The sequence below is a fragment of the Octopus sinensis genome, linkage group LG29, assembly GCF_006345805.1.
Source record: "Octopus sinensis linkage group LG29, ASM634580v1, whole genome shotgun sequence".
Classification (NCBI taxonomy): Eukaryota; Metazoa; Mollusca; class Cephalopoda; order Octopoda; family Octopodidae; genus Octopus; species Octopus sinensis.
In genome coordinates this window covers 13,006,491-13,078,579 of record NC_043025.1, presented here as the reverse complement: position 1 = coordinate 13,078,579, position 72,089 = coordinate 13,006,491, and the positions used below count along the sequence as shown (strand labels likewise).

At 41.0% G+C, this 72,089-nt stretch overlaps 1 protein-coding gene and 2 long non-coding RNA genes across 3 annotated transcripts in view; 1 reads left to right on the top strand and 2 right to left on the bottom strand.

Moving 5' to 3' along the window:
• LOC115226228 (sodium/calcium exchanger regulatory protein 1) overlaps window positions 1–5,826 on the top strand; it is a 9,280-nt gene extending 3,454 nt beyond the window's left edge. The window contains exons 2-4 of the mRNA XM_029797252.2: window positions 2,691–2,878; window positions 3,868–3,969; window positions 5,253–5,826. Of these exons, the coding sequence (XP_029653112.1) occupies window positions 2,691–2,878; window positions 3,868–3,969; window positions 5,253–5,303 (341 nt within the window). The 3' untranslated portion in view covers window positions 5,304–5,826. The remainder of the gene's footprint in view (window positions 1–2,690; window positions 2,879–3,867; window positions 3,970–5,252) is intronic.
• A 16,476-nt stretch (window positions 5,827–22,302) lies between these two features.
• LOC118768449 lies at window positions 22,303–27,185 on the bottom strand. Its single transcript, XR_005004295.1, has 2 exons — window positions 24,002–27,185; window positions 22,303–23,872 (listed from the first exon to the last, which is right to left on the bottom strand). It is a non-coding gene; the product is annotated as an uncharacterized LOC118768449 (long non-coding RNA).
• A 2,281-nt stretch (window positions 27,186–29,466) lies between these two features.
• On the bottom strand, window positions 29,467–30,077 carry LOC118768451. Its single transcript, XR_005004297.1, has 3 exons — window positions 30,025–30,077; window positions 29,979–29,986; window positions 29,467–29,784 (listed from the first exon to the last, which is right to left on the bottom strand). It is a non-coding gene; the product is annotated as an uncharacterized LOC118768451 (long non-coding RNA).
• Window positions 30,078–72,089: the final 42,012 nt, after the last annotated feature.

Here is a 72,089-nt window from a genome sequence, read left to right as displayed (position 1 = left end):
AGCATTGCTTGACAACCGATGCTGGTGTGTCTACGTCCCCGTTACTTAGCGGGCTTACAAAGAATAAGTCCCGGGGTCGATTTGCTTGACTAAAGGCGGTGCTCTAGCATAGCCACAGTCAAATGACTGAAACAAGTAAAGGAGAGTATATATATATATATAGGCATACCTCGTCCTGTGTCTATATTGGTTCCAGGAGACACAACTTAAGTTGAAGTAGCTTGTCTTTTGGCTTGGCCAAATTTTCTTGTCTCTAAGCTAAACCGATAATAACCATTCCCACTTACTCTTCTACTTGTTTCAGTCATTTGACTGCGGCCATGCTGGAGCACCGCCTTTTTAGTCGAGCAAATCGACCCCGGGACTTATTCTTTGTAAACTCAGTACTTATTCTATTGGTCTCTTTTGCCGAACCGCTAAGTGACGGGGACGTAAACACACCAGCATCGGTTGTCAAGCAGTGCTAGAGGGACAGACACAAAAACATATATACACACACATACATACATATATATATATATATACGACGGGCTTCTTTCAGTTTCCGTCTACCAAATCCACTCACAAGGCATTGGTCGGCCCGGGGCTATAGCAGAAGGCACCACGCAGTGGGACAGAACCATCTGGTTGGTAAACAAGCTACTCACCACACAGCCACTCCTGCGCCTATATATATATATATGTGTGCGTGTATATATATATATACACACACTTCTGTACATTATCCAACTCATCCCAAAAGATCGTGTATTTGCTTACCAACCACTTTTTCATGGTGTGCTATAGCTAGATGTGAAGGGGGGGGGGGGGTTAATATTGTGTAGCAGCTCATTTAGGGGTACCTTGGGTTTTGAGATCCATATTTGTTAATTTTTAAAGAATTATTTCAGTCATCAGACAGTGGCCATGCTGGGGCACCACCTTGAAAACTCCAGTACTTATTTCGTCAGTCTCTTTTTTTTTTGAACCTCTAAGTTATGGGGAATGTAAACACACCAGCAGTGGTGGGGGACAAAGACGGACACACGCATGATGGGCTTCTTTCAGTTTCCACCTTTCGAATCCACTCACAGGTCTTTGGGGGTGTGTTTGTTCCCCGCTTCTACCTGACAACAGCTGTTGGTTTGCTTACATCCCCATTACTTTGCAGTTCGCCAGAAAAGACACCAATAGGATAACTACTTGACTCCCCCCCAAAAATAAGGGTTCTAGGGGCCAACCTGTTTGACTAAACTTCTTCAAGGCAGTGCCCCCATCATTACCACTGCCTCATGACTGAAACAAATAAAAGAAGTTGTATGATTCAGCTGTTGAAGGGGACTGTATGTTCCATCCATGACCATTCCTCCTGTCTGCTTTGTACAGCATCTGTGACATTATCCACTGTGTATCTTGGTTCTCTTGCGAGAAGCTCGGATGTGATTTAGCTGCTGTTTCTAGCAGATGACTTCATTGAGTTGCTCCCAAGTAAGAACACAGAGAATAGTATGATGCGGGGGAGGTGTGTTGGGGATAGGAGTGAGAACAGGAATCTGTGCAGGTTATTGAATAAATAAATAATTGAGCGAATGACCTCTGGAGGTCAGGAATTTTGGGCGTTAAATATCGGTCGGGAGTAGTGGGGGATGGTGTGCAGTGCTGTGGCGGTTTTGGTATGGAATCAGAAAGTATTTGCCAGAAACATTCTTTAATATGGGAAAATCATTAAATCCCCCCTCGAGGAATCTTTAAGGAATTTCAACTCAATCAAAACCTATTTTACGTCAAATTCGTTTGATTCCCTCTTAAGGGGTCAGATTTCACCTAGGGATTCCCTACTAATCTACATCCCATGTCTCAGAGAGCTCCTCCCTACATATCAATTAATATTACTTTCTCATGTTTGACTTGCCGCAACAAATTTCACCAAGGTTTAGTGTGCTATTAACTATTTAGGGGCTGATAAATTAAGTACCAAGTCTAGCAGTAGGGTTGATGTAATCAACCAGCAACTTTTCTTATTATTTCAGCCAATTCTTAAGTATGTAAATTATTTTACATACATCTGCTTCTTCCTCTCAAAAATTAGTCCTTACCAATACCATATATATGGCTAGTTCCCTCCTGTCTTTCCAAATTGTCCCCATACTATATACACTACTATTCCTGCCAAAATTGGCCTTTCAACATATTTAACAGCAATCCATCTGAGACCACCTCCACTGGTTCTGTGATACAAACTTCTTGTTTTATAGTAATTTAATTTAGAATTTTTTCCATCAAGGTTTTGTGCTAATTTGTTTCAAACATGAGATCATTCTTTTAAAAATGAATTGAAACAACTTCAGCATAAATATAAGAAAAGGGGTTGAATATATTGTATGTACTCTTTTACTTGTTTCTGTAATTTGACTCCGGCCATGCTGGAGCACCGTCTTTGGTCGAGCAATTATTCTATTGGTTATCAAGCAAGGTTGGGGACACACATATATATGGCGGGCTTCTTTTAGTTTCCGTCTGCCAAATCTACTCACACACTGGGACTGAACCATATTGTTGGTAAACAAGCCACTTCCATGAATATTTCATATTAATTATTGTTCCAGATAAAGAATAAAAACCAACAAAGATTATTTTACTAAATTCTTTATTTCTAAATTTATTGAAACAAAACAAAGTGTATTTCAACAGATTCTTTCATCTATTTGCAGGGGTCACAGCTGAAAACCGAGCGTTGGCCAACGACAAATTCTCTGGAAGCTCAAAACTGTGTCAATTAATCACGAATGATGGTGATTCGTGGACAATCAAAACCATCACAAGTGTCGGAGAACGAGAAGTTGCATTTAAAATTGGGGAAGATTTTGATTCACAAACCATCGATGGTCGTGCTGTGAAGGTAAAGTTCTATTTTTGCAAACTAGGGGTTTGGTTGCACAGCATTAAAACTTGGGTGTGTATCTTTTTACCATGGCTGTGAGATAAACAGTTTTTGGAAGGATAGCAAAAAAAAATATATGCACCCTTTTTAAAGCCTAGCCAGGCTCATGGACCTGGTTCCCATGGCGTATGTATTCCCCTAGTCCATTGCAGCATTACTCATAGAACAAGGTTCGCCACTACCTCTCTGCTGGAAACCCCCCCCCAAAAAAAAGTGAGGGGGGGGAACAATTCAAGAATATTTAAAATTTGACACTTTAGAGACATCAGTTCTTATGAGTAAAACTGATGAAAGTGACATGACCTGATGTCTCTAAAGTGTCAAATTTTAAATATTCTTGAATAGCCCCCCCCCTTAATTGAGTACAAAAATTATAAGTTCGACTAGTGTGTGTGGCTCCCAATCATGAGTTCAATTCTCAGCCTTGCCACATTCTATGGAATACTCAGCCACTTGCACTTTAATTACATGTGTGTTATATTTTGCTAGTGAAACAGAAGCTTTATTATCATTCTTATTACAGAGTCTTTTGTCCCACATTCTGGGATCTCTTCAGTGTCCCATGTGTATATATTGAAAAGTCATTATACACACATTTCTGTAAAAAGTGTTGAAATAAATTTTAAACAAAGATGAGATGTCGAAAAAATATATTTTATTTGCAAATATTTACAAGAACAATTGTTTACAACATTTGGATTAGAATCTTTAATGAGTTATATAGTGGGGTGGTGTCACTTGAAGGCGACGGGTAACAACATCTGATAGCCTGGTCGTTCACTGTGATATATATATATATATACACACAATGGGCTTCTTTCAGTTTCCATCTACCAAATCGACTCCGAAGGCTTTGGTAGAAAGCACTTGCCCAGGGTGCCGGCAAGCTTCTTACCACACAGCCATTCCTATACAAACATATATTTCTGTGTATCTTTTTCTTTCAGGTTTCCATGAAGATGGATGGGGATACTCTAGTGGAGACCCAGGTTGGAAATGGTGTGGAATCCATCAACAATCGGAGTGTCGAGGGTGCCAACATGATTATGGTAAGTTTTCATACCTCTTCATGAGCTGAAACAAGATAAAATAAATACATGATTATCGTAGTAGGAAGGGATAACTCTCTACCGCCCCCAACGCTGCTGAGGATATCAGATTTATGGCTTGTTTTAGTTGACAATGTCGATTGCTATATACTATACATTGCCCACCTATTTGTATATACAATTGCCAACCGTCTTCGCAGACAGACTGCTGCCAGCTCTGCAGACCCAAACGCTACTCACTTTCACCATGATATATTAATTTACATATTGGTGTGAAGTGGACCACCATGTATGTAGATATATGTGTGTCAATATATGCACGAGCAGGCAACTACATATATGTATGTTTTTTTTCCTTCTATGGCCATGCTGTAGCATCGGCTTTAGTCGGGCAAATTGACCCCAGGACTGCTAGGTTACGGGGACAAACATATATAGCCACTCCTGCCCCTGTGTATGGAGTCGAAAATAAGAGAAATTTCATAATAAGTAACTGTCAAAAAGGTGTTAAGGGGAAAAATAAAGATATTTAAAAACATAATTATATAGATATTTATAAACTTTCTGGTGAATATGGAAGGTGGGGTAACGCACGGCAATTGCTGAAAATGGATTTTCTTATTTTCCATTACTGTATTTAGTTTGAGATGATCTGTGTTTCTTTCAGTTAATTTTAAATATAACAAAGAATTTAGTAAAATAACTTAGTTATCATTCAGTTAGTGTTAGGAACATAAATTGTGACTAAGGTTTGGTGGAAGATTTTAATTCAAAACTTATGAAAACAAGACATTTGTACTACAGAGCCAGAGGTGGTTTCAACCAGGTTGGTATCAAAAGGGTTAAGAATTGTTTCTCTATTATATATCTTAACCCTTCTGTTACCATATTTCTGTTGAGGTGTTCTGTGTTTCTTTCAATTACTTTAAATATAACAAAGAATTTAGTAAAATAACTTAGTTATCATTCAGCTAGTATTGGGAACATAAATTGTGACTAAGGTTTAGTGGAAGATTTTAATTCAAAACAAGACATTTGTACTACAAAGCCAGGTTGATAACGAAAGGGTCTCAGAACTGACACAGGTTATGGGAACATAAACCATCTTCCACTAAAAGATAGCCCATACAGAGGTGTAGTCAAACCCTATTTTAGGGACTCAACGAAGTTGAAAGGTAAGCTGCTATAAATTAGCAAGAACTCTCTAGACAACCCAGTATTTTGCCTTGTGTACTAATGATGATGATGATCATAATTAATATGGCTGTTGTCTTGTTTTGCAGACTATGTCAGCGTGTGGTGTGACCTGCACAAGGAAATATGAAAAAGTGTAACATGATGACAACCATGTGGTCGCTTTTAAACAGTATCGCCCATCTCCCCCCAGCACACACTCCACTCGAAATACCTTAATGACTCTCACCCCTCATCCTGAATCTGCTGAGAAGCATTGATATATATTGAACAAGTATGTGTATGTAGATATATAGATCTGCACAGACACACATCTATGTGAATTATCATATCTCTGTACATCAGCCAACATATTTTGCTCCCCACCCCTGCTTCATCAGTCATATACAAGGAAACACTTCTGCATCTACACACACGGTGGCATCTCAGAGGTATAATAGAATCCATCATTTGGCTCCTTCAAATAATTAAATCTAGGAATTTAGTAGACATGATGTCTTGTGCTTTTTCTTAACGATTCACACAAGTAAAATGCTACAATGTGGAGGGGTCGGGTCTATTTACTTCTAAGATGTCTTACACTCACACCCCCTGCCTGATCTGCTCAAATGTCACCAATTATATTCTGCCAGTGTATTTAAAGTTTAATAAATTTTCAACAAACCAAATGTCTTCTCTGAATTGCCAGTTAATTTGGTGTTTTGGCATTCGGCTTTCTTTGTCAAATGCCATGTTTGTTTTACAATGTAAGAACATAAAAAGATTCAAATATTCGTGAGGGATATGTGGTCATGCTGGAGCATCGCCTTTAATCGAGCTAATAGGCCCAAGGACTTATTCTATCGGTCTCTTTTGAAGTTACGGAGACGAAAAATATACCAGCATCGGTTGTCAAGCTATGTTAGTGGGACAGACACACATGCATATACGACAGGCTTCTTTCAGTTTCCATCTAGCAAATCCACTCACAGGGCTTTGGTTGGCCTGAGGCTATAGCAGAAGACGCGTGCCACAAAATGGACTGAACTCGGAACTATGCTGTTGGTGTGAAAGCTACTTGTGCCGTGTATAGAAAATATATCACTGATTGTTAATTAGCTCATTAAGAAAATCTCTAGCAGAGAGGAAAGCAGAATCTATACTGCATGCAAGGAAAGACAACTCCCTACTGGAACCCACACAACGAAACTACATCACTTCTGGGTTTGAAAATCAACAGAGTTGTAAAGGAATGTTATACTCACCTGTTGACAAGAGACTTCAAATCTGAAAGACATGGCAAGACTTTCATATTTACCTGAGGCAAGGAAAAGACATTCATATCTGAAAAAAGGTGAGTTTATACTCTATCAGGATGGAAGACAGACAAACTTCACTGTTGGCATCCAATTTGTCTCAGGGACAATGGAGTTGCACATAAGATATTCTAGTCCAGCTTTTACATGTCATGTCCTATTACATCTCCGGCTGTGTAGTCCTATCCTGGACATACTCTACAGAGAGACTGTTCTTACGATACAAGGATGTTTTTGCAAAAGGGACATGAAGGCCTGCAGCGTCAATATTAGCAACTGGGTAGTGGTTGCCAGTGGTGGTGTACCGTAAAAGAAGAAAGACAAACCTGATGATGAGGGAGATGGCTTCCGTTTATATAGACTTTCAGCAGATGTGGATGGGACTAGTTTAACTAAGTTGATTGATAGTTCAAACACCTGTAAATCAGAAAACATTAGTTCAGAGCTGTAATTTGCCACTTAATGATTGCACATGCAAAATTTCAGCTAGATCAAACAGCTACAAGATTGACCATTCGTGGAAAATCCAGTAAAAGAGGTCTTTTGAGGAATTAGAGAATAGACTGTAAACGGGAGTGGCTGTGTGGTAAGTAGCTTGCTTACCAACCACATGGTTCTGAGTTCAATCCCACTGCATGGCACCTTGGGCAAGTGTCTTCTACTATAGCCTCGGGTTGACCAAAGCTTTGTGAGTGGATTTGGTTATATAAATATGTGTGTTCGTCACCCCAACATTGCTTGACAACCGATGCTGGTGTGTTTACATCCCGGTAACTTAGCGGTTCGGCAAAAGGAATAAGTACTAGGCTTATTTGCTTGACTAAATGCGGTGCTCCAGCATGGTCAGAGTCAAATGACAAACAAGTGAAAGAGTAGGGTTTTTCAGAGCAATTTGAGATGTAAATATCACAGAATCTACATCGTCAAACCAACTAAACAGGATCCATGCTGAGCCAATGTAAGATTTGTTCTTCCAAATTTGAAGAAGAAATTCAAAGATATGTGGATTCCATGAACAACTTCTCAAGAGTTCAATAAGCTCACCACCTGAGCTGTAGCACACGTGAAGTCAGTAGTCAGGCTCCTTCCCAACACACTGCAGTATTTCTTGGGTAACGGTCCCAAGTGCGGTAGTGATTCTCTGCTTGAGTTCCTCGAAGTTTGCAGGAAGAGTGGGGACATAGACCAGGCCCTTCACATAATCCCAAATTGTCAGGTCAGGTGGACGTGGTGGTCATTTCAACAGCACATTGTCTTCATCACCAGCATGCCTAATCCATCTCCCTCGCAGATTTTCATTGAGATAAGCTCGTACAGAGAGCTTCCATTGAGTTGGAGCCCCTTCCTGAAAAATGAAGTCTTCATATTCATCTGCAGATAAACATCGCTGGTTACATTTCCCTCTAAGAAAAAGGGGCCATGGAGATGGCACACAATCACTCTTGGTGAGTCCCTCACATGCTCAACCTTGGAATAGGGATTTTCTTTACCCCAAATGCAAACATTATGCTTATCGACTTTGGCATTCATATGAAGTGTTTACAGTAAACAAGATGTCCCTTGAACTCCGCTTTTTCAAGTTTCTTTTGCACATCAACACAGAATTGTTTGCGCTTTCGCTTGTCCTCTGCTGTTGTGGCCTGAATATGCTGCAACTTTGTAGGGTTCCAGACTTGTTCTTCTTGGGGCCTTGCAAGAATTTTTGGCAAACCGTCTCTTCTGGTGTTAGTGGTCATCCAGATCCTTTTGCCCTGCACAGACAGCGCTTCCTCTTTGAATTTTTTTTGTGCCATGTCCAAAAATCTACGTTGGTGACTTTTAAGGTAACGCTCACAAATGCATTCTGCACATTCTTGTTCAACCCCAACACACAAAATGCCTGGAAAGATAAACATATCAGGTGTGGTAAGTAGCTTGCTTACCAGCCACATGGTTCCGGGTTCAGTCCCACTGCGTGACACCTTGGGCAAGTGTCTTCTGCTATGGCCTCGGGCCGACCAAAGCCTTGTGAGTGGATTTGGCTGACGGAAACTGAAAGAAGCCCGTCGTATATATATTTATGTTTGTCCCCTAGCATTGCTTGACAAACGATGGTGTGTTTATGTCACCGTTACTTAGCAGTTCGGCAAAAGAGACCGATAGAATAAGTACTGGGCTTACAAAAGAATAAGTCCTGGGGTCGCGGTGCTCCAGCATAGCCGCAGTCAAAATGACTGAAACAAGTAAAAGAGTATATCGAACAGAAAATTCTGACCCGTTTCTACACATTCTGTTAAAATTTGAAGTCATTTGAACAAGAACTGGCAAAGTTTGCTAAAGGATCCCAAATTTTTTGAAACACTATATTTTATAACAATTAAATAACATGTCCGCATTAATATCTGTACAGATTTAAAGGATTCAATGGCACTAGACGTGCTAAGATTAAGCTGAAAATTTACACACCTATAGAAAGCGTGGTGTAGTTGCTTTTTTTCTATGAAAATCCCTATTTTTTGACCGGTGTGTTGCCATTCTTTGGTGTATTTCAACCAGAACAAGCTTTTCAAAAATTCCAATTCTAAAGGGTCAAAACAAACCCGAGCAATACTGCTAGTTTACTTACAAAAATAATTAATTTTATGTTAAAGTTGGGAAACAATTGTGAAATAATTTGCAATAGTTATATAAATTTTATTATACTTACGATCGTGAGGTTGTGAGTTCGAATCCTGGACTGGGCTGCCTGTTGTGTTCTTGAGCAAGACACTTTATTTCACATTGCTCTGGTTCACTCACATGCAGAAATGAGTTGCGACATCACAGGTGCCAAGCTGTATCGGCCCTTTTACCTTTCCCTTGGATAACACTGGTGGCGTGGAGAGGGGAGGCCGGTATGCATGGGCGACTGCTGGTCTTCCATAAACAACCTTGCCTGGACTTGTGCCTGGGAGGGTAACTTTCTAGGTGCAATCCCACAGTCAGTCATGACCAAAAGGGGGTCCCATATTTAATGAAATATGTACACATAAAACTATATACATTGAAAAAATCATTATACACATATTTCTGTAAAAAGTGTTGAAATAAATTTTAAACAAAGAGGAGATGTGGAAAAAATAAACTTTATTTGCAAATATTTACAATAATTGTTTACAACATTTCGATCACAATCTTTAATGAGTTTTAATTAAAAATACCCCCCACCTGCTCATCTCATTAGGACTGATAATTATTGGGTGGTGGTGCAGAGCCCAGCCAGCCATGACCACTCCATCTATCCAGATCCAGGAGATGTTTTTTGATTAGACATTCCATCCATGACCAACTCCATCTGTCTATAAGTAATGTGGGACCACATTAATGAATGTGTCCATTTACTGAGTGCTGTGTATGTATGAATGCAAAGCGATTTGGCTGCTGTTTCTAGCAAGGGATTTAATTCAAATCCACCTCAGTACAGGACAGGGGCATTATTTCCATGCCCACCACCCAACACAGGAAAGATAAAAGATTCAAGGTGACTTTAGCTAGGTTTGAACTCACCATGTAAAGGAACTGAAATAAACACGAGGTATCTAGTCAGATGCTCCACCGACTCATTGTGCCATCAAAAAAAAAAAAAGCAATTTCTGAAGTTGAACAGGAAGGAGTAAGAAGGGATCAGGAAAGGACTAGGGGTCGAGAAGGGATCAGGCTAGGGTAATGATTTATCATACGCTTTTTTTGTTTCAGATGAAAATATTCTTATAAAATAAAGAATGGTATTCCTCTCAGAAGTATTATATTTACTTGTCATTAGAAAATTTTTGTAAAACAATTGAGATTTGAAGGTTTGTTTTACTTCATCCTTATTTCAAAATTCTAATCCTACATGCCCAGTGAGTGCCCTACGCAAATACACACATGTATATGTGCCTATGGTTACCAATGACCTCATTCTAACACCGTCCTTCACCAACGAAAAAAATTAAATAAATAGCGACATCTTTTTCAAACACGTTCGACAGTCAAACATTTATTCTCCACAAACTTTTGAGTTTTTTGAAAATCTTTTGTAAAAGTAACTTTCGCCCTTTCTTTGGGACGTGAAATACAGCCGAAAACGAGACGTCGCTTCAGTCAGCACTGGCACTAAAACCGATTAGAGCAAACGAGTCCTCCGACCAAACTGCTTTTAGACTTTCACAAAGCGCCTTACGTTCAGCGAAATGCTGAGCTGCTGAAAGTTTCCAACAGCGCACCATATGGCTTCATACACTGCTGCTTCCAGGGCTCCAGAGGGCCCGGAACAAAAGGGTGACTCGCCTGGCTAGAAACGCTGTTGCTAATGGTGCTTCCAGGGCTTCAGAAGGCCAAGAACAAAGGGCCACTCGACTGGCTGATTCCATGTCTTCCGAATGGACGGCTCGCCTTGCTAGGAACGCTGCGGCTATGGAAGCTTCCATGGCTTTCGAAGATGCAGATGGGCGGTCCATTACCATTGCAAATGTGGCTTCTGCTGTGAGACCTTCCCACGGGCAATGTTCTACGTTGCAGCGGGACAGCTGATGGCAAGAAGCTGCCCGGTGTGTGACGAGTCCCAACAGCCCTTCCTGGCACCTACGGGCTTTCAAGTATGACTCCATCTGCGCTGACATAAATATAGGGGAAATGTGCTTCAATTGCCCATTCTGCAATGCTAAAAAATTGGGCTGGGGCGCCACCTGGAATGTGCTGCTTAAAAGGTAAGTTCAGATTGCCCCTTCTTCCGGAACTGCCACAGCTTTTGAAGGAACTACTCACTGGTTCTACCTCAAGGTCTTCCAAATTCCATCAAATCCAACTTTTCTCTCAAGGTACTTACACTCTGTCAAGTATGAACACTGACATTACACATCCATCAGAGCATACTGGCTGCATTTCTTGTGAGCTTACGCATATCCTCAGCAGTCACGGCCCGTGTTTCACTAACATGTAGCATGGCTGTTCGTACACATGCATCATACAGTGTGAATTTTGAAGTTTCTGCTGAATATGTCACAGAGCTTCAAAAACAGAGGAAAATAAAAACAAGGTCCCAAATCCAAAACTGTAGACCAAGTTGGAGGATAACCCCTTTGAAATGGTGAAAAATAGGGGAATATAAGAGGCACTGAAGCATATTCCAACAGAGACAACACCTAAAGATTAGGAACAATTTCATTTGCGATAAAATCTATTGTGTTGAGGAAATCCTTGTTGGGTCCAGAGGTCACATCTGAGGGGTTCACATTTTATTTTCGAGAGGTGCTGTTGATAGAGGTGGGCAATAATTGTTTACACTTTGCGACAAAAAGGGAGAGGTTTCGTTATGAGACCGAGCCCATGGGTTATGTTAGAGGAAGTGAATTTAGAAATATTCGGAGGGTTTTGGGCCTTTGATTAAAGAATCATTAATGAAAAAGCTACCAACCCCACGTCCCTAAATTCTGACTGACCCTTGTTCGCTGTGCTGGCCATTTTTATTTTTACCATACGATGACGGAGACGTCAAAGCTAAGAACATTTTTCTCTTCCTTCTTTCTGTTAGTTTTTAGCTCCATCTCTTAGAATTTCGTTAAGTAAATTACTCGTTTCTCCCCCTTCTGCTTAAATTCTGACCGTCCCTAAATTCCGACTGACCCTTTAAACGGGTGAAAAATAGGGAATATAAAAAGAATTGAGGCATATTCCAACAGGAACATTTTCAATTGTGATAAAATCTATTTGTCAAACCTAACAATTGTGGGGTCAAGTGACTGCACAGACCTTGTATTTATTAGGTCATCAAGTATGAAATTTGTAGTAAGGTATATGGTTGCTTGTCCAAGTATGTTTCCGTGACAAAGTCGGTCCCGATTCCGCACGTTGTCGTCTTTGCAGTGCTTTATAAAATATTTGTAAATCGTTTTTTTTGCTATTTTTGTTTAGAGACGGATAAGTTGGAAATTCGTACAGTTTTGAAATATGAGTTCCTTCTTGCAAATACAGCATCACAGACAGCTAGGACTGTTAATGGAGTATTTCATTCTAATGTTATTACACAGCAGACAAAACCTGAAGATTAGGAACATTTTCAAGTGTGATAACATCTGTTGTGAGACCTGACTGACAATCACGATATCACTGTGGGGTCTAGTGACTCTGCAGCAGTCACAGACCTTGTAGCATTGTATTTACTGTGTACACCCAGAACCATACTAATAGCTAGGAGTGAAATTTAGGATTTCTCGGTTTTCTGTGAAAGGATTTTGATAAAACATTTCCCAGCTGGTTTGCACTCTATGGCAACACCATTTTTTTATGTTTTCGTTATTCTGTGTAACATCCTTCCTTTTCTATTTCATATTCTTCAGTTTTAGGAGGAACCGTGCTTATTATGTCTCTCCTCTCTAAGAACAATCGGACGTAGAAAAGGCCCGAAAATTGTGTCATCATCAAGGAAAGAGCTAAAGGCACCTCTCTTCATGTCATGTGGACACCAATCAACAAAAAGGCTGGCCAGGCAGCAAAAACCCTGCGAGAGTCAAGTCTGTTGGTTCGAGGAGCACAACTATTCAACTCCATTCCGGTACATGTCAGAAACCTATCAGGATGCAGTGTGGAATCATTCAAATTGCAGCTGGATAGATACTTAAGCACCATTAGAGATGAACCCCATCTCCCAGGATACACACAACAAGCACAAACTGGCTCAAACTCGCTCCTACACATGTCAAAATTAAACAGAGAATACAACCTGGCAACCACACCAGACTCTGAGGGTGGAGTCTTCGACTTGGCCTGAGCATGGACTCAAATGAAATGAAAGGAAGAAACGATCTGATCGTGAGACCTCCAAGACTGTGATAGCTAGGGATTTAAGGAATATTGGTCACAAGTTATGTGGGAAACCTGGACAAACAAGCAAAGCCACTGCCTCTTGACTTCCTGTACCGAAACCCACCGGCAATTGCATCCATGGAATCACGGCTTCTGTGTGAGAATCCCTGACACTGCATCCTTACAGGAACTTGAGGCTTCAAAGGGGCCCAAAAGCACAGAAAGCATTTAATCGGTACGGCCTATGCAAATATCTCGCATCTGACAAAGAGAAACAATCGCAGCGTCTAACATAAACACCAAACAGCAAGTACACATGTTAAAGGCCCTAACCGACAAAGAAATCATATTCAAAGACGACAACGAACAAAGGGCAAACTTACATTGAAAAGCAAACAGTCAGAGGGCAAAAACACGCTTTCGTCAAATGCTTAATGATGTCAGCCAACAGCACAGAGCTGGGCGATCTAATAAGATTCACCAAAAATACTACAGGCCTAAGAACAATGGCCAGATATTTATATGATCACTCCTGACCTACTAAACATTATCCGATCGGCAGCAACCGAACATCGAAATGGTAACCATTCCATTGAAATGGCAACAAAAGCATGAACTCTTCACAGACATGAACTATGAATACCATTCGGTACAGACGTCTCTGAGAATTTACACGAAATGGCTGAAACAGCACCATTTCAACGCAGACAACTTCGCAGGAGAAATGTTCGAAATATGCCATAAAATTCATCCAAAAAAGAACGGATTCCACATCACTGGTGCCTCCAACAGCGGCAAATCATATGTTCCATTAGAAACGGACTGTTAAACAGTGGACGTATGAAATGCCAGGATACAGACAGTTTCGCATTCGGAAGCTGTCTACATAAACCTCTTCCCTACATTGACGAGATGTGGTTTACAAACAACAAACCTTGGTCCTTTATAGTCTACACCAGAGAAAACTACTTCATCTTTATACATTCTTTTACTTAAAAATATTCTCTTGTATTCCCCATTCTGGGTCAAACACGAAATGTTTTCATGTCCAGGTGAACCTAAATATTTCTCCCAATGACCATCAAATGTAGAAAAAATTGTCATCACCACCAATTTCAAAAAATCCATGTAGTGTCTGACTGAATGTAAATACTGACCATCACTGGTGATCACGTGGGTTTATTGGGACCTATTAACATTTGAGCATTTATTTAGAACCCTGCACATTTTTCGTGCTAAATTTTCATTTGTTACAACTTTTTAAATTGATGCTTTTATTAGAATGAATTCTAATTCTTCTGGTCAACAGTTTGTTTCCTCGGAGGATAGGGAATTCCTATTACGTATGAGCGAGACTCCAGCTGCGAGGGAGGGAGGCACGTCTCGCTGCCCAACGTGAAAGGACCCGTATGGCAAGACTTGTTGAGGCACGTCTCACGGCCAAGTGCATTCAAGCACAACAAAGACACCCCAACCAGACACCAGCAACACAATGCTGCTAAGAGGGATGAGTCCTGGTCCAGGGCCGCCTTCACCTACGATCCTGCTAAAAACTACGACAAAGTGACCATTGGAAAGATGGACAAAATTTGTCCCTCCTGTGGGGCCAAACTGGGATTTCGATAGAAAGCGCGACATTATTTGACTGATCCTTGTTTTCATGTTACACCAATGTTATGACTGGTTGCAGGACCCTCTCCTTTTCCCTCAAGGACAGGATGGATACCACTTACAAATTAAAAAGGGTTGATCCTACAATTTTCTTGTTTCGTACCTCCACACTCGAGGGGGAGCCATGTAGTGGTGCTGCTGTGTAGGGTTCAGCGCAGAATGGGATCACTTCCGGTTGGCCACCGGAAGTCTTCCCCTCGCGCATGTGCGGGGAACTGACCCCTAAAACGCGGATCACTCATTCATCCTTTCTGGCCCTCGCAGCACTCGTGAACGGACGTGTACTGGCAGTCTCTGAGGACTTCACACCAACCAAGCAGCAAACCACAACGAATCAATTCGACTAACAAACCCGGCCCTAGCAGCTCCACAAGACTCATCCTTACCTTCAGGAGTTCAAAAATGCTATGGAAACGTTGGATTCTCATCCTGATTTAAAATTGGTGATACTCCTCGCAAACAAAACCTCTGCCGGTCAGCATCCTGGTCGTTTCAATGTTTCCATGTTACAGCAACGTTATGATAGGTTGCAGGACCTTCTCCTTTTTCAATACCTGAAGTAATGCTGTCAGAGTCGGACGTTATTTTTGGAGCGGAAGAGTGAAGAAGGGTGAAAATTTGTAGAAGGAGACGCAACAGGATCGAATCGTGCGAGGCGCTTGTCGATGCGTGTCGTTACTTTTTATAGACGTCCCTGGAAAGAGCGACGTTATTTGACTGATCCTTGTTTCCATGTTACAGCAATGTTATGATAGGTTGCAGTACCCTCTCCTTTTTCCTCAAGGAGAGGATGGATACCACTTAGAAATTCAAAAGGTTGATCCCACAATTCTCACACTTCTTGACCAGAAGGTTTCCCCCAAGGCATTTTACGCCTATCGACTCATGGTGCTAGAAAACGATTTCAATTTATTACTAAGGGGCCATTCTTTGACCAATCAGTTTTTTTATCGACATGTATTTGTAAAGTTGAGTCCGAATCTTTCTAATGTATTCTTACTCATCATAGTAAGATCTCATTTTATTCTCTACCTTGAACAGGTACACAATGTAATCCTTATTATAAAAGGAAATTATAGTCGGGATGTGTTTGTATTTTGTTCCACAGATGTACATATTGTCGAGTTAGAGCTTCTTCAGAATTCAAACCCTGCGGACATACAGTCCTGTGTCGTGAATGTTACATGAAAATTAAGGGTGAATCATGTTTCACTTGTCAAAAACCAATAAGAGGTTTAGATGGCTTTGGTAAGAAAACTATTTGATAATCTGTCTGTTTGTCTCATTGACTTTATGATATGAAAATTAAGTGTGAATCATGTCTCACTTGTGAACAACCAATAAGAGGTTTAGGTGGCTTTGGTAAGAAAACTATTTGATAAAGTACATTTTATAAAGTACATTCGGTCTGACCAGGACCAATTGAGAGCGACAGAATACGTTATGCGGCAAGACGGTGATGCAGCCAACGTTGGGAAGCGTATTATTCTTCCTTCATTTTATTCTCTACCTTGAACAGGTACACAATGTAATCCTTATTATAAATGGAAATTATTGTTGGGATGTGTTTGTATTTTGTTCCACAGATGTACATATTGTCGAGTTAGAGCTTCTTCAGAATCCAAACTCTGCGGACATACAGTCCTGTGTCGTGATTGTTACATGAAAATTAAGGGTGAATCATGTCTCACTTGTCATAAGCAGTTTAGGTGGCTTTGGTAAGAAAACTATTTGACAATCTGTCTGTTTGTCTCATTCATCATCATCATCATTTAGCGTCCGTTCTCCATGCTAGCATGGGTTGGACGGTTCAACTGGGGTCTGTGAAGCTGGAAGGCTTCATCAGGCCCAGTCAGATCTGGCAGTGTTTCTACGGCTGGATGCCCTTCCTAACGCCAACCACTCCGTGAGTGTAGTGGGTGCTTTTTACGTGCCACCTGCACAGGTGCCAGGCGGAGCTGGCAAACGGCCACGAACGGATGGTGCCTTTACGTGTCACCGGCACGGGGGCCGGGCGAGGCTGGCAACGGATACGAACGGATGGTGCTTTTACGTGTCACCGGCACGGGGGCCGGGCGAGGCTGGCAACGGACACGAACAGATGGTGCTTTTACGTGTCACCGGCGCGGGGGCCGGGCGAGGCTGGCAACGGACACGAACGGATGGTGCTTTTACGTGTCACCGGCACGGGGGCCGGGCGAGGCTGGCAACGGACACGAACAGATGGTGCTTTTACGTGTCACCGGCACGGGGGCCGGGCGAGGCTGGCAACGGACACGAACGGATGGGGCTTTTACATATATAAATATATACCACAGGATTTTCAGCGTATTATTCTATTTTAGAAGTATAACCTGTTTTGATACATAGTATACCCATATGGAAACCCATGGAAATTGTGTTCTGCCTGTCCACCCCTAAAGTTTGAAACCAGATGACAGAGTATGGGACACTTGTTAAATAGAGGAGATAAAACAAAATATTTGTTGTATACACATTTAATAAATGTGTTCATACATATATTTATCCAGAAGAAATGGAGTCTATGTTGAAATTAAAGTGTATTTCTGCAATATATGGCGGTGCCCCAGCAAGGCCGCAGCTCGTGAGCTGAAACTAGAATCAATCAATCATATGTAGTCCATTGTGTTTTTGCAAACCACAAAAGGATTTTAGTGATTTATCAGAGCCAAGAAATATCTTTATGAATATGCGTATATAATTATATGAGTGGTTGGCGTTAGGAAGGGCATCCAGCTGTAGAAACATTGCCAGATAAGACCGGAGCCTGGGGCAGCCTTCTGGCTTCCCAGATCCCCGGTCGAACCGTCCAACCCATGCTAGCATGGAGAACGGACGTTAAACGATGTGTGTGAATGTATGTATACACAGTTCGTATACACACAAATCTGAAAGTAATAGTTAAAAGAAATCTTTCTAATGTATTCTTACTCAGCATTGTAAGATCTCATTTTATTCTCTACCTTGAACAGGTACACAATGTAATCCTTATTATAAATGGAAATTATAGTCGGGATGTGTTTGTATTTTGTTCCACAGATGTACATATTGTCGAGTTAGAGCTTCTTCAGAATTCAAACCCTGTGGACATACAGCCCTATGTCGTGATTGTTACATCAGAATTAAGTGTGAATCATGTCTCACTTGTCAACAACCAATAAGAGGTTTAGATGGCTTTGGTAAGAAAACTATTTGATAATCTGTCTGCTTGTTTGTTTCATTGACTTTATGATATGAAAATTAAGTGTGAATCATGTTTAGGTGGCTTTGGTAAGAAAACTATTTGATAATCTGTCTGCTTGTTTGTTTCATTGACTTTATGATATGAAAATTAAGTGTGAATCATGTTTAGGTGGCTTTGGTAAGAAAACTATTTGATAATCTGTCTGCTTGTTTGTTTCATTGACTTTATGATATGAAAATTAAGTGTGAATCATGTTTAGGTGGCTTTGGTAAGAAAACTATTTGATAATCTGTCTGCTTGTTTGTTTCATTGACTTTATGATATGAAAATTAAGTGTGAATCATGTTTAGGTGGCTTTGGTAAGAAAACTATTTGATAAAGTACATTCGGTCTCACCAGGACCAATTGAGAGCGACAGAATACGTTATGCGGCAAGACGGTGATGCAGCCAACGTTGGGAAGCGTATTATTCTTCCTTCATTTTATTCTCTTCCTTGAACAGGTACACAATGTAATCCTGATTATAAATGGAAATTATTGTCGGGATGTGTTTGTATTTTGTTCCACAGATGTACATATTGTCGAGTTACAGCCTCTTCAGAATCCAAACCCTGCGGACATACAGTCCTGTGTCGTGATTGTTACATGAAAATTAAGGGTGAATCATGTCTCACTTGTCAACAACCAATAAGAGGTTTAGGTGGCTTTGGTAAGAAAACTATTTGATAATCTGTCTGTTTGTCTCATTCATCATTATCATCATCATCATTTAGCGTCCGTTCTCCATGCTAGCATGGGTTGGACGGTTCAACTGGAAGGCTTCATCAGGCCCAGTCAGATCTGGCAGTGTTTCTACGGCTGGATGCCCTTCCTAACGCCAACCACTCCGTGAGTGTAGTGGGTGCTTTTTACGTGCCACCCGCACAGGTGCCAGACGGAGCTGGCAAACAGCCACGAACGGATGGTGCTTTTAAGTGCCACCGGCACGGGGGCCGGGCGAGGCTGGCAACGGATACGAACGGATAGTGCTTTTACGTGTCACCGGCACGGGGGCCGGGCGAGGCTGGCAACGGACACGAACAGATGGTGCTTTTACGTGTCACCGGCACGGGGGCCGGGCGAGGCTGGCAACGGACACGAACAGATGGTGCTTTTACGTGTCACCGACACGGGGGCCGGGCGAGGCTGGCAACATCACGAACGGATGGGGCTTTTACATATATAAATATATACCACAGGATTTTCAGCGTATTATTCTATTTTAGAAGTATAACCTGTTTTGATACATAGTATACCCATATGGAAACCCATGGAAATTGTGTTCTGCCTGTCCACCCCTAAAGTTTGAAACCAGATGACAGAGTATGGGACACTTGTTAAATAGAGGAGATAAAACAAAATATTTGTTGTATACACATTTAATAAATGTGTTCATACATATATTTATCCAGAAGAAATGGAGTCTATGTTGAAATTAAAGTGTATTTCTGCAATATATGTAGTCCATTGTGTTTTTGCAAACCACAGACCCATAAAACGATTTTAGTGATTTATCAGAGCCAAGACATATCTTTATGAATATGCGTATATAATTGTATGAGTGGTTGGCGTTAGGAAGGGCATCCAGCTGTAGAAACATTGCCAGATAAGACCGGAGCCTGGAGCAGCCTTCTGGCTTCCCAGATCCCCGGTCGAACCGTCCAACCCATGCTAGCATGGAGAACGGACGTTAAACGATGTGTGTGAATGTATGTATACACAGTTCGTATACACACAAATCTGAATGCAATTGCTAATAGAAATCTTTCTAATGTATTCTTACCCATCATAGTAAGATCTCATTTTATTCTCTACCTTGAACAGGTACACAATGTAATCCTTATTATAAATGGAAATTATTGTTGGGATGTGTTTGTATTTTGTTCCACAGATGTACATATTGTCGAGTTAGAGCCTCTTCAGAATTCAAACCCTGTGGACATACAGTCCTGTGTCGTAAATGTTACATGAAAATTAAGTGTGAATCATGTCTCGCTTGTCATAAGCGGTTTAGGTGGCTTTGGTAAGAAAACTATTTGATAAAGTACATTCGGTCTGGCCAGGACCAATTGAGAGCGACAGAATGCGTTATGTGGCAAGACGGTGATGCAGCCAACGTTGGGAAGTGTATTGTTCTTCCTTCATTTTATTCTCTACCTTGAACAGGTACACAATGTAATCCTGATTATAAATGGAAATTATTGTCGAGTGATGTATGCTTCTTCCGAATTCAAGCACTGTGTACATACAGTCCTATGTCGTGATTGTTACATGAAAATTAAGTGTGAATCATGTCTCACTTGTCAACTACCAATAAGAGGTTTAGGTGGCTTTGGTAAGAAAACTATTTGATAATCTGTCTGTCTGTCTCATTGACTTTATAATATGAAAATTAAGGGTGAATCATGTTCCACTTGTCAACAACCAATAAGAGGTTTAGGTGGCTTTGGTAAGAAAACTATTTGATAAAGTACATTTTATAAAGTACATTCGGTCTGACCAGGACCAATTGAGAGCGACAGAATGCGTTATGTGGCAAGACGGTGATGCAGCCAACGTTGGGAAGTGTATTGTTCTTCCTTCATTTTATTCTCTACCTTGAACAGGTACACAATGTAATCCTGATTATAAATGGAAATTATTGTCGAGTGATGTATGCTTCTTCCGAATTCAAGCACTGTGAACATACAGTCCTATGTCGTGATTGTTACCTGAAAATTAAGGGTGAATCATGTTCCACTTGTCAACTACCAATAAGAGGTTTAGGTGGCTTTGGTAAGAAAACTATTTGATAATCTGTCTGTCTGTCTCATTGACTTTATGATATGAAAATTAAGTGTGAATCATGTCTCACTTGTGAACAACCAATAAGAGGTTTAGGTGGCTTTGGTAGGAAAACTATTTGATAATCTGTCTGTTTGTCTCATTGACTTTATGATATGAAAATTAAGTGTGAATCATGTCTCACTTGTGAACAACCAATAAGAGGTTTAGGTGGCTTTGGTAGGAAAACTATTTGATAATCTGTCTGTTTGTCTCATTGACTTTATGATATGAAAATTAAGTGTGAATCATGTCTCACTTGTGAACAACCAATAAGAGGTTTAGGTGGCTTTGGTAAGAAAACTATTTGATAAAGTACATTTTATAAAGTACATTCGGTCTGACCAGGACCAATTGAGAGCGACAGAATACGTTATGCGGCAAGACGGTGATGCAGCCAACGTTGGGAAGCGTATTATTCTTCCTTCATTTTATTCTCTACCTTGAACAGGTACACAATGTAATCCTTATTATAAATGGAAATTATTGTTGGGATGTGTTTGTATTTTGTTCCACAGATGTACATTTTGTCGAGTTACGTATGCTTCTTCAGAATTCAAACCCTGCGGACATACAGTCCTGTGTCGTGATTGTTACATGAAAATTAAGGGTGAATCATGTTCCACTTGTCAACAACCAATAAGAGGTTTAGGAGGCTTTGGTAAGAAAACTATTTGATAATCTGTCTGTTTGTTTCATTGACTTTATGATATGAAAATTAAGTGTGAATCATGTTCCACTTGTCAACAACCAATAAGCGGTTTAGGTAGCTTTGGTAAGAAAACTATTTGATAATCTGTCTGTCTGTTTGTTTCATTGACTTTATGATATGAAAATTAAGTGTGAATCATGTTTCACTTGTCAACAACCAATAAGCGGTTTAGGTAGCTTTGGTAAGAAAACTATTTGATAATCTGTCTGTTTGTTTGTTTCATTGACTTTATGATATGAAAATTAAGTGTGAATCATATTTAGGTGGCTTTGGTAAGAAAACTATTTGATAAAGTACATTCGGTCTCACCAGGACCAATTGAGAGTGACAGAATGCGTTATGCGGCAAGACGGTGATGCAGTCACGTTGGGAAGAGTATTATTCTTCCTTCATTTTATTCTCTACCTTGAACAGGTACACAATGTAATCCTGATTATAAATGGAAATTATTGTTGGGATGTGTTTGTATTTTGTTCCACAGATGAACATATTGTCGAGTTAGAGCCTCTTCAGAATTCAAACCCTGCGGACATACAGTCCTGTGTCGTGATTGTTACATCAGAATTAAGTGTGAATCATGTTCCACTTGTCAACTACCAATAAGAGGTTTAGATGGCTTTGGTAAGAAAACTATTTGAATAAGCGTATTATTCTTCCTTCAACATTTCTTGGCTCACCTGGGTATATGAAATAAACGAATGCAGGACGCAATGACATACCTCAGTAAGTTTGGAAAGCCGGATCTCTTCATTACATTTACCTGCAATTCTACCTGGCCAAAGATTAAAGAGAATGTGTTTGCTGGGCAGCTGCCAGAGCACGGACACGACATTGTGGCGCGCGTTTTTCATGTCAAGTTGATGAAAATGCAATTTTTACTGAAGGTTGTGCATATTTTTGGCCCACTGTCTGCTTGGATGTATACTGTGGAATGGCAGAAGAGAGGTCTTCCACACGTTCATATGCTAGCCCGGTGTCAGGATAGAATCCACCCTGTGGATATTGACAGAATTATATCTGCTGAGTTGCCCGATCAAAATGCTGATCCTCAGCTGCACAGCAGTGTGACAAAGCATATGATTCACGGTCCATGTGGTGACTTTAATCCGAGAAGTCCATGCATGAAGAATAAAAGATGTTTGAAGCGGTACTCTAGAGACTATTGCGGTCAAACCTGCACTACGAATGACGGATATCCCATGTACCGAAGGCGTGACCCAGGTTTGGGTGGCCGCACAGCTACAATTAGACAACGGCTAAAAACATTCGATGTTGATAATGCCTGGATCGTTCCATTCAACCCTTTGCTTTCCAAAACACTTAATGTACACATTAATTTTGAGTACTGCAGTTCGGTGAGATGCATACAATAGCTCTGCAAGTACATTAATAAGGGTGATGATATGGCCGTGTTTGTGTTCAGTGATGAAGACCTTAGACATGACGAAATTAAACAATTCGTTGTGGGTAATTATGTATCCTCCAATTATGCAGCGTGGAACATTTTTGGATACGAGATTCATCTAAGCTCACCATCAGATTTCCACTAAAATTTATCCCAAAAGGTTCTGCCGATAAAGGCACCTTTGAGAGGGCCCACAATTTACTGCAAAACGTTCTGCCGATAAAGGCAATAATTGTTTGCACCTTGCGATGAAAATAGATTTGTTTCGTTATGGTGCCAAGAAAATCCATGCTGGGTCCAGGGGTCACCTTGGAGAGGGCCCACAATTTATAGCAAAAGGTTCTGCCGATAAAGGCAATAATTGTTAGCACCTTGCGATGAAAATAGATTTGTTTCGTTATGGTGTCAAGAAAATCCATGCTGGGTCCAGGGGTCACCTTGGAGAGGGCCCACAATTTATAGCAAAAGATTTTGCCGATAAAGGCAATAATTGTATGCACCTTGCGATGAAAATAGATTTGTTTCGTTATGGCTTCAAGAAAATCCATGCTGGGTCCAGGGGTCACCTTTGAGAGGGCCCACAATTTATTTCAAAAGATTTTGCCGATAAAGGCAATAATTGTTTGCACCTTGCGATGAAAATAGATTTGTTTCATTACGGTGTCAAGAAAATCCATGCTGGGTCCAGGGGTCACCTTGGAGAGGGCCCACAATTTATTGCAAACGGTTCTGCCGATAAAGGCAATAATTGTTTGCACCTTGCGATGAAAATAGATTTGTTTCATTACGGTGTCAAGAAAATCCATGCTGGGTCCAGGGGTCACCTTGGAGAGGGCCCACAATTTATTGCAAACGGTTCTGCCGATAAAGGCAATAATTGTTTGCACCTTGCGATGAAAATAGATTTGTTTCGTTATGAGATGGAACCCATACCAATATCAGGTAAATGAAACAATTTTCTGCGAATTTATATTTTCTGGTGTATTGCTGTGTTATTCTGGAAATTAGTGGATGCATGGAGAGACCCCTTTGCGTGAACATCTGGCCAGTCACTCCACAGCGATCATGGCAACTGTAGAGCAGAGAGCACAGTGTGTGTGTAGCGGCACGCTGAGTTGAAGTCAGTGGTTTCAGGGCAAAGTCATTTTTGGCAAACTCATGGACAAAATTCACCTACAGACAAAACCATCATTCACTGGTTTAACAGGAGGAATGTTTGAAGGATCTTGGGAATAGGAAGTTCGCAAGTGGTCCCCAGCCGCAAGTATATCCCCGTTGGGAGAACGTCTTGTTTGCCGTAGATTTTTCCACAGACGCAGGGACAGGACAGGTTGAAGCCGCCAATCTGACGGACCACAAAAATACAGATCTACCGAGCAGTAGGGCAAACGATTCTCCTTTACAGCAGCGAGTCATGGCCGATGAGGGTGGAAGATATTAAGCGACTACAATCCTTCGATCACCTCTGTCTACGCCGCATCCGTCATGGGGCAAATTAGGCAAAAAATGTTCCACCCCTGTTCAACTTTGATTCATTGTCATTTACCTTTCCGTTGACAGAATCATCTAGTTAAAATAAAAAAAAGGAACATGTCTTTGGCATCATTACCTATTTTCACGGCTGATGCCGCACTTTGGTTTGCACAACTTGAGGCTTATTTTGGTGCACATAGTGTTTCTTCTGATCAGCAGTTGCAAATTCTTTATAGTTGTATGCCTCCTCAACTTGCAACTACTGCCAGAGATCTTATTACGGATCCTTCTCCAGACGCCACTTATGCGTCTGTTAGATTAGAAGTGGAGAAGAGAAATACTAGAAGCGAGGAAAGTCGCTTCAATGAATTGATGGCGGATGAGGAGTTGGGAGATAGGACTCCGCCTGAATTTTTGAGACGCCTAAGAGAGTTCAGTGGTAGGGCTGCAGACGCTCCTCTCCTTCCGAAAATTTTTTTTTCAAGGTTGCCCGCATATATACAAACTGTTTTGGCAACTGCTTTAGAGCCCAATTCCGTGGACCAGAGAGCAACTATGGTAGATAAAATGGTTGAATTTGCCGTGCAACCACCGTCACGGTCTGCTTGCGTCTGCTCACAAACTTCTTCAGCCTCAATCGAGGGACTTTCTAAACAAATATTAAGTCTCACCAAAAGGATGGACGCGATGTGTCGCGATGGCAAGCGATTTTCAAGATCGCGGAGTCGCAGCCGTTCATCATCACGTACCACACAGTCAAAGTCCGGACTGTGTTGGTATCACTCCAAATTTGGAGAAAAAGCACATAGGTGCATACACCCATGCACCTATAAAGATTTAAACTAGCTTCGGAGGAGTTGAGCACGTCAACCTCCTCCACATCATTTTCTAGTTATCGTGCATTTTTCGTTAAGGATCTAGTGTCGAAGAAATACTTCATGGTGGACACTGGTTCTTGCTGCAGCATTTGGCCTCTGCGTCTCACAACTGACAAGCCAAAACGATCTAATGTTACCTTGCACGCTATTGACTCGTCACCAATAGCCACATTCGGTCAGATCTCGTTACGCCTTGACATAAATCTTCGTCGAGATTTTCAGTGGGTTTTTGTCATTGCTGACATTCCGCATCCTATTTTAGGTGCGGATTTTCTAAATAACTTTGATTTATTGGTAGATGTCAGACGTCGGAGGTTAGTCGACAGTTCAACTACACTCTCCACGCCAACAATCTATGGCTAGTAAAGGCCTTATGTGTGAAAATGGAAGATTTCACAATTTTAGAAACTACGGTCACGGAGCACAAAAACTGGGTGGGAAAAAAAGTAGAATTTTTACTACATATAAACCAAGAGGACATAAAGAAAATACCCACTCGGATATATATATCAGAGGACCACAAGTTGTACGTGGTCGTCGAGGGCAGAGGACCACGCTGCTACATATGTGGCAGTGAAGCACACCTCAAAAGGGGTTGCAAATCTGCCGCAAAAGAGCCGCAGCGAAAAAGAACAAAGCTTGCATTGTTACCCACACCACAGGATGCATGACTTCGATCACTTAAATCTGCGTGATGACAGCGTGCATTGCGTATGAATTAACGTTATATGGAGGGGTTTCTAGATTTCAATATAAAGATGACTCGGCATTAGAATTTTTTCGCGAACATGGGGTAATCCCAAGAAATGTGAATTGCCCAACATGCAATTCACCGTGTGTTCTGCGAAATGGAAAAAATATATTTCGTTGTAGGAAGATGGTTCGTCGTAGGAGACAAAGGGTAACAGAATGTGGTTTTTCAGTTCCCATCTTTAAGAACACCTTTTTGGAGCGGAGTCGGTTACCCTCATGGAAAGTTCTTTTATATATAAATCATTTCCTAACAGAAGGTTGGTCGCATCAAGTTGTTAGAGAAGGTTGCCCGCATATATACAAACTGTTTTGGCAACCGCTTTAGAGTCCAATTCCGTGGACCAGATAGCAACAATGGCGGATAAAACGGTTGAATTTGCCGTGCAACCACCGTCACGGTCTGCTAGTGTCTGCTCACAAACTTCTTCAGCCTCAATTGAGGGACTTTCTAAACAAATAGAAACCCTCACCAAAAGAATGGACGCGATGGCAAGCGATTTTCAAGATCGCGGAGTCGCAGCCGTTCATCATCACGTACCACACAGTCAAAGTCCGGACTGTGTTGGTATCACTCCAAATTTGGAGAGAAAGCACATATGCACCTATAAAGATTTAAACTAGCTTCGGAGGAGTTGAGCACGTCAACCTCCTCCACATCATTTTCTAGTTATCGTGCATTTTTCGTTAAGGATCTAGTGTCGAAGAAATACTTCATGGTGGACACTGGTTCTTGCTGCAGCATTTGGCCTCTGCGTCTCACAACCGACAAGCTAAAACGATCTAATGTTACCTTGCACGCTATTGACTCGTCACCAATAGCCACATTCGGTCAGATTTCGTTACGCCTTGACATAAATCTTCGTCGAGATTTTCAGTGGGTTTTTGTCATTGCTGACATTCCGCATCCTATTTTAGGTGCAGATTTTCTAAATAATTTTGATTTATTGGTAGATGTCAGACGTCGGAGGTTAGTCGACAGTTCAACTACACTCTCCACGCTAACAATCTATGGCTAGTAAAGGCCTTATGTGTGAAAATGGAAGATTTCACAATTTTAGAAATTACGGTCACGGAGCACAAAAACTGGGTGGGAAAAAAAGTAGAATTTTTACTACATATAAACCAAGAGGACATAAAGAAAATACCCACTCGGATATATATATCAGAGGACCACAAGTTGTATGTGGTCATCGAGGGCAGAGGACCACGCTGCTACATATGCGGCAGTGAAGCACACCTGAAAAGGGGTTGCAAATCTGCCGCAGCGAAAAAGATCAAAGCTTGCATTGTTACCCACACCACAGGATGCACGGCTTCGATCACTTAGACCTGCGTCATGACAGCGTGCATTGCATATGAATTAACGTTATATGAAGGGGTTTCTAGATTTCAATATAAAGATGACTCGGCATTAGAATTTTTTCGCGAACATGGGGTAATCCCAAGAAATGTGAATTGCCCAACATGCAATTCACCGGGTGTTCTGCGAAATGGGGAATGGAAATATGTTTCAAAGGATACAACACAAGAAGATTGACCAACATTTTCAATTGCTACAAAATCTCTGTTGAGAAACTCCATGCTGAGTCCAGGGGTAATCCCAAGAAATGTGAATTGCCCAACACACAATGGGTAGCATCGGCCATATGTTTTGAAATGGAGGATGTAAATATCCTACAAATTGCTGGGAGAAACGTCACACAAACAAAACCCTCTTTCCAAATGCGGTCGGGGGGTTCCAGAAGTATCTCTGGAAAAAATTTTCTAAAACCTCTCCAAAATATTTCAAGAGATTTTTGTTTCATAATGAGACGGAATCCCAACATGCAATTCACCGTGTGTTCTGCGAAATGGAACAAATATATTTCGTTGTAGGAAGATGGTTCGTCGTAGGAGACAGAATGTGGTTTTTCAGTTTCCATCTTTAAGAACACCTTTTTGGAGTGGAGTCGGTTACCCTCATGGAAAGTTCTTTTATACATAAATCATTTCCTAACAGAAGGTTGGTCGCATCAAGCTGTTATAGAAGGTTGCCCGCATATATACAAACTGTTTTGGCAACCGCTTTAGAGTCCAATTCCGTGGACCAGATAGCAACTATGGTAGATAAAATGGTTGAATTTGCCGTGCAACCACCGTCACGGTCTGCTTGTGTCTGCTCACAAACTTCTTCAGCCTCAATTGAGGGACTTTCTAAACAAATAGAAACCCTCACCAAAAGGATGGACGTGATGGCAAGCGATTTTCAAGATCGCGGAGTCGCAGCCGTTCATCATCACGTACCACACAGTCAAAGTCCGGACTGTGTTGGTATCACTCCAAATTTGGAGAGAAAGCACATAGGTGCATACAGCCATGCACCTATAAAGATTTAAATAAGCTTCGGAGGAGTTGAGCACGTCAACCTCCTCCACATCATTTTCTAGTTATCGTGCATTTTTCGTTAAGGATCTAGTGTCGAAGAAATACTTCATGGTGGACACTGGTTCTTGCTGCAGCATTTGGCCTCTGCGTCTCACAACCGACAAGCCAAAACGATCTAACGTTACCTTGCACGCTATTGACTCATCACCAATAGCCACATTCGGTCAGATCTCGTTACGCCTTGACATAAATCTTCGTCGAGATTTTCAATGGGTTTTTGTCATTGCTGACATTCCGCATCCTATTTTAGGTGCGGATTTTCTAAATAATTTTGATTTATTGGTAGATGTCAGATGTCGGAGGTTAGTCGACAGTTCAACTACACTCTCCACGCCAACAATCTATGGCTAGTAAAGGCCCTTATGTGTGAAAATGGAAGATTTCACAATTTTAGAAACTACGGTCACGGAGCACAAAAACTGGGTGGGAAAAAAAGTAGAATTTTTACTACATATAAACCAAGAGGACATAAAGAAAATACCCACTCGGATATATATATCAGAGGACCACAAGTTGTATGTGGTCGTCGAGGGCAGAGGACCACGCTGCTACATATGTGGCAGTGAAGCACACCTTAAAAGGGGTTGCAAATCTGCCGCAAAAGAGCCGCAGCGAAAAAGAACAAAGCTTGCATTGTTACCCACACCACAGGATGCATGACTTCGATCACTTAAATCTGCGTCATGACAGCGTGCATTGCATATGAATTAACGTTATATGAAGGGGTTTCTAGATTTCAATATAAAGATGACTCGGCATTAGAATTTTTTCGCGAACATGGGGTAATCCCAAGAAATGTGAATTGCCCAACATGCAATTCACCGCGTGTTCTGCGAAATGGAAAAAATATATTTCTTTGTAGGAAGATAGTTCGTCGTAGGAGACAAAGGGTAACAGAATGTGGTTTTTCAGTTTCCATCTTTAAGAACACCCTTTTGGAGCGGAGTCGGTTACCCTCATAGAAAGTTCTTTTATATATAAATCATTTCCTAACAGAAGGTTGGTCGCATCAAGCTGTTAGAGAAGGTTGCCCGCATATATACAAACTGTTTTGGCAACCGCTTTAGAGTCCAATTCCGTGGACCAGATAGCAACTATGGTAGATAAAATGGTTGAATTTGCCGTGCAACAACCGTCACGGTCTGCTTGTGTCTGCTCACAAACTTCTTCAGCCTCAATTGAGGGACTTTCTAAACAAATAGAAACCCTCACCAAAAGAATGGACGCGATGGCAAGCGATTTTCAAGATCGCGGAGTCGCAGCCGTTCATCATCACGTACCACACAGTCAAAGTCCGGACTGTGTTGGTATCACTCCAAATTTGGAGAGAAAGCACATATGCACCTATAAAGATTTAAACTAGCTTCGGAGGAGTTGAGCACGTCAACCTCCTCCACATCATTTTCTAGTTATCGTGCATTTTTCGTTAAGGATCTAGTGTCCAAGAAATACTTCATGGTGGACACTGGTTCTTGCTGCAGCATTTGGCTTCTGCATCTCACAACCGACAAGTCAAAATGATCTAATGTTACCTTGCACGCTATTGACTCGTCACCAATAGCCACATTCGGTCAGATCTCGTTACGCCTTGAAATAAATCTTCGTCGAGATTTTCAATGGGTTTTTGTCATTGCTGACATTCCGCATCCTATTTTAGGTGCGGATTTTCTAAATAATTTTGATTTATTGGTAGATGTCAGACGTCGGAGGTTAGTCGACAGTTCAACTACACTCTCCAAGCCAACAATCTATGGCTAGTAAAGGCCTTATGTGTGAAAATGGAAGATTTCACAATTTTAGAAACTACGGTCACGGAGCACAAAAACTGGGTGGGAAAAAAAGTAGAATTTTTACTACATATAAACCAAGAGGACATAAAGAAAATACCCACTCGGATATATATATCAGAGGACCACAAGTTGTATGTGGTTGTCGAGGGCAGAGGACCACGCTGCTACATATGCGGCAGTGAAGCACACCTCAAAAGGGATTGCAAATCTGCCGCAAAAGAGCCGCAGCGAAAAAGATCAAAGCTTGCATTGTTACCCACACCACAGGATGCACGGCTTCGATCACTTAGACCTGCGTCATGACAGCGTGCATTGCATATGAATTAACGTTATATGAAGGGGTTTCTAGATTTCAATATAAAGATGACTCGGCATTAGAATTTCTTTGTGAACATGGGGTAATCCCAAGAAATGTGAATTGCCCAACATGCAATTCACCGGGTGTTCTGCGAAATGGGAATTCAGGGAGAATGGAAATATGTTTCAAAGGATACAACACAAGAAGATTGACCAACATTTTCAATTGCTAGAAAATCTTTGTTGAGAAACTCCATGCTGAGTCCAGGGGTAATCCCAAGAAATGTGAATTGCCCAACACACAATGGGTAGCATCGGCCATATCTTTTGAAATGGAGGATGTAAATATCCTACAAATTGCTGGAAGAAACGTCACACAAACGCAGCACCACACACACTCAAAACCCTCTTTCCAAATGCGGTCGGGGGGTTCTAAAAGTATCTCTGGAAAAAATTTTCTAAAACCTCTCCAAAATATTTCAAGAGATTTTTGTTTCATAATGAGACGGAATCCCAACATGCAATTCACCGTGTGTTCTGCGAAATGGAACAAATAAATATATTTCGTTGTAGGAAAATGGTTCGTCGTAGGAGACAGAATGTGGTTTTTCAGTTTCCATCTTTAAGAACACCTTTCTGGAGCAGAGTCGGTTACCCTCATAGAAAGTTCTTTTGTACATAAATCATTTCCTAACAGAAGGTTGGTCGCTTCAAGCTGTTATAGAATATTTAGACACATCGCTTGCTACGTCAGTTGACGGGAGATCCTTCTGTTCTGAAGTTTGCCTTCCTTGGGTCGAAAATTCCCAAGCACCAACTGGAGGGCTAGGGATCGCAGTTGAAACCATGTTTCTTAAAGCAATATGTTGCTAGATATCAATTCATGCAGGCTTGCGATGAAGGTTGATTTGTGTCATTATGGTGTTAAGAAAATCCATGCTGGGTAAGGGCCATCTTGGAGGGGGCCCACAATTTATTTCAAAAGGGTCTGCCAACAAAGGCAACAGTTGTTTACACCTGGCTGTGAAAATAGAGTTGTTTCATTCCGGTGTTAAGAAAATCTATGCTGGGTCCAGGGGTCACCTTAGAGGGGGCCCACAATTTATTTCAAAAGGGTCTGCCAACAAAGGCAACAGTTGTTTACACCTTGCTGTGAAGATAGAGTTGTTTCATTCCGGTGTTAAGAAAATCCATTCTGGGTCCAGGGGTCACCTTGGAGGGGGCCCACAATTTATTTCAAAAGGGTCTGCCAACAAAGGCAACAGTTGTTTACACCTGGCTGCGAAGATAGAGTTGTTTCATTATGAGATGGAACCCATACCTATGTCAGGTAAATGAATTTTGAAAGTAATTTATTAGTTTTGTATTTTCTGGTGTATTGCTGACAAAATTGAAAAATGCCTTCACCTTATCTGTGGATGTAAAGACTATGTGACTTGATGGAGCAAGTTTGCACATGTACAAGTAGTATTTAAAAATGAAGAGTTAGCAAAATTGTCAACGCTAAAAATCTTCATTCAGACAACCTAATAATGATACCCAGCTACCTTGGTCAGAGGGTAACAAAAGTCATAATCAACAATGTTCCGCAAGTAGCATACACACAATGGGTAGCATCGGCCATATGTTTTGAAATGGAGGATGTAAATATCCTACAAATTGCTGGGAGAAACTCCATGCTGGGCCCAGGGGTTACCTTCAAGGGGGCCCACATTTTGTCTCAATAGAGTCTGCAAAAAAAGGCAATAGTTGTTTGCACCTTGCTATGAAGATAGAGTTGTTTCATTATGAGATGGAACCCATACCTATGTTAGGTAAATAAATTTTGAAAGTAATAGATCTGTTTCATTATAGTGTTAAGAAAATCCATGCTGGTTCCACGGGCCACCCTGCAGGGGGCCCAAAATTTATTGCAAAAGATTCTGCCAACACTTGCAAAATGTAAATATCCTACAAATTGCAGTTTCAGAACAGAAAAACTGGCTGGGAAAGAGACGAGATTCTTATCCACATTAATCAAGACTGCATAAATAAAATACGCACCCATATACATCTTTCTGAAGACCACAAATTGTATGTAGTGGTCAAGGGACAATTACTACACCCGATCCCCCAACAACAAACACCCACACACACCACAACAATATAAACGGACCCACATGCCTTGGCCTTACCCCCCTTCTCATTCGTCAGACTTATCGTCCAACGATGAAAGCGCAACAGAATGGCAAATAGCCACCGGGAGTAAAAGAAAAAAGGCAAATGCAACCAAAGCAGGGAGATATGTAAACCCTGAAAGCCCCTTACACAATCAAACCAGCAACGATACCACAAAAAAACATATTCTGACAGCTATGTACCTAATTACAAAACTAATGAATTACATCGCATCTCACACAAACATCTGTGAAGATGACTTTAAACTGATCAACCATCCAAACACTACACCACCGACACACAAAAAAATAGTACATGTCACACACACTCAAAAGCCTCTTTCTAAATGCGGTCGGGGGTTCCAGAAGTATCTCTGGAAAAATTTTCAAAAACCTCTCCAAAATATTTCAAGAGATTTTTGTTTCATAACGAGACGGAATCCCAACATGCAATTCACCGTGTGTTCTGCGAAATGGAACAAATATATTTCTTTGTAGGAAGATGGTTCGTCGTAGGAGACAGAATGTGGTTTTTCAGTTTCCATCTTTAAGGACACCTTTTTGGAGCAGAGTCGGTTACCCTCATGGAAAGTTCTTTTGTACATAAATCATTTCCTAACAGAAGGTTGGTCGCATCAAGCTGTTATAGAATATTTAGACACATCGCTTGCTACGTCAGTTGATGGGAGATCTTTCTATTCTGAAGTTTGCCTTCATTGGGTCGAAAATTCCCAAGCACCAACTGGAGGGCTAGGGATCGCAGTTGAAAGGGATTCCAAGAAAAATGTTTTGATACCCCTGACATCGGAATGTGGTGAAATTCAAAGACGTGATTCTTCCACACTAATTCCATTAATCAGACGCCACATTCATCAAGGTTCAACTGTATATAGCGATTGCTGGAGGGCCATGGATCGCAGTAGAAATAGATGAGACAGTCTTGGTCGGGAGAAAATATAATCGGGGGAGACTTGTAAAGTCTCTTTGTCTTTTTGGCGGAATAGAAAGGGATTCCAAGAAACATTTTTTGATACCCCTGACATCAGAATGTGGTGAATTTAAAGATGTGATTATTCCACACTAATTCCATTAATCAGACGCCACATTCATCAAGGTTCAACTGTATATAGCGATTGTTGGCCTGTATATAATAGGCTACACGCATTTTCAAATAAATCATAGCCAGAACTTTGTAGACCCAGCAAACCCATCTATTCATACACAAACAATAGAACGATTTTAGGGCAGCTTAAAAAGGAATGTGATAAGGCCTGGAATTAAACCGTGTTTCTTAAAGCAATATGTTGCTAGATATCAATTCATGCAGGCTTTTCGCCCTACTCCCAAGAGAATTCATGGGTTTTTATTGCAAGCTGCGAATATCCTACGAATTGTTGTTTCAGAACAGAAAATCTGACTGGGAAAGAGACTGGAGATTCTTCTCCACATTAATCAAGACTCCATAAATAAAATACCCACCCATATACATCTTTCTGAAGACCACAAATTGTATGTAGTGGTCAAGGGACAATTACTACTCCCAATCCCTCAACAACATACACCCCCACACACCACAACAATATAAACAGACCCACATGCCTTGCCCTTGCCTCCATCTCATTCGTCAGACTCTTCATTTAACGAGAAAAGCGCAACAGAATGGCACATTAATCAAGACTCCATAAATAAAATACGCACCCATATACATCTTTCTGAAGACCATAAATTGTATGTAGTGGTCGAGGGAAGACGATGAAAGCGCAACAGAATGGCAAATAGCCACCGGGAGTAAAAGAAAAAAGGCAAATGCAACCAAAGCAGGGAGATATGTAAACCCTGAAAGCCCCTTACACAATCAAACCAGCAACGGTACCACAAAAAAACATATTCTGACAGCTATGTACCTAATTACAAAACTAATGAATTACATCGCATCTCACACAAACATCTGTGAAGATGACTTTAAACTGATCAACCATCCAAACACTACACCACCGACACACAAAAAAATAGTACATGTCACACACACTCAAAACCCTCTTTCTAAATGCGGTCGGGGGTTCCAGAAGTATCTCTGGAAAAATTATCAAAAACCTCTCCAAAATATTTCAAGAGATTTTTGTTTCATAATGAGACGGAATCCCAACATGCAATTCACCGTGTGTTCTGCGAAATGGAACAAATATATTTCTTTGTAGGAAGATGGCTCGTCGTAGGAGACAGAATGTGGTTTTTCAGTTTCCATCTTTAAGAACACCTTTTTGGAGCAGAGTCGGTTACCCTCATGGAAAGTTCTTTTGTACATAAATCATTTCCTAACAGAAGGTTGGTCGCATCAAGCTGTTATAGAATATTTAGACACATCGCTTGCTACGTCAGTTGATGGGAGATCTTTCTGTTCTGAAGTTTGCCTTCATTGGGGCGAAAATTCCCAAGCACCAACTGGAGGGCTAGGGATCGCAGTTGAAATAGATGAGACAGTCTTCGTTACAAGAAAACAATCGGATGAGACTTTTTGGCGAAATGGAAAGGGATTCCAAGAAAAATGTTTTGATACCCCTGACATCGGAATGTGGTGAAATTCAAAGATGTGATTCTTCCACACTAATTCCATTAATCAGACGCCACATTCATCAAGGTTAAACTGTAAATAGCGATTGTTGGCCTGTATATAAAAGCCTACCTACTTTAGGTTACACGCATTTTCAAATAAATCATAGCCAGACCATAGTCGAAAATTCCCAAGTAGAAACTGGAGGGCCATGGATCGCAGTTGAAATAGATGAGACAGTCTTGGTCGGGAGAAAATATAATCGGGGGAGACTTGTAAAGTCTCTTTGTCTTTTTGGCGGAATAGAAAGGGATTCCAAGAAACATTTTTTGATACCCCTGACATCGGAATGTGGTGAAATTCCAAGACATGATTCTTCCTCACTGATTCCATTAATCAGACGCCACATTCATCAAGGTTCAACTGTATATAGCGATTGTTGGCCTGTATATAATAGGCCACCTAGTTTAGGTTACACGCATTTTCAAATAAATCATAGCCAGAACTTTGTAGACCCAGCAAACCCATCTATTCATACACAAACAATAGAACGATTTTAGGGCAGCTTAAAAAGGAATGTGATAAGGCCTGGAATTAAACCGTCTTTCTTAAAGCAATATGTTGCTAGATATCAATTCATGCAGGCTTTTCGCCCTACTCCCAAGAGAATTCATGGGTTTTTATTGCAAGCTGCGAATATCCTACGAATTGTTGTTTCAGAACAGAAAATCTGACTGGGAAAGAGACTGGAGATTCTTCTCCACATTAATCAAGACTCCATAAATAAAATACCCACCCATATACATCTTTCTGAAGACCACAAATTGTATGTAGTGGTCAAGGGACAATTACTACTCCCAATCCCCCAACAATATAAACAGACCCACATGCCTTAGCCTTACCCCCCTTCTCATTCGTCAGACTTATCGTCCAACGAGGAAAGCGCAACAGAATGGCAAATAGCCACCAGGAGTAAAAGAAAAAAGGCAAATGCAACCAAAGCAGGGAGATATGTAAATCCTGAAAGCCCCTTACACAATCAAACCAGCAACGATACCACACAAAAAAAAACATATTCTGACAGCTATGTACCTAATTACAAAACTAATGAATTACATCGAATCTCACACAAACATTTGTGAAGATGAGTTTAAACTGAACAACCATCGAAACATTACACCACCGGCACACACAAAAATAGTACATGTCACACACACGCAGCACAACACACTCAAAACCCTCTTTCCAAATGCGGTCGGATGGTTCCAGAAGTATCTCTTGAAAAAATTTTCAAAAACCTCCTCCAAAGTACTTCAAGAGATTTTTGTTTCATTATGAGACGGAATCCCAAATCTAAAACTGTAGACCAAGTTAAAGCATGACCCCTTAAAACTGGTGAAAAATAGGGAATTTAGGGAGAATGGAAATATGTTTCAAAGGAGACAGCACAAAAAGATTCACTAACATTTTCTATAGCTAGAAAATCTGCGTTGAGAAACTCCATGCTGAGTCCAGGGGCCACCTTGAAGGGGGCCCACATTTTGCTTCAAAAGGGACTGCCAACAAAGGCAATAGTTGTTTGCACCTTGTTATGAAAATAGATTTCTTTCATTATGGTGTCAAGAAAATCCATGCTGGGTCCAAGATTGACCAACATTTTCAATTGCGATAAAATCTGCGTGATGACAGCATGCATTGCGTATGAATTAACGTTATATGAAGGGGTTTCTAGATTTCAATATAAAGATGACTCGGCATTAGAATTTTTTCGCGAACATGGGGTAATCGCAAGAAATGTGAATTGCCCAACATGCAATTCACCGTGTGTTCTGCGAAATGGAACAAGTATATTTCGTTGTAGGAAGATGGTTCATCGTAGGAGACAGAATGTGGTTTTTCAGTTTCCATCTTTAAGAAGACCTTTTTGGAGCAGAGTCGGTTACCCTCATGGAAAGTTCTTTTGTACATAAATCATTTCCTAACAGAAGGTTGGTCGCATCAAGCTGTTATAGAATATTTAGACACATCGCTTGCTACGTCAGTTGATGGGAGATCTTTCTGTTCTGAAGTTTGCCTTCCTTGGGTCGAAAACTCCCAAGCACCAACTGGAGGGCCAGGGATCGCAGTTGAAATAGATGAGACAGTCTTCGTTACAAGAAAACAATCGGATGAGACTTTCTGGCGGAATGGAAAGGGATTCCAAGAAAAATGCTTTGATACCCCTGACATCGGAATGTGGTGAAATTCAAAGACGTGATTCTTCCACACTAATACCATTAATCAGACGCCACATTCATCAAGGTTCAACTGTATATAGCGATTGTTGGCCTGTATATAATAGGCCACCTAGTTTAGGTTACACGCATTTTCAAATAAATCATAGCCAGAACTTTGTACACCCAGCAAACCCATCTATTCATACACAAACAATAGAACGATTTTGGGGCAGCTTAAAAAGGAATGTGATAAGGCCTGGAATTAAACCTTGTTTCTTAAAGTAATATGTTGCTAGATATCAATTCATGCAGGCTTTTCGCCCTATTCCCAAAAGAATTCATGGGTTTTTATTGCAAGCTGCGAATATCCTACGAATTGCAGTTTCAGAACAGAAAATTTGGCTGGGAAAGAGACTGGAGATTCTTCTCCACATTAATCAAGACTCCATAAACAAAATACGCACCCATATACATCTTTCTGAAGACCACAAATTGTATGTAGTGGTCAAGGGACAATTACTACACCCGATCCCCCAACAACAAACACCCACACACACCACAACAATATAAACGGACCCACATGCCTTGGCCTTACCCCGCTTCTCATTCGTCAGACTTATCGTCCAACGATGAAAGCGCAACAGAATGGCGAATAGCCCGGGTAGTAAAAGAAAAAAGGCAAATGCAACCAAAGCAGGGAGATATGTAACCCTGAAAGCCCCTTACACAATCAAACCAGCAACGATACCACAAAAAAACATATTCTGACAGCTATGTACCTAATTACAAAACTAATGAATTACATCGCATCTCACACAAACATCTGTGAAGATGACTTTAAACTGATCAACCATCCAAACACTACCACCACGACACACAAAAAAATAGTACATGTCACACACACTCAAAACCCCTTTCTAAATGCGGTCGGGGGTTCCAGAAGTATCTCTGGAAAAATTTTCAAAAACCTCTCCAAAATATTTCAAGAGATTTTTGTTTCATAATGAGACGGAATCCCAACATGCAATTCACCGTGTGTTCTGCGAAATGGAACAAATATATTTCTTTGTAGGAAGATGGCTCGTCGTAGGAGACAGAATGTGGTTTTTCAGTTTCCATCTTAAGAAACCCTTTGGAGCAGAGTCGGTTACCCTCATGGAAAGTTCTTTTGTACATAAATCATTTCCTAACAGAAGGTTGGTCGCATCAAGCTGTTATAGAATATTTAGACACATCGCTTGCTACGTCAGTTGATGGGAGATCTTTCTGTTCTGAAGTTTGCCTTCATTGGGTTGAAAATTCCCAAGCACCAACTGGAGGGCCAGGGATCGCAGTTGAAATAGATGAGACAGTCTTCGTTACAAGAAAACAATCGGATGAGACTTTTTGGCGGAATGGAAAGGGATTCCAAGAAAAATGCTTTGATACCCCTGACATCGGAATGTGGTGAAATTCAAAGACGTGATTCTTCCACACTAATACCATTAATCAGACGCCACATTCATCAAGGTTAAACTGTATATAGCGATTGTTGGCCTGTATATAAAAGGCTACCTACTTTAGGTTACATGCATTTTCAAATAAATCATAGCCAGAACTTTGTAGACCCAGCAAACCCATCTATTCATACACAAACAATAGAACAATTTTGGGGCAGCTTAAAAAGGAATGTGATAAGGCCTGGAATTAAACAGAGGAAAGGGGAAAGATCCATGGAGAGTAAGTATTACAACAAGTTGAAATAGATGAGACAGTCTTGGTCAGGAGAGAATATAATCGGGGGAGACTTGTAAAGAGTATTTGACACAAATATGACTTTATTAAAAAGATTATGAAAAATTACAATAACACTGATACGGGAGACACCATTCGGTTTTGCAAATCAACACCAAAGATGAAAGACCAAAATCACTGGAGAAACATTTACCGCAATACACCGAATCTCCAATCATGAGCGCACCAGCAACAGAAACTAACACAGAAACACTTAGCACTCCTTATATGGGAACAGATACTCTTTTACTTGTTTCAGTCATTTGACTGTGGCCATGCTGGAGCACCGGCTTTAGTCGAGCAACTCGACCCCGGGACTTATTCTTTTTCTAAGCCCAGTACTTATTCTATCGGTCTCTTTTGCCGAACCGCTAAGTGACGGGGACGTAAACACAACAGCATCGGTTGTCAAGCAATGCTAGGGGAACAAACACAGACACACATACATATATATATATACATATATACGACGGGCTTCTTTCAGTTTCCGTCTACCAAATCCACTCACAAGGCATTGGTCGGCCCGGGGCTATAGCAGAAGACACTTGCCCAAGATGCCACGCAGTGGGACTGAACCCGGAACCATGTGGCTGGTAGACAAGCTACTTAACACACAGCCACTCCTGCGCAATTCTTCAATTTCAACACCAACAAATTCCAAGACGTGCAGACATCACTCGACATATATGAAGAATGGCTTAATCACCATAACATAAATGATGAAGATATCAGGCGGCAAACTTTCGAAGGATGCCACAAAATAAACCCGAAAATCACCGGCTTTCATAAAACTGGTGTGAGCAGTTCAGGAAAGAGCTACATTTTACGTAGCATAAGGAATAGATCAATGAACTGTGGGCGCATGCGCTGGAAAGCCAGTGACAGTTTCACATTCGGATCTTGTGTGGACAAAACCCTTATCTACACAGACGAGATGTGGTTCACCAACAACAACGTCAAAGAAGCAAAGTGTATTCTTGAAGGTACCGACGCGTATATAAATATAAAACATCAAACAGAAAGAATCCTGAAACGCACACCATTATTATCTACATCTAACCAAGATCCATGGAGGCATGGGGAAATGACGTCACACCAAGGAGCAGTGTGTTTAAACAGTCTCTTGGCTGGGCTGTCCAGTGCAGAAGGTGTGGCTAGGGAAGTATTCCTTTCTGACCAGGAGCTTGGCCAGGTTGCCTTTACATCTTCTACATCATTGGTGATGATGTGATGCAGATTCTATTAGAGAAGTATGCATTGTTCATGATAATCAAACCATCAACATGAGCAATGCACAAATGTTCAAAAACCTTTACATATGCTGTAATGGGATGAGAGTAGAATTAAATAAAATGAGGAGATCAGAGGCAAGGGGAGACGATGTCACATCAAGGAGCAGTGTGTTTAAACAGTCTCTTGGCTGGGCTGTCCAGTGCAGAAGGTGTGGCTAGGGAAGTATTCCTTTCTGACCAGGAGCTTGGCCAGGTTGCCTTTACATCTTCTACATCATTGGTGATGATGTGATGCAGATTCTATTAGAAAAGTATGCATTGTTCATGATAATCAAACCATCAACTTGAGCGATGCACAAATGTTCAAAAACCTTTACATATGCTGTAATGGGATGAGAGTAGAATTAAATAAAATGAGGAGATCAGAGGGGAGGGGAAATGATGTCACATCAAGGAGCAGTGTGTTTAAACAGTCTCTTGGCTGGGCTGTCCAGTGCAGAAGGTGTGGCTAGGGAAGTATTCCTTTCTGACCAGGAGCTTGGGCAGGTTGCCTTTACATCTTCTACATCATTGGTGATGATGTGATGCAGATTCTATTAGAAAAGTATGCATTGTTCATGATAATCAAACCATCAACTTGAGCGATGCACAGATGTTCAAAAACCTTTACATATGCTGTGATGGGATGAGAGTAGAATTAAATAAAATGAGGAGATCAGAGGCAAGGGGAGACGATGTCACATCAAGGAGCAGTGTGTTTAACAGTCTCTTGGCTGGGCTGTCCAGTGCAGAAGGTGTGGCTAGGGAAGTATTCCTTCTGACCAGGAGCTTGGGCAGGTTGCCTTTACATCTTCTACATCATTGGTGATGATGTGATGCAGATTCTATTAGAAAAGTATGCATTGTTCATGATAATCAAACCATCAACTTGAGCGATGCACAAATGTTCAAAAACCTTTACATATGCTGTGATGGGATGAGAGTAGAATTAAATAAAATGAGGAGATCAGAGGCAAGGGGAGACGATGTCACATCAAGGAGCAGTGTGTTTAAACAGTCTCTTGGCTGGGCTGTCCAGTGCAGAAGGTGTGGCTAGGGAAGTATTCCTTTCTGACCAGGAGCTTGGGCAGGTTGCCTTTACATCTTCTACATCATTGGTGATGATGTGATGCAGATTCTATTAGAAAAGAATGCATTGTTCATGATAATCAAACCATCAACTTGAGAGATGCACAAATGTTCAAAAACCTTTACATATGCTGTGATGGGATGAGAGTAGAATTAAATAAAATGAGGAGATCAGAGGGGAGGGGAAATGATGTCACATCAAGGAGCAGTGTGTTTAAACAGTCTCTTGGCTGGGCTGTCCAGTGCAGAAGGTGTGGCTAGGGAAGTATTCCTTTCTGACCAGGAGCTTGGCCAGGTTGCCTTTACATCTTCTACATCATTGGTGATGATGTGATGCAGATTCTATTAGAAAAGTATGCATTGTTCATGATAATCAAACCATCAACTTGAGAGATGCACAAATGTTCAAAAACCTTTACATATGCTGTGATGGGATGAGAGTAGAATTAAATAAAATGAGGAGATCAAAGGCAAGGGGAGACGATGTCACATCAAGGAGCAGTGTGTTTAAACAGTCTCTTCGGTGGGCTGTCCAGTGCAGAAGGTGTGGCTAGGGAAGTATTCCTTTCTGACCAGGAGCTTGGGCAGGTTGCCTTTACATCTTCTACATCATTGGTGATGATGTGATGCAGATTCTATTAGAAAAGTATGCATTGTTCATGATAATCAAACCATCAACTTGAGCGATGCACAAATGTTCAAAAACCTTTACATATGCTGTGATGGGATGAGAGTAGAATTAAATAAAATGAGGAGATCAGAGGCAAGGGGAGACGATGTCACATCAAGGAGCAGTGTGTTTAAACATTCTCTTGGCTGGGCTGTCCAGTGCAGAAGGTGTGGCTAGGGAAGTATTCCTTTCTGACCAGGAGCTTGGCAGGTTGCCTTTACATCTTCTACATCATTGGTGATGATGTGATGCAGATTCTATTAGAAAAGTATGCATTGTTCATGATATCAAACCATCAACTTGAGCGATGCACAGATGTTCAAAAACCTTTACATATGCTGTGATGGGATGAGAGTAGAATTAAATAAAATGAGGAGATCAGAGGCAAGGGGAGACGATGTCACATCAAGGAGCAGTGTGTTAAACAGTCTCTTGGCTGGGCTGTCCAGTGCAGAAGGTGTGGCTAGGGAAGTATTCCTTTCTGACCAGGAGCTTGGGCAGGTTGCCTTTACATCTTCTACATCATTGGTGATGATGTGATGCAGATTCTATTAGAAAAGAATGCATTGTTCATGATAATCAAACCATCAACTTGAGAGATGCACAATGTTCAAAAACCTTTACATATGCTGTGATGGGATGAGAGTAGAATTAAATAAAATGAGGAGATCAGAGGGGAGGGGAAATGATGTCACATCAAGGAGCAGTGTGTTTAAACAGTCTCTTGGCTGGGCTGTCCAGTGCAGAAGGTGTGGCTAGGGAAGTATTCCTTTCTGACCAGGAGCTTGGCCAGGTTGCCTTTACATCTTCTACATCATTGGTGATGATGTGATGCAGATTCTATTAGAAAAGTATGCATTGTTCATGATAATCAAACCATCAACTTGAGAGATGCACAATGTTCAAAAACCTTTACATATGCTGTGATGGGATGAGAGTAGAATTAAATAAAATGAGGAGATCAAAGGCAAGGGGAGACGATGTCACATCAAGGAGCAGTGTGTTTAAACAGTCTCTTCGGTGGGCTGTCCAGTGCAGAAGGTGTGGCTAGGAAGTATTCCTTTCTGACCAGGAGCTTGGGCAGGTTGCCTTTACATCTTCTACATCATTGGTGATGATGTGATGCAGATTCTATTAGAAAAGTATGCATTGTTCATGATAATCAAACCATCAACTTGAGCGATGCACAAATGTTCAAAAACCTTTACATATGCTGTGATGGGATGAGAGTAGAATTAAATAAAATGAGGAGATCAGAGGCAAGGGGAGACGATGTCACATCAAGGAGCAGTGTGTTTAAACATTCTCTTGGCTGGGCTGTCCAGTGCAGAAGGTGTGGCTAGGGAAGTATTCCTTTCTGACCAGGAGCTTGGGCAGGTTGCCTTTACATCTTCTACATCTTTGGTGATGATGTGATGCAGATTCTATTAGAAAAGTATGCATTGTTCATGATAATCAAACCATCAACTTGAGCGATGCACAAATGTTCAAAAACCTTTACATATGCTGTGATGGGATGAGAGTAGAATTAAATAAAATGAGGAGATCAGAGGGGAGGGGAAATGATGTCACATCAAGGAGCAGTGTGTTTAAACAGTCTCTTGGGTGGGCTGTCCAGTGCAGAAGGTGTGGCTAGGGAAGTATTCCTTTCTGACCAGGAGCTTGGGCAGGTTGCCTTTACATCTTCTACATCATTGGTGATGATGTGATGCAGATTCTATTAGAAAAGTATGCATTGTTCATGATAATCAAACCATCAACTTGAGAGATGCACAAATGTTCAAAAACCTTTACATATGCTGTGTGATGGGATGAGAGTAGAATAAATAAAATGAGGAGATCAGAGGCAAGGGGAGACGATGTCACAACAAGGAGCAGTGTGTTTAAACATTCTCTTGGCTGGGCTGTCCAGTGCAGAAGGTGTGGCTAGGGAAGTATTCCTTTCTGACCAGGAGCTTGGGCAGGTTGCCTTTACATCTTCTACATCATTGGTGATGATGTGATGCAGATTCTATTAGAAAAGTATGCATTGTTCATGATAATCAAACCATCAACTTGAGCGATGCACAAATGTTCAAAAACCTTTACATATGCTGTGATGGGATGAGAGAGTAGAATTAAATAAAATGAGGAGATCAGAGGGGAGGGGAAATGATGTCACATCAAGGAGCAGTGTGTGTTTTAAACAGTCTCTTGGGTGGGCTGTCCAGTGCAGAAGGTGTGGCTAGGGAAGTATTCCTTTCTGACCAGGAGCTTGGGCAGGTTGCCTTTACATCTTCTACATCATTGGTGATGATGTGATGCAGATTCTATTAGAAAAGTATGCATTGTTCATGATAATCAAACCATCAACTTGAGAGATGCACAAATGTTCAAAAACCTTTACATATGCTGTGATGGGATGAGAGTAGAATTAAATAAAATGAGGAGATCAGAGGGGAGGGGAAATGATGTCACATCAAGGAGCAGTGTGTTTAAACAGTCTCTTGGGTGGGCTGTCCAGTGCAGAAGGTGTGGCTAGGGAAGTATTCCTTTCTGACCAGGAGCTTGGGCAGGTTGCCTTTACATCTTCTACATCATTGGTGATGATGTGATGCAGATTCTATTAGAAAAGTATGCATTGTTCATGATAATCAACCATCAACTTGAGAGATGCACAAATGTTCAAAAACCTTTACATATGCTGTGATGGGATGAGAGTAGAATTAAATAAAATGAGGAGATCAGAGGGGAGGGGAAATGATGTCACATCAAGGAGCAGTGTGTTTAAACAGTCTCTTGGCTGGGCTGTCCAGTGCAGAAGGTGTGGCTAGGGAAGTATTCCTTTCTGACCAGGAGCTTGGCCAGGTTGCCTTTACATCTTCTACATCATTGGTGATGATGTGATGCAGATTCTATTAGAAAAGTATGCATTGTTCATGATAATCAAACCATCAACTTGAACGATGCACAAATGTTCAAAAACCTTTACATATGCTGTGATGGGATGAGAGTAGAATTAAATAAAATGAGGAGTTCAGAGGCAAGGGGAGACGATGTCACATCAAGGAGCAGTGTGTTTAAACAGTCTCTTGGCTGGGCTGTCCAGTGCAGAAGGTGTGGCTAGGGAAGTATTCCTTTCTGACCAGGAGCTTGGGCAGGTTGCCTTTACATCTTCTACATCATTGGTGATGATGTGATGCAGATTCTATTAGAAAAGTATGCATTGTTCATGATAATCAAACCATCAACTTGAGCGATGCACAAATGTTGAAAAACCTTTACATATGCTGTAATGGGATGAGAGTAGAATTAAATAAAATGAGGAGATCAGAGGGGAGGGGAAATGATGTCACATCAAGGAGCAGTGTGTTTAAACAGTCTCTTCGGTGGGCTGTCCAGTGCAGAAGGTGTGGCTAGGGAAGTATTCCTTTCTGACCAGGAGCTTGGGCAGGTTGCCTTTACATCTTCTACATCATTGGTGATGATGTGATGCAGATTCTATTAGAAAAGTATGCATTGTTCATGATAATCAAACCATCAACTTGAGCGATGCACAAATGTTGAAAAACCTTTACATATGCTGTAATGGGATGAGAGTAGAATTAAATAAAATGAGGAGATCAGAGGGGAGGGGAAATGATGTCACATCAAGGAGCAGTGTGTTTAAACAGTCTCTTCGGTGGGCTGTCCAGTGCAGAAGGTGTGGCTAGGGAAGTATTCCTTTCTGACCAGGAGCTTGGGCAGGTTGCCTTTACATCTTCTACATCATTGGTGATGATGTGATGCAGATTCTATTAGAAAAGTATGCATTGTTCATGATAATCTAACCATCAACTTGAGCGATGCACAAATGTTCAAAAACCTTTACATATGCTGTGATGGGATGAGAGTAGAATTAAATAAAATGAGGAGATCAGAGGGGAGGGGAAATGATGTCACATCAAGGAGCAGTGTGTTTAAACAGTCTCTTGGTGGGCTGTCCAGTGCAGAAGGTGTGGCTAGGGAAGTATTCCTTTCTGACCAGGAGCTTGGGCAGGTTGCCTTTACATCTTCTACATCATTGGTGATGATGTGATGCAGATTCTATTAGAAAAGTATGCATTGTTCATGATAATCAAACCATCAACTTGAGAGATGCACAAATGTTCAAAAACCTTTACATATGCTGTGATGGGATGAGAGTAGAATTAAATAAAATGAGGAGATCAGAGGGGAGGGGAAATGATGTCACATCAAGGAGCAGTGTGTTTAAACAGTCTCTTGGCTGGGCTGTCCAGTGCAGAAGGTGTGGCTAGGGAAGTATTCCTTTCTGACCAGGAGCTTGGCCAGGTTGCCTTTACATCTTCTACATCATTGGTGATGATGTGATGCAGATTCTATTAGAAAAGTATGCATTGTTCATGATAATCAAACCATCAACTTGAACGATGCACAAATGTTCAAAAACCTTTACATATGCTGTGATGGGATGAGAGTAGAATTAAATAAAATGAGGAGTTCAGAGGCAAGGGGAGACGATGTCACATCAAGGAGCAGTGTGTTTAAACAGTCTCTTGGCTGGGCTGTCCAGTGCAGAAGGTGTGGCTAGGGAAGTATTCCTTTCTGACCAGGAGCTTGGGCAGGTTGCCTTTACATCTTCTACATCATTGGTGATGATGTGATGCAGATTCTATTAGAAAAGTATGCATTGTTCATGATAATCAAACCATCAACTTGAGCGATGCACAAATGTTGAAAAACCTTTACATATGCTGTAATGGGATGAGAGTAGAATTAAATAAAATGAGGAGATCAGAGGGGAGGGGAAATGATGTCACATCAAGGAGCAGTGTGTTTAAACAGTCTCTTCGGTGGGCTGTCCAGTGCAGAAGGTGTGGCTAGGGAAGTATTCCTTTCTGACCAGGAGCTTGGGCAGGTTGCCTTTACATCTTCTACATCATTGGTGATGATGTGATGCAGATTCTATTAGAAAAGTATGCATTGTTCATGATAATCAAACCATCAACTTGAGCGATGCACAAATGTTCAAAAACCTTTACATATGCTGTATGGGATGAGAGTAGAATTAAATAAAATGAGGAGATCAGAGGGGAGGGGAAATGATGTCACATCAAGGAGCAGTGTGTTTAAACAGTCTCTTGGGTGGGCTGTCCAGTGCAGAAGGTGTGGCTAGGGAAGTATTCCTTTCTGACCAGGAGCTTGGGCAGGTTGCCTTTACATCTTCTACATCATTGGTGATGATGTGATGCAGATTCTATTAGAAAAGTATGCATTGTTCATGATAATCAAACCATCAACTTGAGTGATGCACAAATGTTCAAAAACCTTTACATATGCTGTGATGGGATGAGAGTAGAATTAAATAAAATGAGGAGATCAGAGGGGAGAGGAAATGATGTCACATCAAGGAGCAGTGTGTTTAAACAGTCTCTTGGGTGGGCTGTCCAGTGCAGAAGGTGTGGCTAGGGAAGTATTCCTTTCTGACCAGGAGCTTGGGCAGGTTGCCTTTACATCTTCTACATCATTGGTGATGATGTGATGCAGATTCTATTAGAAAAGTATGCATTGTTCATGATAATCAAACCATCAACTTGAGCGATGCACAAAGGTTCAAAAACCTTTACATATGCTGTAATGGGATGAGAGTGGAATTAAATAAAATGAGGAGATCAGAGGGGAGGGGAAATGATGTCACATCAAGGAGCAGTGTGTTGAAACAGTCTCTTGGCTGGGCTGTCCAGTGCAGAAGGTGTGGCTAGGGAAGTATTCCTTTCTGACCAGGAGCTTGGGCAGGTTGCCTTTACATCTTCTACATCATTGGTGATGATGTGATGCAGATTCTATTAGAAAAGTATGCATTGTTCATGATAATCAAACCATCAACTTGAGCGATGCACAATGTTCAAAAACCTTTACATATGCTGTGATGGGATGAGAGTAGAATTAAATAAAATGAGGAGATCAGAGGCAAGGGGAGATGATATCACATCAAGGAGCAGTGTGTTTAAACAGTCTCTTGGCTGGGCTGTCCAGTGCAGAAGGTGTGGCTAGGGAAGTATTCCTTTCTGACCAGGAGCTTGGGCAGGTTGCCTTTACATCTTCTACATCATTGGTGATGATGTGATGCAGATTCTATTAGAAAAGTATGCATTGTTCATGATAATCAAACCATCAACTTGAGCGATGCACAAATGTTCAAAAACCTTTACATATGCTGTGATGGGATGAGAGTAGAATTAAATAAAATGAGGAGATCAAAGGCAAGGGGAGATGATGTCACATCAAGGAGCAGTGTGTTTAAACAGTCTCTTGGCTGGGCTGTCCAGTGCAGAAGGTGTGGCTAGGGAAGTATTCCTTTCTGACCAGGAGCTTGGGCAGGTTGCCTTTACATCTTCTACATCATTGGTGATGATGTGATGCAGATTCTATTAGAAAAGTATGCATTGTTCATGATAATCAAACCATCAACTTGAGCGATGCACAGATGTTCAAAAACCTTTACATATGCTGTGATGGGATGAGAGTAGAATTAAATAAAATGAGGAGATCAGAGGCAAGGGGAGATGATATCACATCAAGGAGCAGTGTGTTTAAACAGTCTCTTGGCTGGGCTGTCCAGTGCAGAAGGTGTGGCTAGGGAAGTATTCCTTTCTGACCAGGAGCTTGGGCAGGTTGCCTTTACATCTTCTACATCATTGATGATGATGTGATGCAGATTCTATTAGAAAAGTATGCATTGTTCATGATAATCAAACCATCAACTTGAGCGATGCACAAATGTTCAAAAACCTTTACATATGCTGTGATGGGATGAGAGTAGAATTAAAGAAAATGAGGAGATCAAAGGCAAGGGGAGATGATGTCACATCAAGGAGCAGTGTGTTTAAACAGTCTCTTGGCTGGGCTGTCCAGTGCAGAAGGTGTGGCTAGGGAAGTATTCCTTTCTGACCAGGAGCTTGGGCAGGTTGCCTTTACATCTTCTACATCATTGGTGATGATGTGATGCAGATTCTATTAGAAAAGTATGCATTGTTCATGATAATCAAACCATCAACTTGAGCGATGCACAGATGTTCAAAAACCTTTACATATGCTGTGATGGGATGAGAGTAGAATTAAATAAAATGAGGAGTTCAGAGGCAAGGGGAGACGATGTCACATCAAGGAGCAGTGTGTTTAAACAGTCTCTTGGCTGGGCTGTCCAGTGCAGAAGGTGTGGCTAGGGAAGTATTCCTTTCTGACCAGGAGCTTGGGCAGGTTGCCTTTACATCTTCTACATCATTGATGATGATGTGATGCAGATTCTATTAGAAAAGTATGCATTGTTCATGATAATCAAACCATCAACTTGAGCGATGCACAAATGTTCAAAAACCTTTACATATGCTGTGATGGGATGAGAGTAGAATTAAATAAAATGAGGAGATCAGAGGGGAGGGGAAATGATGTCACATCAAGGAGCAGTGTGTTTAAACAGTCTCTTGGGTGGGCTGTCCAGTGCAGAAGGTGTGGCTAGGGAAGTATTCCTTTCTGACCAGGAGCTTGGCAGGTTGCCTTTACATCTTCTACATCATTGGTGATGATGTGATGCAGATTCTATTAGAAAAGTATGCATTGTTCATGATAATCAAACCATCAACTTGAGAGATGCCACAAATGTTCAAAAACCTTTACATATGCTGTGATGGGATGAGAGTAGAATTAAATAAAATGAGGAGATCAGAGGCAAGGGGAGACGATGTCACATCAAGGAGCAGTGTGTTAAACAGTCTCTTGGGTGGGCTGTCCAGTGCAGAAGGTGTGGCTAGGGAAGTATTCCTTTCTGACCAGGAGCTTGGCCAGGTTGCCTTTACCTCTTCTACATGATTGGTGATGATGTGATGCAGATTCTTAGAAAAGTATGCATTGTTCATGATAATCAACCATCAACTTGAGCGATGCACAGATGTTCAAAAACTTTACATATGCTGTGATGGGATGAGAGTAGAATTAAATAAAATGAGGAGATCAGAGGGGAGGGGAATGATGTCACATCAAGGAGCAGTGTGTTTAAACAGTCTCTTGGCTGGGCTGTCCAGTGCAGAAGGTGTGGCTAGGGAAGTATTCCTTTCTGACCAGGAGCTTGGCCAGGTTGCCTTTACATCTTCTACATCATTGGTGATGATGTGATGCAGATTCTATTAGAAAAGTATGCATTGTTCATGATAATCAAACCATCAACTTGAACGATGCACAAATGTTCAAAAACCTTTACATATGCTGTGATGGGATGAGAGTAGAATTAAATAAAATGAGGAGTTCAGAGGCAAGGGGAGACGATGTCACATCAAGGAGCAGTGTGTTAAACAGTCTCTTGGCTGGGCTGTCCAGTGCAGAAGGTGTGGCTAGGGAAGTATTCCTTTCTGACCAGGAGCTTGGGCAGGTTGCCTTTACATCTTTACATCATTGGTGATGATGTGATGCAGATTCTATTAGAAAAGTATGCATTGTTCATGATAATCAAACCATCAACTTGAGCGATGCACAAATGTTGAAAAACCTTTACATATGCTGTATGGGATGAGAGTAGAATTAAATAAAATGAGGAGATCAGAGGGGGGGGAAATGATGTCACATCAAGGAGCAGTGTTTTAAACAGTCTCTTCGGTGGGCTGTCCAGTGCAGAAGGTGTGGCTAGGGAAGTATTCCTTTCTGACCAGGAGCTTGGGCAGGTTGCCTTTACATCTTCTACATCATTGGTGATGATGTGATGCAGATTCTATTAGAAAAGTATGCATTGTTCATGATAATCTAACCATCAACTTGAGCGATGCACAAATGTTCAAAAACCTTTACATATGCTGTAATGGGATGAGAGTAGAATTAAATAAAATGAGGAGATCAGAGGGGAGGGGAAATGATGTCACATCAAGGAGCAGTGTGTTTAAACAGTCTCTTCGGTGGGCTGTCCAGTGCAGAAGGTGTGGCTAGGGAAGTATTCCTTTCTGACCAGGAGCTTGGGCAGGTTGCCTTTACATCTTCTACATCATTGGTGATGATGTGATGCAGATTCTATTAGAAAAGTATGCATTATTCATGATAATCAAACCATCAACTTGAGTGATGCACAAATGTTCAAAAACCTTTACATATGCTGTGATGGGATGAGAGTAGAATTAAATAAAATGAGGAGATCAGAGGGGAGAGGAAATGATGTCACATCAAGGAGCAGTGTGTTTAAACAGTCTCTTGGGTGGGCTGTCCAGTGCAGAAGGTGTGGCTAGGGAAGTATTCCTTTCTGACCAGGAGCTTGGGCAGGTTGCCTTTACATCTTCTACATCATTGGTGATGATGTGATGCAGATTCTATTAGAAAAGTATGCATTGTTCATGATAATCAAACCATCAACTTGAGCGATGCACAAAGGTTCAAAAACTTTACATATGCTGTAATGGATGAGAGTAGAATTAAATAAAATGAGGAGATCAGAGGGGAGGGGAAATGATGTCACATCAAGGAGCAGTGTGTTTAAACAGTCTCTTGGTGGGCTGTCCAGTGCAGAAGGTGTGGCTAGGGAAGTATTCCTTTCTGACCAGGAGCTTGGGCAGGTTGCCTTTACATCTTCTACATCATTGGTGATGATGTGATGCAGATTCTATTAGAAAAGTATGCATTGTTCATGATAATCAAACCATCAACTTGAGCGATGCACAAATGTTCAAAAACCTTTACATATGCTGTGATGGGATGAGAGTAGAATTAAATAAAATGAGGAGATCAAAGGCAAGGGGAGATGATGTCACATCAAGGAGCAGTGTGTTTAAACAGTCTCTTGGCTGGGCTGTCCAGTGCAGAAGGTGTGGCTAGGGAAGTATTCCTTTCTGACCAGGAGCTTGGGCAGGTTGCCTTTACATCTTCTACATCATTGGTGATGATGTGATGCAGATTCTATTAGAAAAGTATGCATTGTTCATGATAATCAAACCATCAACTTGAGCGATGCACAGATGTTCAAAAACCTTTACATATGCTGTGATGGGATGAGAGTAGAATTAAATAAAATGAGGAGACCAGAGGCAAGGGGAGACGATATCACATCAAGGAGCAGTGTGTTTAAACAGTCTCTTGGCTGGGCTGTCCAGTGCAGAAGGTGTGGCTAGGGAAGTATTCCTTTCTGACCAGTAGCTTGGGCAGGTTGCCTTTACATCTTCTACATCATTGGTGATGATGTGATGCAGATTCTATTAGAAAAGTATGCATTGTTCATGATAATCAAACCATCAACTTGAGCGATGCACAAATGTTCAAAAACCTTTACACATGCTGTGATGGGATGAGAGTAGAATTAAAGAAAATGAGGAGATCAAAGGCAAGGGGAGATGATGTCACATCAAGGAGCAGTGTGTTTAAACAGTCTCTTGGCTGGGCTGTCCAGTGCAGAAGGTGTGGCTAGGGAAGTATTCCTTTCTGACCAGGAGCTTGGGCAGGTTGCCTTTACATCTTCTACATCATTGGTGATGATGTGATGCAGATTCTATTAGAAAAGTATGCATTGTTCATGATAATCAAACCATCAACTTGAGCGATGCACAGATGTTCAAAAACCTTTACATATGCTGTGATGGGATGAGAGTAGAATTAAATAAAATGAGGAGTTCAGAGGCAAGGGGAGACGATGTCACATCAAGGAGCAGTGTGTTTAAACAGTCTCTTGGCTGGGCTGTCCAGTGCAGAAGGTGTGGCTAGGGAAGTATTCCTTTCTGACCAGGAGCTTGGGCAGGTTGCCTTTACATCTTCTACATCATTGGTGATGATGTGATGCAGATTCTATTAGAAAAGTATGCATTGTTCATGATAATCAAACCATCAACTTGAGCGATGCACAAATGTTCAAAAACCTTTACATATGCTGTATTGGGATGAGAGTAGAATTAAATAAAATGAGGAGATCAGAGGCAAGGGGAGATGATATCACATCAAGGAGCAGTGTGTTTAAACAGTCTCTTGGCTGGGCTGTCCAGTGCAGAAGGTGTGGCTAGGGAAGTATTCCTTTCTGACCAGGAGCTTGGGCAGGTTGCCTTTACATCTTCTACATCATTGGTGATGATGTGATGCAGATTCTATTAGAAAAGTATGCATTGTTCATGATAATCAAACCATCAACTTGAGAGATGCACAAATGTTCAAAAACCTTTACATATGCTGTGATGGGATGAGAGTAGAATTAAATAAAATGAGGAGATCAGAGGGGAGGGGAGATGATGTCACATCAAGGAGCAGTGTGTTTAAACAGTCTCTTGGCTGGGCTGTCCAGTGCAGAAGGTGTGGCTAGGGAAGTATTCCTTTCTGACCAGGAGCTTGGGCAGGTTGCCTTTACATCTTCTACATCATTGGTGATGATGTGATGCAGATTCTATTAGAAAAGAATGCATTGTTCATGATAATCAAACCATCAACTTGAGCGATGCACAAATGTTCAAAAACCTTTACATATGCTGTGATGGGATGAGAGTAGAATTAAATAAAATGAGGAGATCAGAGGGGAGGGGAGATGATGTCACATCAAGGAGCAGTGTGTTTAAACAGTCTCTTGGCTGGGCTGTCCAGTGCAGAAGGTGTGGCTAGGGAAGTATTCCTTTCTGACCAGGAGCTTGGGCAGGTTGCCTTTACATCTTCTACATCATTGGTGATGATGTGATGCAGATTCTATTAGAAAAGTATGCATTGTTCATGATAATCAAACCATCAACTTGAGCGATGCACAAATGTTCAAAAACCTTTACATATGCTGTGATGGGATGAGAGTAGAATTAAATAAAATGAGGAGATCAGAGGGGAGGGGAAATGATGTCACAGAAATTGGAGGGCCAGGGATCGCAGTTGAAATAGATTAGACAGTCTTCGTTTCAAGAAAACAATCATGGGAGACTTTTTGGCGGAATGGAAAGGGATTCCAAGAAAGATTTATTGATACCCCTGACATCGGAATGTGGTGAAATTCAAAGACATGATTCTTCCACACTGATTCCATTAATCAGACGCCACATTCATCAAGGTTCAACCGTATATAGAGATTGTTGGCCTGTATATAATAGGCTACCTAGTTTAGGTTACACGCATTTTCAGATAAATCATAGCCAGAACTTCCTAGACCCAGAAAACCCATCTATTCATACACAAACAATAGAACGATTTTAGGGCAGCTTAAAAAGGAATGTGATAAGGCCTGGAATTAAACCGTCTTTCTTAAAGTAATATGTTGCTAGATATCAATTCATGCAGGCTTGCGATGAAGATTGATTTGTGCCATTATGGTGTTAAGAAAATCCATGCTGGGTCCAGGGGTCACCTTGGAGAAGGCCCACAATTTATGTCAAAAGGGTCTGCCAACAAAGGCAACAGTTGTTTACACCTTGCTGTGAAAATAGAGTTGTTTCATTACGGTGTTAAGAAAATCCATGCTGGGTCTAGGGGTCACCTTGGAGGGGACCCACAATTCATTTCAAAAGGGTCTGCCAACAAAGGCAACAGTTGTTTACACCTTGCTGTGAAGATAGAGTTGTTCCATTATGGTGTTAAGAAAATCCATGCTGGGTCCAGGGGTCACCTTGGAGGGGGCCCACAATTTATTTCAAAAGGGTCTGCCAACAAAGGCAACAGTTGTTTACACCTTGCTGTGAAAATAGAGTTGTTTCATTATGGTGTTAAGAAAATCCATGCTGGGTCCAGGGCTCACCTTGGAGGGGGCCCACAATTTATGTCAAAAGGGTCTGCCAACAAAGGCAACAGTTGTTTACACCTTGCTGTGAAAATAGAGTTGTTTCATTATGGTGTTAAGAAAATCCATGCTGGGTCCAGGGGTCACCTTGGAGGGGGCCCACAATTTATTTCAAAAGTGTCTGCCAACAAAGGCAACAGTTGTTTACACCTGGCCATGAAGATAGAGTTGTTTCATTATGAGATGGAACCCATACCTATGTCAGGTAAATGAATTTTGAAAGTAATTTAGAATTACATAAAATTAAATAGAATTACATAAAATGAGGAGATCAGAGGCAGGGGGAAATGATGTCACAGAAATTGGAGGGCCAGGGATCGCAGTTGAAATAGATGAGACAGTCTTCGTTACAAGAAATCAATCGGGGGGAGACTTTTTGGCGGAATAGAAAGGGATTCCAAGAAAAATGTTTTGATACCGCTGACATCGGAATGTGGTGAAATTCAAAGATGTGATTCTTCCACACTGATTCCATTAATCAGACGCCACATTCATCAAGGTTAAACTGTATATAGCGATTGTTGGCCTGTATATAATAGGCCACCTAGTTTAGGTTACACGCATTTTCAGATAAATCATAGCCAGAACTTTGTAGACTCAGCAAACCCATCTATTCATACACAAACAATAGAACGATTTTAGGGCAGCTTAAAAAGGAATGTGATAAGGCCTGGAATTAAACCGTCTTTCTTAAAGCAATATGTTGCTAGATACCAATTCATGCAGGCTTGCGATGAAGATTGATTTGTGTCATTATGGTGTTAAGAAAATCCATGCTGCGTCCAGGGTTCATCATGGAGGGGGCCGACAATTTATTTCAAAAGGGTCTGCCAACACTTGGAAAAGTTCTTTCCACCTTGTTATGAAAATAGAGTTGTTTCATTATGGCGTTAAGAAAATCCATGCTGGGTAGGGGGTCACCTTCATTATGAGACGGAATCCCAAATCCAAAAGTGTAGAACAAGTTAGAGCATAACCCCTCAAGACTGGTGAAAAATAGGGAATTCAGGGAGATTGGAAATATGTTTCAAAGGAGAGAACACAAGAAGATTGACCAACATTTTCAATTGCGAGAAAATCTGTGTTGAGAAAATCTATGCTGGGTTCAGGGGTCACCTTTGGCTTCAAAGGGGTCTGCCAAAAAAGGCAATAATCGTTTGCACCTTGCTATGAAAATAGATTTGTTTCATTATGGTGTCAAGAAAATCCATGATGGGTCCAGGGGTCACCTTGGAGAGGGCCCACAATTTATTGCAAAAGGTTCTGCCGATAAAGGCAATAATTGTTTGCACCTTGCGATGAAAATAGATTTGTTTCATTATGGTGTCAAGAAAATCCATGATGGGTCCAGGGGTCACCTTGGAGAGGGCCCACAATTTTTTTACAAAAGGTTCTGCTGACAAAGGCAACAGTTGTTTACACCTGGCTGTGAAGATAGAGTTGTTTCATTATGAGATGGAACCCATACCTGTGTCAGGTAAATGAATTAATCAAGACTGCATAAATAAAATACCCACCCATATACATCTTTCGGAAGACCACAAATTGTATGTAGTGGTCGAGGGAAAAGGACCACACTGCTATATATGCGGCAGTGAAGCACATCCTAAAAGGGATTGCAAAAGAAGAGCCGCAGGAAAAAAGAACAAAGCTTGTATTGTTACCCATTGTCGTGAAATTCCAAGACATGATTCTTCCTCACTGATTCCATTAATCAGACGCCACATTCATCAAGGTTAAACTGTATATAGCGATTGTTGGCCTGTATATAATAGGCCACCTAGTTTAGGTTACACGCATTTTCAAATAAATCATAGCCAGAACTTTGTAGCCCCAGCAAACCCATCTATTCATACACAAACAATAGAACGATTTTGGGGCAGCTTAAAAAGGAATGTGATAAGGCCTGGAATTAAAACGTGTTTCTTAAAGCAATATGTTGCTAGATATCAATTCATGCAGGCTTTTCGCCCTACTCCCAAAAGAATTCATGGGTTTTTATTGCAAGCTGCGAATATCCTACAAATTGCAGTTTCAGAACAGAAAAACTGGCTGGGAAAGAGACTGGAGATTCTTTCTTATCCACATTAATCAAGACTGCATAAATAAAATACCCACCCATATACATCTTTCTGAAGACCATAAATTGTATGTAGTGGTCGAGGGAAGAGGACCACGCTACTATATATGCGGCAGTGAAGCCCACCTTAAAAGGGATTGCGAAAGAAGAGCCGCAGGAAAAAAGAACAAAGCTAGCAGTGTTACCCACACCACGGGATGCACGACTGATCAAGCAACAATACACGGAAATGCAAGGAAAGCCACAACGGCCCAACCATGAAGAAAAGTGGCAATGAAATTCAACTGGTGTCCCCATAAGTCTGTTTCTGCCTATGCGGATGATGACATGACAAAACAAAATTATGATTTAAGTTTAAAAAATTATTTGCTTTGTTCAAAAAATATTATTATTAGATAATATGTTGTGTGATTTGTATAGTATCGTCCAAGACTTCGATGCGACATATTCCTTCCTGAAGGAAAAGAAAGTTCTGAATGAGGTTTCTCCCCATCGTGTGCAATGCCAGAGAGAAATCACTCTTATAAAATACAACAAAGAAAAAATATTTTGCTGCACAACACACAAAGGTGAGAAAGTTTCTATTAGGAAGAAATCGTACCTGGAAAACTGTAAAATAAGATTACGTGACCTCATACATCTAACATATTTATGGAGTGCCTATATAATAGCTTGCACCAACACCATTGATCATTGCCACTGAAAATATATAAAGCCAAATCTTAACAAGTATATTCATAATGGGACCAGTGCGCAAAAGACAAGGTTCCCCATCGTGTGCAACGCCAGAGAGAAATCACTCTTATAAAATATAATAGAATTGTGGAATGACACCATCGCACAACCACACCCATGACTTAGTGGGGATGAATCTGCCCTCTGAAGCATTCCAGTATAAATGGAGACATCCATGTTTGACCCCACAGCAGTCAGATGTAGAAGGGGTTAAATCTGTTCAGATAAGAGGGCAAGATTGGGTGAAGCCCCATAATGCATGCCAGTTCACATATCTTGTGTTTGGAGGGTGGTTAGCTCCACTGATGAAAAAGTTGAGGGAGAGACCAGCCCTGTGACCCTGCGAAGATAACAAAGGGAACATTGGCCACCCAAGAAGAGAGGAGCAGTGATCTTTAGACCTGGGATGGTGTCACGTGAAGAAATGAAGCGGGTAATGTGGATTGAGGGAACCAGACGCAAGGGGAAATGATGTCACACGAAGAAGCAGTGTGTTTAAACAGTCTCTTTGCTGGGCTGTCCAGTGCAGAAGGTGTGGCTAGGAAAGTATTCCTTTCTGACCAGGAGCTTAGTCAGATTTCATCAAAAGAATGAAAAAACAAATTACATCCTAAAGAAATCAACGAAACAACTTCAAATGGTCAAACTCTCATGGTGACCTCTTGTTAGCAAGGTAACATAGAACTAATAAAGACGATGTTAGATTCCGGTGGAGATTTCTTTAAGAGCTGCATACAGACCCAGTAGAAATAGAATTGTGGAATGACACCAAAGAAAGAATCGTCTAAGATGGAAATTCTAGCTACCAAATTCTATAACAAATTTCAAAACATGAAATGGAACAAATTTCATACAGTGGCAACTTCTTTAAGAATCTTTGAGAACATACTCAAAGTACAACATATCTTGATAGGCGAATTTGTAACCGACGAATGAAAAAACAAATTACCGTCTGATAAAATCAACCAAATAAATTCAAACGGCCAAACTCTCATGGTGACATCTTGTTAGCAAGGTAACATAGAACTAATAGAGATATTGATAGAAGAAGGAGGAGAGATGTCAGCGAGAGACATGCAAATGGTTATACAGCTTTACATATGCTGTGATTGGATAAGAGTAGAATTAAATAAAATGAGGGGACCAAAAGGAAGGGGAAATGGTGTCACATTAAGAAGCAGAGTGTTTGAACAGTTCTTTTCTTTGCTGGGCTGTCCAGTGCAGAAGGTGTGGCTAGGGAAGTATTTTTTTGTTTTATCTTCTACATAATTGGTGATGACGTGATGCAGATTCTATTACAAAAGTATGCATTGTTCATGATAATGAAGCCATCAACTTGTCTTCAATTGACTGGAAAGACAATGTTAGATTCCGGTGAAGATTTCTTAAGAGCTGCATACAGACCCGGTAGAAATAGAATTGTGGAATGACACCATCGCACAACCAAAGCCATAACTTAGTGGGGATGAATCTGCCCTCTGAAGCATTCCAGTATAAATGGAGACATCCATGTTTGACCCCACAGCAGTCAGATTTAGAAGGGGTTAAATCTGTTCAGATAAGAGGGCAAGAATGGGTGAAGCCCCATAATGCATGCCAGTTCACATATCTTGTGTTTGGAGGGTGGTTAGCTCCACTGATGAAAAAGCTGAGGGAGAGACCAGCCCTGTGACCCTGCGAAGATAACAAAGGGAACATTGGCCACCCAAGAAGAGAGGAGCAGTGATCTTTAGACCTGGGATGGTGTCACGTGAAGAAATGAAGCGGGTAATGTGGATTGAGGGAACCAGACGCAAGGGGAAATAATGTCACATCAAGAAGCAGTGTGTTTAAATAGTCTCGATTTAACTTAGGTGTCTCGCTGATGAAACCAACCTTAGCATACATAATCTGTTTGTTTTGCTAGAAAGAGGTAGAAACTGATATCAGTCCGGGATGTATCGTTAATGGTAAATGTTTTTGATTCTCACTCTCGATAAATCTATCCTTTTTTTGTGCCCCTAGCACTTGGCATCCTTATTTAGGAGCCCTTAATTATATTTCTATATGAATAATATTTTGTCTTATGACTAATTCGTCTTTTGTGGTGGGCCACTGGTAGTAACCCATATTATTACACTTTCTTTCTTCATATATATATATATATATATATATATATATATATAATTCTTTTACAAAGAATTCACAATGTATCGGAGTACTTATTTTTTAATTTTTGTACATATTTTTTATTATTCTTTTGCAAAAAACAATGCAATTTTCTTTTTTCCCCTTTCTCACTTTTAAAAAAATTTTTTACCTTACAATTCTTGAAAAGTCACATTATGACGAAAACCGGTTTGAATTAATATATATTTATATATTTTATCAATTTCTCATTTCATTAAAATTTTCTTTCAATTTAGCATTCTGCATTTTTACAATTTTTCCCATATATATATATACGACCAACAGACGACGACCAAGAATCACTACTGTTGCTCCCATTGGAACACAAGGTAACACAGAAGCGGTTCCTTTTGATACCAGCAAGAAATCTATAATGAACTTCTCCACTACACTCGACAAAACAGTAAGGAACGACTATGGATCTTTTCTACTATACTCTTTATAATATATTTGATAAGATTCGTCTTTTCAAGAACATGGACTCTATTGAATGTATGTAACATGGATTCTATTGAATGTATGTAACGATTATGAACTGTTCCATTCATCATCATCATCATTCATTTAGCGTCCGTTTTCCATGCTAGCATGGGTTGGACGGTTGAACTGGGGTCTGGGGAGCCCGAAAGCTGCACCAGGCCAGTCAGCTCTGGCAGTGTTTCTACAGCTGGATGCCCTTCCTAACGCCAACCACTCCGAGAGTGTAGTGGGTGATTTTATGTGCCACCGACACAGGTGCCAGACGAGGCTGGCGAACGGCCACGCTCGGATGGTGTTTTTTATGTGCCACCGACACAGGTGCCAGACAAGGCTGGCAGACGGCCACGCTCGGATGGTGTTTTTATGTGCCACTGACACAGGTGCCAGATGAGGCTGGCGAACAGCCACGATCGGATGTACTTTTTATAATAAATTTTTTTGATAAGGTTCGTTTTTTCAAGAACCGAAACATGTAAAATTAAAATTCATCTAATATAGTGGCGTTTTCAAACTTCTTTTTTACAAATATATACCCGTTCGTATACGATCTACTCTTATTATAAATATATATATTGACCCCATTCGGTCATGAGTTTGCACCTAGAGAGTTACCCTCTGAGGCACAAGTCTGGGCAAGGTTGTTTTATGGAAGACCAGCAGTCGCCCATACATACCGGTCTCCCCTCTCCACGTCACCGATGTTATCCAAGGGAAAGGCAAAGGGGCCGATACAGCTTGGCACCAGTGACATCACAACTCATTTCTACAGCTGAGTGAACTGGAGCAACGTGAAATAAAGTGTCTTGCTCAAGAACACAACACCCAGCCCGGTCCGGGATTCAAGCTCACAACCTCACGATCGTAAGCTCGACGCTCTAACCACTGAGCCACGCGCCTGTGGATGTGCGTGTGCGTTTCTTGACTAACTAACCGTAAAATTTCTTTTGTGATTCAAATTTTAAACTATAAACCTATCGAATTAATCTAGAATAATCAATATCAAGCGGACAGAATAACCAGACTCATAGATATGTCGATATCCGATGGATGTACTTGGTACAGACATAATTGTATATTATTCCTTCCGACGCCGATGGACGTACGTGAATCAGCTCCGTGAATTTGACACCAATTTCATTGGAAATCTATTGTTAGGTTTGAATATTTTTTAATATTTTTGTAGCCAAACCGACCGGCTTCTTGCGAGCTCGTCGGTTGGGCGAAATTTTGCCCCATTCGGGGTGAAATTACGTTTTAAAATTTTGAACATTTGACATTTTTCAACATTTTGAATATTACAACAAAAAAAAAAACATGGCTATGAAGCGAACAGTTGGCTGTTCCTTCCTTCAAGATACACTCCCTCCGCAAACACACACAACTCGTGCAAAACACCCACTTCACGCCTTAAAAGGCAACAAAGATTCTCCTTCCGAACCGCAGAGCACGAGCTCCGTTCAAAAGGAGAATGCAAGCCAGGACGTCGCGTTCGACGTAATTCTCGATTTTCCCCCTCTGCCTTCACCCAATGCTTTGGTAAGGAAGGAGGAGGAAGAAAAAACAAATACAAAAATCATCACAAACATTGACACGGAGATAAAAGAAAAAACTTCCAACAATTTTGCTTCTGCTGCGAAGCAAATTTCGGAGGAAGTTAAGATAACTCTAGAAGATGTGAAAAGAGCGAAGGAATTGTTAGGAAGGATGGCAATGGTATCTTCCTCAATACTCCACAAGAGGTGATTGAAAGCACCAACAAGCAAACAATAATTTACAAAGTTTTCGACAGAAAACTAAAAAAATAACAAATGCCACACCCCAACAGTTGGAGATAGCTCTAAAGCCCATTTGGGCCCAAAAGAGCTATGTAACCAAGGGGAAGCGTTTTGGAACCGTGGAGGTTCGCTTCCCAACAGAGGAGCTGGCATGGGCGAACGCCATTTCGCCCTTGCAAACTGAGAATTTGTTACTAATTCCAACCCACCTCGGGCGAAGAGTGACAAAAAAAAAAATCGACCTCGTCCCCCTGAGCTAAATATGTCATGGCTGGTGGCAGCTGTCCTCTATGATATAGAGGACACTACCACCATTCTAGATGTCAGGAGAGTGAGGGCGAAAAACTGGTTGGGGATGGGAGTGCTGCTTCTTGCGCAAATTCAGCAAGAGAATATAAGTAAAATCCCTGATTTCGTAAGTTTGCCGGACGGCACCAGGCTAAACGTTGCTGTGGAGGGGCGAAAGCCAAAATGTTTCCTCTGCAGCAGCGAAAGCCACTTAAAGAGGGACTGTCCCATTCACAAAAAGAGGATGGAGGCTTTCAGCAAGAGGCGGCGGCGGCGGCGGCAGCGGCAGCAGCAGCAGCAACAGCAGCAACAGCAACAGCAACAGCAACAACAACAACAACAACACAAGCAACAACAACAGAAACAACAAAAACAGCAAGAAACACCAAAGGCTGCCACACCACCAACACCATCACCAGCACCAAGACGAACAACACCACCTCCAACAACAACAACCACCACCAAACCAACACCGACAACCACCAGCAAACCAACACCGACACCAGTACCTCGAAGGTCGACAGCAGCGACATCAACAGTAACAGGAGCAGCGGCACCACCGATACCGGTGGAACCAGAAACTGTTCGTCCTGCTACTGAAGCAGACCCCTCAACCATTCCTTTGCCGGATGAAGAGATCTCGGATTGTGCGAGCTCTGATTCCAACAAAGGAGAATGGAACATAGTACCTCCAAAAAAGAAAAGGAGGAAAAAACAAAAAGATTCACAGGGGAAGCACGAACAAACAGTACTTCCCAACATCAACAACAACATCAACAACAACAACAACACTTTCGACACCACTACTGCCAATACCACAGACACAAACAAACACAGACACGATTACAGCAGTGAATACAAGAAACCAAGAACTGGTTGAGTATTTGAAAAACAAAACAAGCACAAACATTACAGATTTCATAATACCTACACACAACACACCACCAGCACACATTCTCACAATAAAAATAAATAAAACAGTTTACAACGAAATAAAACAAATATTCCCTAACGATGTGGGATCGTTAGGGAAAAGTTTCTCTCAGAAACTTTACAAAAATATTATTGAAGCACCCGTGCAAAAGCACAAGGGAGCCACCCCCCCACCACCAACAACAGTAAGTAGAGCCTTTTTTCTCCTTTTTTTTCCTAATTTTTGAAACATGGCAAATCTTAGAATCGGTTGTTTGAATGTGAGAGGCCTCGGGTCACCTTGGAAACAGGGTCACCTGTTAAACGACCTGAGGTTTCATGATGTGGATGTAGCAGCCATCAGTGAAACCAGGCTCTCCGACCCGCAGGAACTCGCAGCCCTTTTCGGCGGATACGAGATATTTCTATCTCCGTGTCGGCCGGGAGCGGGCGGTGGTGGTACTGCGGTGTTGTTTCGGAAGGGCCTGGACCTGAAAATAAGGACAGTCTTCTTGGATCCGGAAGGTAAGTTGGTGGTCCTCGACGTCGACGGTAGTGACGGCGGTGCTTTCAGACTGCTGGCTGCCTACGCTCCGACAGGAGCAGGGCAGTCGGATTATTTCAAACGTCTGGAAGTTTTCCTGGGAACGTCACGCACTCTAGTACTAGTTGGGGATTGGAACGCTGTCTTAGACGAACGTTTCGATCGGGTGGGCAGGGGAGCGTCTGATAGGAGAGGGGGAGGGTGCAAGAGCCTCGCCAACCTACTCGGCCGCTTTCAGCTGTCCAACAGGTTTCGACTAGACAACCCGAATGTGCCAATGTGGACTTGGACAAACCGCATCGGGTCATCTAGATCGTACTTAGATAGAGTGTTTTGTAGGCCAGCGGATAAGGACAGCGTAGGGTGTCCACAATTCCACCTAGTCGAATATACGGACCACAAATTAGTGATCTGTACGGTCGACTTAGATAGGCTACACAGACAGGGACCCGGCTACTGGAAGCTGAACGCGTCGTTAACGGCGTGCAAAGCTTACAGAGACCGGATTAGTTTACTAGTTAAGCGGGCGCTCACGGGGGCAATCATCAACAACAACTGGTGGTTTGCCCTCAAGAGAGCAATTAGAGTAGAGTCGATTAGGTATAGTAAGACTCTAGCTATTGAACGTAGGAAGAGAGAGTGGGATTTAGTTAAGAAACTAGACGAGGCTCTTGACACTGGCATCGCGACCGACGTGTTGGCGGCAAGGTTGGCCCTCGACCAACACTTCGACGCCAAACACGAAGGCTGCGTTGTCAGAGCTAAGGCACGTTCGCTAAGCGGGGAGGGGACTAGATCCGCTCGATGGGCCCGCGTGGCGGAGGCGAAGCGAGGCAACAGAGCAACCATTCGGTCTTTGGTGGACCAGAACGGGCGCGAGGTTACCCAACCGAAGCAGATGTGTACGGTGCTTCAGCGGCACTTTGCTCAACTGTTGGGACGAGCGGTGGAACGGACACAACGGTACAGACTTCGGTGTGTACCTGGACGGACTGCCGCATCTCTCGGACAGCGAGGCAGAGTGCTGCGAAGGACCGATATCTGCCTGGGAAGTACAGGAAGCGATGAAGAGTTGCACGAGAGGTAGATCGCCGGGTTTGGATGGTCTGCTCTACGAGCTTTACTTTTCAATGCCAGACTTGTTTGCGGACCTGTTGGCAAACGTCTACTGCAATTGGCAGCAAAACAGGAGAATTCCTGCTTTTGTCTGTCGAGGGGTGGTGGCTTTGCTAAAGAAGGACCCAAACAAGGGGGACGTTATAGGGAATTTCCGGCCCATCACTCTGCTCAATGCAGAGTTGAAGATTTTGGCCAAGGTGCTAGCCAAGAGATTGGCGCTTGTTGTGGACAAGCTGGTCGGCGAGACGCAGACATGCGCCGTGCCGACCAGGTCGATACACGACAACCTCCATCTCATGCGCTACATCATAGAGAGGGTGGGTAACGACGCTGGCGCGGGTGGGGCTTTGATCAACTTGGATCAGAGTAAAGCCTTCGATAGGGTCGACCATCGGTACCTGGCAGCTGTCCTCAAGGCAGCCGGCTTCGGTCCAGTCTTCCGCGGGTGGATCGCTGCTTTATACAGCAACATCTGCTCGGTGATACGGGTGAACGGTCACCTTTCGGAACCGTTCGACATCTCGCGTTCGGTCCGCCAAGGATGCCCTCTCTCCTCCCTCTTGTACATTTTGACTCTCGAGCCATTACTGCGCAAGTTGGAGGCGCTGAGGGGCATCCCGCGCGATCTAGGAGGCGGAAACAGCGTGTCTGCTTATGCCGACGACGTCACCGTGGTGGTGTCGAGCCACAGGCACATTGGCGAGACGCTAAACCAGTACGAAGCGGTGACAGGGGCAAAGATTAACGCGGAAAAGTCTGTGGGCTTGCAACTGGGCACCTGGAGAGGCAAGCCCATGCCGTCCAACAGCGTCGTAGGGCGCTGGACAGACGGACCCGTTAAACTGCTCGGGGTCTGGTTCGGTCCGGACCTCCAGGTGGATAAGAACTGGGAAGAGGTGACGAGCAGGGTGGCACGTCTCACCCAGAAATGGGCCGAGAGGAAGCTGTCCCTGAAAGGTCGAGCGGAGGTGGCGAATGTGTACATCGCATCCATCATCTATTACCGCTTGACCGTCGTCCCTTGTCCCGACCGCTGGTTGGCCAAGCTGGTACGCCTGCTCTTCGACTTTTTGTGGAAGGGTCAGGTGCCACTGGTCAGGCGACCCATCTGCTGTCAACGACCGCTGAACGGAGGCCTTGGAATGCCGTGGTTGCTGTTGCGCAGACATGCGCTCAGGCTGCGGCATCTCAAGCGCTTCCTAGACGGTGAACAGGTGTGGTCGTCTTTTGTCAGACGCGATTTTCCGCAGCTCGTCTCTTTGACGGAGCTGCAGACCTGGATCAAACGTAGACCGAGAAAAGGCGCTTGGCACCTCGAGTGCCGTCAAGCCCTCTCCGCCCTCCACCAGGCGGGCAATGCGGTCGGTTACAGCTCCACTCTAGCGTTCTATAGAGGGTTAGTGGAGGAAAAATGCGACGACGTTCTCGGGGAAACTCTAGGCGTTGAAGACAACGAACTGAGCGGTCTGTTCGGGAGGACTTTCGGGCCGGGGCCGATGGATAATTTCCAGAGGTCTCTCGCCTGGCAGTGCTACCGAGGGGCTCTGCCTGTTCGAGATAAACTCTACCGGCACGGAAGTTCCGTCAGCCGGGCCTGCCCGAGGTGTTGCCAGGACGACGAAACCGTTCTGCACGCACTCGTCCAGTGCCCGAGTATTGCTGAAATATGGGTTTATGTCGAACAGCTACTGTCACGTATAGGACGGATCCGACTATCGGCCGAATCCATAGTGAAGATTGCCCCGCCGACCTCCTTTAACAAGGAGGGCGAGGCCGTTTTCTTGTGCCTTGTGGCTGTGGCGAAAGAAGTTGTGTGGTGGACTCGTTTGAAAGGGCTAAAGTCAGACACTTTCCTCTTTGGTCAAGGCCTCATCAACTTTTTCAAGTTTCACTTGAAAAGGAAGATGAGGTTAGAGAGGAAAGTGCTGTCCGATAGCAAGTTTTATGAAAGGTGGGTGAATTGTGCGAGACTGGCCTGTATAAATGGACCAGTTCTCAGGTTTCGCCTGTGATTTCAAAGAAAAAGGTAATGTAAAAGGAGAAGAAAGGGGACTCTCTACACCCCCTTTTTTTGACCAGGCTCCCGTTGGCTTTTGTAGGGTTTTTTCCACCGGGAACATTTCGAGACGTCTCCCCCTTTTGGGAGTTTTTCATTGTTTTTAATAATCATTGCTTTAAAGTTTTTTACACGGATTTTTTTAACAAACGGACAAAACCCTTTGTAACCTTTCGTCCTGTCTTGTCCCTTTATGTAATCATGCGTGTCAGCCCTTGTGGCCAATAAAAAAGAATTGATTATTATTATTATTAATATTAATAGTAATTTTTATTGACTTTTACAGGTTTATAATTTTATGAACTGAAATGTGTTTTTTTATTATTTTTCATGTATAGGTCTGATTTTAATTTAAATGTGAGTGTGCATATATCTTCTTGTGTGGTAGTTTTTAGAACTATTAACTCAATATGTAGAATAACAGCTTATTAATATATATTGATATATATTTTGTTTTATTTTGTTCTGTGTATCTTGTATTATTGTATTAATGAATATATATATATATATGTGTAGTATTATGGTGTCTATACATTTTTATATTTTACATTTTTATATTGATATGTATATGGAAAAAAATTTTTTCACAATTATAATTTATTAAATTCTCTGAAGAGGCCGTGGGGCATCCTTGTTAATGTCTCATTTATACCTGCCTTATATGGCTTATAGGTTAAATGAGGCATGATTGCCCTTACTGCCGAAACAGCTGTCAGATATGATATAATTACATATTATATTTTATATTTCTATTTCCTTGTCTAATTATATTTACAATATATTTTGTATAATGCCTTTACTGTTATGTAATGGTGTAATAAAGTATTGATTGGGTTTCATCTGATGGTTGATGTTTGATTGATTTAAGTATGTTTCTCCATTTTCTAATTTTGTATTATATATATATATATATATATATATAATAATATGGATTAATAATGGTTAAATACATCGTCTGTGAGTATGAAATTCCTGCTCTTACCGCTGGAAATTTAAATCTTCACTACGGATTAATTCACCTTTTCTGTGAAGCTAATAAGTTTTTAAAAACCTGTGATAAGTCTGTGCATCATCCTCCTCATATCTCTGGAAATTTAAATCTACACTATGGATTAATTCATCTTCTCTTCGAAACTAATAAGTTTTCAAAAATCTGTGATAAGTCTGTGCATCATCATTAAGGAACTTTGGAAAACTGTTTACAACCTATATCTGCCTCTAATGGAATTATCCCCAATACTTCATGAGTATGGCCTCACCCACTAAGATGTCTAGAGAACTCAAATGTATTTTAGCTGATGAGTACGGGACACTTTTATCTGCTGCAATTTTTGCAACTTGTAATAAAGCCTGTCTTTGTATGAAACAATTGTACTAAAAACTAATCCATTCTTGTTGCTTCTTTCTCGTATATATATATATATATATATATATATATATAAGACGTGACATTAATCACAATATACACACTCTTGAGCTCACAGTCGGTCATATTTCAAACATTAAAAGACCATTCAGTATAACTGACACACAGATACACAGCTGGACATAAAACCTAACCAATAAATGGTTTTAAGCCCATGCTGCAGCAGGAACTCAAAGAGAGATTCTCTTTTGACAAGTCCGATACTGGCTGGGAAGAAGAATTGAACCGACAATGAGGTGAAATAGGCTGTTGAGTACATTTTTGAGGGTCAGAACGAGAGCTTCTACACTACAAGGAAAAAATTGGAAGGTATTCATATATTTTCAACAGGTGTTGTTGACAGAGATGGCAAGAATCGTTAACACCTGGCGTTAGAAACAAAAGAATTTCATTATGAGGTAGAACACAGAGACATTGCCTCTATTACTTTCTTTGAGGATACCCCTTTCCAAACTGGTGAAAAATAGGGAATTTAAGAAGAATTGAAACCTGTTCCAACAGGGACAACACAAAATAATTGGAAGGCATTCATATCATATTTTCGAAAGGTGTTGTTGACAGAGATGGCAATAATCGTTAACACCTGGCTTTAGAAACAAAAGAATTTCATTATGAGGAAGAACACAGACATTGCCTCTATACTTTCTTTGAGGATAACCCTTTCCAAACTGGTGAAAAATAGGGAATTTAAGAAGAATTGAAACCTGTTCCAAGGCATTCATATAATATTTTCGAAAGGTGTTGTTGACAGAGATGGCAAGAATTGTTAACACCTGGCTTTAGAAACAAACGAATTTCATTATGAGGATGAACACAGACATTGCCTTTATTACTTTCATCTAGAACCCAGTATTTTCCTGATAATTCTTTGGATATTATCTCATTTGATCCCAGAACTACCTTGCTGGGACCACCCCTAAATCTACACACTTCCCTCCGTAAAGACTTGGATATAGTACAGAGACGCAAAAGCAGACATCGCTCGTCATGTCTGAATTTTGGGTGAATATTGGAGAAGTGACTTGAACCCAAAGAATTTTCTGAGCAACGCCTTAATATTTCTGATATGAAACACAGGGAAAACCAGACGCCAAACCTAGCGGCTAATGACCAGGTTTGAGTGTGACAAGGGTCCACCAGATCCCTACCTCTCTTATGAAGTTTAAATAATCTTTTCGCATGATAAATAATTTCTATTTCGTTATAACAACCGGTAACAACTTATACAATTATATTGTCTTTGTAATAACTTTCAATAAAATTAAACCCATTGCCCCCCACAGAAAATTAAAAAAAAGGGAAATGGCATTAAAAAATAAACTTGAAACACAAAGATATAAAGAAAACAGTCTCACAAAAGATCAAAGATTCTTTGGGAAACATCAGGAAATTTGGAATTTCAGGGAAAAATTAAGTCAAATTTCAAAAGCAGAATAGCTGTGGAAATGGTTTAGGAGACAGGGCAGATATTCTTGGCAGATGGGAAAAATTGGTCACCAACATCCTACAGGGGATTGAATCCTGTACTTGTAAAATTCCAGCTGAGTGGTCGGTACCATTAAGCTATATACACATACATGTGTATATATATATGTGTAAGTATACATACAAATATATATGTGTGTGTGTGTGATAGACACAAAGGAAGGGAAACAATGGAATAAGATATAATTGGGAAAATAATGAAGTATCTAAGAAAGTTGTGGACAGAATCGGTGGAGCATCAGATCAAATAACTTGTGCTACATGGTTTCAACCACCTGTTCCTGTATATGTGTGCATATATATAATATATAGATACATGCCTATATATAATATATAGATACATATATGTATATAATATAGATATATACATGTATATAATATAGATACATACATACATATAATATAGATACATACATACATATAATATAGATACATACATATATAATATAGATACATACATACATATAATATAGATACATACATACATATAATATAGATACATACATGTATATAATATAGATACATACATGTATATAATATAGATACATACATGTATATAATATAGATACATACATACATATAATATAGATACATACATACATATAATATAGATACATACATACATATAATAGATACATCATACATACATACATATAATAGATACATACATACATACATATAATAGATACATACATACATACATATAATAGATACATACATACATACATATAATAGATACATACATACATACATATAATAGATACATACATACATACATACATACATATATATATATATATATGGATAGATGCATATATATATACATAGATTCATATTTAGAGAGGTAAGTTCAATTAGAGGTTACATGAGCCTCGTTAACCCTTTCGTTACAAACCTGCTCTGGCTCTTTAGTAAAAAATGTCATGTTTTCTTAAGTTTTCAGTTAAAATCCTATGTTCCTAACACTAGCTGAATGATAACTAAGTTATTTTACTAATTTTTTTGTTATATTTAAAATTAATTGAAAGAAACACAGAGCATATGAAAATAAATACAGTAATGAAAGGGTTAAGGGATAGTAATATCCAATGAATTACTAATACTCATGAATAATAGTTAATTGCAATCCTTAAAGTAAACATCGAAACAGCTGTAAGAGATTAATGCTTATCTTTGCAGTGAATAAAGATACTTATTGAATGATTTACTTTCATTTTCTTATTTTTCATGAATATGTAAAAATATATATATATACAAACACAAAATAAAAAATACATAAAATACAAAAAAAATTATATATATATACACACATATATATATAACAGTATTTATAAAATGGAATGCGTAAAAGATCTTTATGTTTATTTATATGTATGTGTGTGTAATATATATATATATATAATATATATACACATACATATATTAATACACACATACACATAAATATATACATATTCACAAACATACATACATATTCATATATATAGAGATAGATATATAAATAAACAGAGGTAGTGCTATTAAGTTACACATGATCTGGGCCTATACTGGCCAAAACCTATCAAAGTTTTATATATAAATATATATATATTTATTTATCATGTGTGTGTCTGTGTGTATGTTGTGCGTGTGTATATATATATATATATATATATATAAATAAAATATATGCATACATACATACATGTACATACTTACATCTACATGTATATATACATGCATATATATATATAACTCATATATATATATATACATGTAGATGTAAGTATGTACACATATGTATGTATATATTTTATTTATTTATTATATTACTATATGACTGAACG